At 48.7% G+C, this 66,583-nt stretch overlaps 1 protein-coding gene and 1 long non-coding RNA gene across 2 annotated transcripts; one reads left to right on the forward strand and one right to left on the reverse strand.

Annotated features, from left to right (window-relative positions):
* Positions 1–3,614: 3,614 nt before the first annotated feature.
* On the forward strand, positions 3,615–25,541 carry LOC143941726 (uncharacterized). The gene is made up of 3 exons (XR_013264409.1): positions 3,615–3,753; positions 9,326–9,374; positions 25,416–25,541. It is a non-coding gene; the product is annotated as an uncharacterized LOC143941726 (long non-coding RNA).
* A 776-nt stretch (positions 25,542–26,317) lies between these two features.
* LOC143925361 (cyclin-O protein B-like) lies at positions 26,318–27,100 on the reverse strand. The gene has a single exon (XM_077449932.1). It carries the CDS (start codon positions 27,098–27,100, stop codon positions 26,318–26,320), a length of 783 nt encoding a protein of 260 aa, XP_077306058.1.
* Between the last annotated feature and the right edge of the window lie 39,483 nt (positions 27,101–66,583).

Consider the following 66,583-nt stretch of genomic DNA (forward strand, 5'->3'; position numbering starts at 1 on the left):
GTGTTGTAGGAGGGATTGGGGGGATTTGTGCTGGGAGGAGGGGGGCCCCTGTCATGGAGTAAGTCAGGGGGCCCCTGTCAGGAAGTCGGGGGACCCTGTTGTGTAGGAAGTCGGGGGGCCCCTGTCATGGAGGGTGTCGGGGGCCCCTGTCAGGTAGGAAGTCGGGAGGCCCCCGTCAGGGAGGAAGACGGGAGGCCCCCGTCATGGAGGAAGTCGGGAGGCCCCCTCATGGAGGAAGTCGGGGGGCCCCCGCCATGGAGGAAGTCGGGGGGGCCCCCGCCATGGAGGAAGTCGGGGGGGCCCTGTAAGGTAGGAAGTCGGGGGCCCCTGTTGTGTAGGAAGTCGGGGGGCCCCTGTTGTGTAGGAAGTCGGGGGGCCCCTGTTGTGTAGGAAGTCGGGGGGCCCCTGTTGTGTAGGAAGTCGGGGGGCCCCTGTCATGGAGGGTGTCGGGGGCCCCTGTCAGGTAGGAAGTCAGGAGGCCCCCATCATGGAGGAAGACGGGAGGCCCCTGCCATGGAGGAAGTCGGGGGGCCCTGTCACGGAGGGTGCCGGGGGCCCCTGTCACGGAGGGTGCCGGGGGCCCCTGTCACGGAGGGTGCCGGGGGCCCCTGTCACGGAGGGTGCCGGGGGCCCCTGTCACGGAGGAAGTCAGGGGGCCCCTGTCACGGAGGAAGTCAGGGGGCCCCTGTCACAGAGGAAGACAGGGGGCCCCTATAACGCAGGGTGTCCGGGGCTCCTGTCAGGTAGGAAATCGGGGGCCCCTGTCACGGTGGAAGTCGGGGGCCCCTGTCACGGAGGGTGTCGGGGGGGCACCTGTCACGGAGGGTGTCGGGGGGGCACCTGTCACGGAGGCTGCCGGGGGCCACTGCCTGGGATTTCTCTTCCTTCAGACCAGAAAGGAGGAGAGAAAACACCGACGGATCATAGACAGCCAGCGGGGGTCACACACAACATTTCGGGGCAGGTCGGGAGAGACAGACCCCTCCCCCATCCCCACACTGGACCCGCCTCCCTGCTAAGGTGACATCAGAGCTAATGACACTTACTATAACTCCAAAAAAGCTGGGGGTGTAGTTTGCGGTTAATCCACTGGAAGGCGCTGTGTCTGATCAGTCAAAAGAGCGGTGAGTAGATACGCCCCTCTCTGTGACGCAGCCGACAATGGTCAAAATGGCGTCGCTAGGCTTTCTTATACTCGCGATGACGTCACCCGCCGCCTCCTCCGCCAATCAGGAAGCGCGCGTCCCCCCCACTACCCCCCCCCGCACAGAGCACAAGCTGGCTGTCTCACACTCACTCACAGCCCCGATGTACAGACAGGAGAGGAGTCGGGTTACTCCTCCCTCCAGCCTCTATCCCTCACTGGAGGAGGAAGAGGACGTTTCACATTCACACGGTGACTGTCTGCAGATACAAAAGAGGAGGATCGGGGGAAGACAACCTACCTCACACCTACCCTTTCTACTCCTCCAGCAACTCCCCTCTATTCTTTGGACACCCCCCAGACACCACCTCTCTTCCTCACCCCCTCCCAGACACCCCCTCTATTCCTCACCTCCCCCCCCACACCCCCTCTCTTCCCCACCTCCCTCCCAGACACCCCCACTCTTCCCCACCTCCCTCCCAGACACCCCCACTATTCCTCACCCCCCAGACACCCCCTCTCTTCCTCACCTCCCTCCCCCCATTCTTCCTCACCCCCCTCCCAGACACCCCCTCTCTTCCTCACCTCCCCCTCTCTTCCTCACCTCCCCCCACAGACACCCCCCTCTCTTCCTCACCTCCCCCCCCAGACACCCCTTCTCTTCCTCTCCTCCTCCCCCCCAGACACCCCCTCTCTTCCTCCCCCACACCCCCTCTCTTCCTCACCTCCCCAGACACCCCCTCTCCACCTCACCTCCCCCCCAGACACCCCCTGTCTACCTCACCTCCCCCCCAGACACCCCCTCTCCACCTCACCTCCCCCCCAGACACCCCCTGTCTACCTCACCTCCCCCCAGACACCCCCTCTCTTCCTCCCCCCACACCCCCTCTCTCCCTCACCTCCCCCTCCCCAGACACCCCCTCTCTTCCTCACCTCATCCTCCCCCCAGACACCCCCTATATTCCTCACCCTCCCCCCCAGACACCCCCCCTCTTCCTCACCTCACCCTCCCCCAGACACCCCCTCTATTCCTCACCCCCCTCCCAGATACCCCCTCTATTCCTCACCCCCCCAGACACCCCCTCTTGCTCAGACACCCCCTCTCTTCCTCAACTCCCTCCAGACACCCCCTTTTTTCCTTCCCCACACCCCCTCTCTTCCTCACCCCCCCCAGACACCCCCTCTCTACCTCACCTCCCCCAGACACCCCCTCTCTACCTCACCTCCCCCAGACACCCCCTCTCTTCCTCCCCCCAGACACCCCCTCTCTTCCGCTCCTCCTCCCCCCCAGAAACCCCCTCTCTTCCTCCCCCACACCCCCTCTCTTCCTCACCTCCCCCCCCAGACACCCCCTCTCTTCCTCACCTCCCCCTCACCAGACACCCCCTCTCTTCCTCACCTCATCCTCCCCCCAGACACCCCCTCTATTCCTCACCCTCCCCCCCAGACACCCCCCCTCTTCCTCACCTCACTCTTCCCCAGACACCCCCTCTATTCCTCACCCCCCTCCCAGATACCCCCTCTATTCCTCACCCCCCCAGACACCCCCTCTTGCTCAGACACCCCCTCTCTTCCTCACCTTCACCTAGACACCCCCTCTCTTCCTCAACTCCCCCCCAGACACCCCCTTTTTTCCTTCCCCACACCCCCTCTCTTCCTCACTCCCCCAGACACCCCCTCTCTACCTCACCTCCCCCCAGACACCCCCTCTCTTCCTCCCCCCAGACACCCCTTCTCTTCCTCTCCTCCTCCCCCCCAGACACCCCCTCTCTTCCTCCCCCACACCCCCTCTCTTCCTCACCTCCCCAGACACCCCCTCTCCACCTCACCTCCCCCCCAGACACCCCCTGTCTACCTCACCTCCCCCCCAGACACCCCCTCTCTTCCTCCCCCACACCCCCTCTCTCCCTCACCTCCCCCTCCCCAGACACCCCCTCTCTTCCTCACCTCATCCTCCCCCCAGACACCCCCTATATTCCTCACCCTCCCCCCAGACACCCCCCCCTCTTCTCACCTCACCCTCCCCCAGACACCCCCTCTATTCCTCACCCCCCTCCCAGATACCCCCTCTATTCCTCACCCCCCCAGACACCCCCTCTTGCTCAGACACCCCCTCTCTTCCTCACCTTCACCTAGACACCCCCTCTCTTCCTCAACTCCCCCCAGACACCCCCTTTTTTCCTTCCCCACACCCCCTCTCTTCCTCACCCCCCCCAGACACCCCCTCTCTACCTGACCTCCCCCAGACACCCCCTCTCTTCCTCCCCCCAGACACCCCCTCTCTTCCGCTCCTCCTCCCCCCCAGAAACCCCCTCTCTTCCTCCCCCACACCCCCTCTCTTCCTCACCTCCCCAGACACCCCCTCTCCACCTCACCTCCCCCCCAGACACCCCCTCTCTTCCTCCCCCACACCCCATCTCTTCCTCACCACTCCTCCGCCAATCAGGAAGCGCGCGTCCCCCCCACTACCCCCCCCCGCACAGAGCACAAGCTGGCTGTCTCACACTCACTCACAGCCCCGATGTACAGACAGGAGAGGAGTCGGGTTACTCCTCCCTCCAGCCTCTATCCCTCACTGGAGGAGGAAGAGGACGTTTCACATTCACACGGTGACTGTCTGCAGATACAAAACAGGAGGATCGGGGGAAGACAACCTACCTCACACCTACCCTTTCTACTCCTCCAGCAACTCCCCTCTATTCTTTGGACACCCCCCAGACACCACCTCTCTTCCTCACCCCCTCCCAGACACCCCCTCTATTCCTCACCTCCCCCCCCACACCCCCTCTCTTCCCCACCTCCCTCCCAGACACCCCCACTCTTCCCCACCTCCCTCCCAGACACCCCCACTATTCCTCACCCCCCAGACACCCCCTCTCTTCCTCACCTCCCTCCCCCCATTCTTCCTCACCCCCCTCCCAGACACCCCCTCTCTTCCTCACCTCCCCCTCTCTTCCTCACCTCCCCCCACAGACACCCCCCTCTCTTCCTCACCTCCCCCCCCAGACACCCCTTCTCTTCCTCTCCTCCTCCCCCCCAGACACCCCCTCTCTTCCTCCCCCACACCCCCTCTCTTCCTCACCTCCCCAGACACCCCCTCTCCACCTCACCTCCCCCCCAGACACCCCCTGTCTACCTCACCTCCCCCCCAGACACCCCCTCTCTTCCTCCCCCACACCCCCTCTCTCCCTCACCTCCCCCTCCCCAGACACCCCCTCTCTTCCTCACCTCATCCTCCCCCCAGACACCCCCTATATTCCTCACCCTCCCCCCAGACACCCCCCCCTCTTCTCACCTCACCCTCCCCCAGACACCCCCTCTATTCCTCACCCCCCTCCCAGATACCCCCTCTATTCCTCACCCCCCCAGACACCCCCTCTTGCTCAGACACCCCCTCTCTTCCTCACCTTCACCTAGACACCCCCTCTCTTCCTCAACTCCCCCCAGACACCCCCTTTTTTCCTTCCCCACACCCCCTCTCTTCCTCACCCCCCCCAGACACCCCCTCTCTACCTGACCTCCCCCAGACACCCCCTCTCTTCCTCCCCCCAGACACCCCCTCTCTTCCGCTCCTCCTCCCCCCCAGAAACCCCCTCTCTTCCTCCCCCACACCCCCTCTCTTCCTCACCTCCCCAGACACCCCCTCTCCACCTCACCTCCCCCCCAGACACCCCCTCTCTTCCTCCCCCACACCCCATCTCTTCCTCACCACCCCAGACACCCCCTCTCTTCCTCACCTCCCCCCGCAGACACCCCTTCTCTTCCTCACCTCCCCCCCAGACACCCCCTCTCTTCTTCACCTCCCCCCAGACCCCCCTCTCTTTTTCCCTTCCCCCCAGACACCCCCTCTCTTTTTCCCTCCCCCCCAGACACCCCCTCTCTACTTCACCTCCTGTAGATCTATACCTTATTATTACAAGAATGTTATTAAAAATGAACCTCAGTGATCTAAACAGAACATGAAACCAAGATAGCCACAGCAGTTCCAGAAGATTTACCCCCCCCCCCCCGACCAGGCCATTTTTTGCGTACTTTTACTGACAATTGCGTGGTCATGCGACGCTTTACCCAAATATAATTTATTTCCTTTTTTTTTACCCCAACCCGAAGGAAAAAAATTACATACAGCTATGTGATTTTGCTCTGAAGGGCCACCCTACCACAGAATATATGTGTGGGGCGGTCCGGAATCGGTTAATAAAGCCTAATTGCATCCTTTTTGGGAAATCGCTCATCCCAGTGCTGCCGAGACATTGGTCACATGATTGCTGCAGAAAAGATGGTAACCAATTAGACACAGCTACTGATTGGCCAGTTCTGCCTGAATTACAACATGCTACAGCTGGGTGCACACGTGACTGTCGGCTTCTCCAATTGTATTAACGTGTTTTTCATGCATGATCAGGAGTAAGGGGTTTATTGTTTTGGTCATTTGAAAGGTGGTGACTGGCTGTTAGGCAGTTACATGCGTTTTTCAGCCACTCCCATTGATTTCTATTGGGCTGAAAACACGATCCTGCCGCAGGGAAGTGCCTGTACTTCTCTGGGATGACCGCACTAGGCCTCATAGAATAAAATGGAAATCTTCCTGGTGAATGTTGTCCTACATTTGGAAACATGAGACTCATTGCTCCAGTCTGTGACCAGCAACCTACAAGGCTGATAGTAAGCCAAATTAAAGTATTTATAGTAGTTGCATTTTACCCACTTGTGGCAAAATCGCATACCTGTACATCATTCTGCCACAAGTGGTTGTACCAGGGTGTGCCTCACTTCGGTAAACCATTTTTAGAGCCGACGGTCAGCTTTCCTGTGATATTAACCGATGCGGCGAAGCAGCCGCTCGATTGTTATCACAAGCAGTGGGAAGGGACGTCCCCCACCCCCGCCATCCTACAGCCTCTCTGCCCAGGCCCAAGCGACAAGCCAGCACGTCCGCCCACTCTCCGGAAATCCGAACAAAGCCAGAATTGGCATTGGTGTCTCTGATATAGTAACCCAGAAGTGATGTCACTCCCAGTATATTCAGCAGCCAATAGAGCCAGTTTTAAAAATAATGGCAGTGTTAAAAGCTGCCGATATTTGTGCCTTGAATACTTTGACGTACAAAGGAGGGATTTGGGGTCTTATAGATCCCAGATCCCTCCAAAAAAATACTCAAAAATGCCGCAGTTGATCCTCACTTTACATCTACTTGTTTGGGTGGTCCCTTCTTGACCCTCATTGACATTGACATTTTTGAGTATCTTGTTTCTGTTGTTGAGGGACCCCACCCTAATGGGTGGGGCGGTTTTTTATTTGCGATAAGCGGTAATCCTGGACTATTGACCCCGGTGTTTTTATCAATTATTTAGTCAGGTCCCCCCAAAAAAATACCTGAGACGTGACAATTGCTGTCACAGGGATGTTTACATTTCTTGTGACAGCAATTAAAGTGATTAAAAAAATAAGAAAAACTATTTTTTTTTTAAAGTGCCCAATCCCTCCGCGCCCGCACCCGCCAATGTAAATCGTGTTCAAACCACAAACGTGAGGTATTGCCACGATTGTTCGAGCAAGAGCAATAATTCTAGCACAATACCTTCTCTGTGACTCTAAACGGGTAACCACAAAAATATTTTTAAAGCGTCACCTATGGAGATTTATAAGTACTGTAGTTTGTCGCCATTCCATGAGTGTGCGCAATTTCAAATCATGACATGTTGGGTATCTATTTACTCGGTGTAACATCATCTTTTTCATATTATACAAAATAGGGCTAACTTTACTGCTTAAGTTTTTTTTTTTAATTCATTGAAGTGTATTTATTTTCAAACAATTGCATTTGAAAGACCACTGCGCAAATAGTGTGACATAAAATATTTAACTACTTGCTTACTGGGCACTTAAACCCCCCTCAGTCCCAGGCCAATTTTCAGCTTTCAGCGCTGATGCACTTTGAATGACAATTGCGCGGGCATACAACACTGTAACCAAATGAAATTTTTATCATTTTTTCCCCACAAATAGAGCTTTCTTTTGGTGGTATTTAGTTACAGCTGGGAGTTTTATTTTTTGCTAAACAAACAAAAAAAGATGCAAAAAAAAAATCATGTTTTAATAGTTTGTTCTAAAATTTTGCAAACGGGTAATTTTTCTCCTTCATTGAAGTGCGCTGATTAGGTGGCACTGATAGGCTGCATTGGTGGGCACTGATGGGCTGCATTGGTGGGCACTGATAGGCTGCACTGGTGGGCACTGATAGGCATAGTTAAGGTGGCACTAATAGGCACAGATAAGGCGGCACTGATGGGCACAGATGGGTGTCACTGCTGGGTGGCACTATGGGCACTGCTGGGTGGCACTGACGGGGGGCACTTACTTTTATTCAGGATGGCACTGCGGGGGGCAGGTGGACACTGGCAGGGGGCAGATGGTCGCTTGAATTGCTGGCCGTGATCGGGACTGATGTCCCGATCACGGCCGCCAGTGATCGGCTTTTTTTTTTCTCCTCGCGCTGTCAGAGCGAGGAGGAATACTAGCCGATTACCGGCTCCGTTATATCACCTGATCAGCTGTCATTGGCTGACAGCTGATCACGTGATAAGGGGTCGGGATCGACCCCTTGCACGGATCGGTAATCAGGCGAGTCTCATGGACTCGCCGATCACAGAGCGCGTCGCGCGCGCCCCTCAGGGGGCGCGCAGGCCGCTCGTGCACGGGACGACGTCAATAGACGTAGTCCCAGAAAAGTAGGTCCGCGCTAATGCCGTCATTTGGCAATAGCGCGGATCCCAAGTGGTTAAACAACCACCATTTTATTCTCTAGGGTCTCTGCTAAACTATATAATGTTTTTGGGGTTTCCAAGTAATTCAGACTTAAAAAAAAAAATTCAGACTTTACCAAGTGTCAGAAAAAGCCTGGTCTTGAAGTGGTTAAATCCATGTAGTGTTATTTGAATACATAAGTGCTTTTGCAGCTTCAGCAGTGGTGCTGCTTTGTCCCTCTGCATGATGGGTCATCACACAGCTTACCCTGCAGACTCTCTACTTCTCCCTGCCAGAGCTGCTGGGCTAGAGAAGAGGAGAAAAAGGACTCTGCGGGTTCTGGATGACAGTCCCACCTAACACTCAGGCCGCGTACACACGCGGGGACTGTTCGCCCAACTTTGTCCGCTGAACAGTGTTTCGGCAAACAGTCCGCTCGTGTGTGGGCTTTCAGCGGACAGTTTCAGCGAACAGTCCGCTGAACAAGGTTTTTCGGAAATTCCGAAAAACTGTCCGCTGAAACTTTGTTTCAGCGAACAGTCCCCTCGTGTGTAGGCTTGTTCGTCAAACTAAGTTCCGCGCATGCTCAGAAAGGATTTACACGCCGAAAGTTATAATGCAGTGTATAGGACGTCGTATTTTTCGTCCCGTCGTACGTGCCGTTCACGTCATCGCGCACGGTTTCAGCAAACTGTTCGTCCGTCGTGTGTGGCCATGTCCGTCCATGCTAATTTTGAGCGGACTGTTTGCCGAAACTGTTTGACGGACAAAGTTGGGCGAACAGTCCCGCGTGTGTACGCGGCCTCAGACAGCAGGAGGGCAAGGATTGGCTGCAGAATATCCTGGGAAGGGAAAGCCCACCCAGGGAGCCACGTAGGGCTGCTGGGAACTATAGGGATTTGTGGGTGATGTAGTCCCCATCTGGAGATGTTAAACTTAGCGACTTGGTGGTACTACAAGTCCCAAAAGAAATTTGTGCCAGATGGAGGAGAAAGGAGAAGTCTGGGCTTGGAGGCATGACCCCGATCACTGTAATGAGCCAATGACTTGGCTCTTTAAACATGTGATTGGCTGTGTCTAATCACAACCAATCACATGTAAATATGGAAGTTCTGTTCATCGGTTCCCCTCGCCTCACATTGACAGTGTGTGAGGAGAGGAGAACCAATCAGCGGCATTTCCTCGCAGGAGAGACCTGTACAGATAATCAGGGCACTGATTATCAGTGCTGCATATCGGTGCCACCTCAGTGCCCATAAGTGTTGCCTCCTGAGCGCACATCATTCTTTTTCTGTCTGTATGTACACTGCACAGTGCCACTTCTCTTGTCCTGTATGCTTGGTGTAATTCTCTATAATGCTCTAATTCTTTCTGGACTCTACAAACATTGGTGTGGCACTAACTGCTTTTCTTATGTTTTTGGATTTCTTTCAGGACCCTCATGGAAGTGGGATTGCTGTGCCATATGAGACCACCTCTGAAGGTAATTGGCATGATTATCTGAATGGGTCACCTGCACTATTTGATATTAAAAACAGAAGGTCTACTACATCTTACACAAGTACATAGATTGCGAGCTGTCTGGTATCAGGAAATGGTGGGTCACTTTACAGGGTTGTGAGGTGCCCCTTATGATAGGAATGGATGGGGAATCGTACATTGCAGGTTATTGGGTACAGGTGTGGATGCAAGATGGAGTCACAGTTTGGAGGGTGATCCTTAAGAAAGGTAAAGGGGGGGGGGGTGAACATCACAGATTAGGAGGTGCTCATTCCTAGCTACGTAAAAAAAGTGATGGCAGGCCTTCACCATTCTTGATAGGCCCCAGTAATGTGAAAATGTTTACTAAATTGTATTACTGTCTTTTGTAAAACTAATAAAAATTATGGAAACAGTCCATATTTTTTGTTTTGTTTTGTTATGTTACCTGAGTATAGATCTAGGTTTGTCCCAAGCATGGTTGAAGCCATTTACTGTTGACTGTCTCACTACATCTGCTGGTAGACTATTCCAAGCATCAACTACCTGTTCAGTAAAATGTTAGTTTCTAAGATTCATTTTGAACTTTCCTCCAGCTAGTTTGCGGTCATGTCCCCATTTGCTTGATTTTGTTTTTTTTATTGAAAAAACTGCCCTTCTGAACCTTGTTCACCCCCCTTTAATGCATTTAAAGGTTTAAGGCTGGCTTCATATATGTGAGTGTTTCTCCGCATCCAATTTGCATGAAATGCGAGTAAGACCGGCTCTTAATGGAGCAGGTTCAGACAGGTCCGGGTTGGCCGGGGAGCGGATTGCAAAAGGGTCCTGTGCGTGTTTGTGTCCAGGTCAGGTGCAAATTCAGGCAAAAATTCCGCACCTAAATCGGTGAAAAGGTAGAAACCCGCGGCCACACATATGAGAATCCGGCCTCAATCATGTCTTCCCTTTCCCTTCTTTCCTCCAGACTGTACATATTAAGTTCCTGAAGTCGCTCTCGATATGTCTTCTCCCCCAAACCTTTAACCCGTCTCTAGACTCGTTCTATCTTATCGATGGCTTACAGTCGGCATGTTTATGGATGGTGAGGAGGAGGAGCAGGAGTCACAGACTGCCCAGAATTTAGGATGGAGATGGAGTCTCAGATTGCCAGATGGTCCACAGTGACCTCCTGAGTGCCTTGTGAAGTCTCCTGAGGGTTAGGTGGGGGCATTTCACTGTTTGATTATGACAATGAAGCCTCTTGTACTCACAATAAACCAAACTGATCATCTCTGCTAAAGACCAAATTATTCAGTTGAACTTTCTACCAAGGATTAACTATACCCCCAGAGATTGCAACCCTACTGTCTCCCCTATCTACAGTAGATATCAGACTGAGATAGGCACCCTTTATCACATGGCGTGGAGTTGTCCCAAATTGGGCAACGGCAGTGGTCACCTTGTGCCACAGCAAGCAGGTCCAAGCACCAGAATCCATTGATCTTCTGCTTACCTTTAAAGTTCCTCTATGGCTCCTCTTCTATTTAGCAGAGACTATCTTCAAACATGCTGCCTGTAAAGGGTGGGTCACAGGTGGTGAAAGCTGAGTGGCTCACCCATGGGTGGCCTCAACTGAGTCACTCAGCTTGCATAAGTCTGCATCTTTCCTTTACAGCTTCCATAGACAGGGGGGAATGGGGGTTTTACCTGGACTAGCACATTGCAACCCTGGATGAGAACTCGCTCATTGCCAATGCTTACTAGCCCACAGCATTGCAGTGAGCAAATGTATCACTGTTATGTAGGCACAATCAGTGACGTTTCCATACAGGGACACTGGAGAAATCAGCAATGACAGGGGAGTTCTCCACTATTCTGTCACCATTCACACACCTGTACACAGCACTTCCTCCCACTCCAAAGAGCTCACCCTCAGGACTCCTGGGGCTTGTAGGATTGTCACATCAATTTCCATGAAAACCAAGAAAAAAAATAAACCTTTTTGTGTCAAAATACTTTATTAAAAGAGCTTACATAGATACAAAATGTTTTTATATAACATAATTATAAAATGACTTCAAGCATTTCAACACATACACCAAAGATTAAACTGCGAGGAGTTTCCAGAACAAAATACTAAAATATTTAACATCCATACACTAACTTTTTTTATAAAATAAATTCTAAGACCTAAAGCAGGCCATACATTAACCACTTCAGTACCGAGGACTTTCACCCCCTTCTTGCTCAGGCCAATTTTAAGCTTTCAGCGCTGTCGCACTGTGAACGACAATTGCGCATTCATGTAACACTGTACCCAAATGAATTTTTTAATAATTTTCTTCACACAAATAGAGATTTCTTTTAGTCCAGAGAATCACAAGAGAGATATACACCACCGCTCAAAGGCAGGTCCTGGGAACTCAGAGATAATTGCTGCAGGTGAAGGGATCCGGGTGCGAGCCACAGCATGCAGATAATGTGGATAATGACAGAACTCTGTACGGCCGCACTCCAATGCTAAAACGATGCTTTATTCAAATAATATTTAGGACACAGCAAATGACATCACAGTGAAAGATGCTAACAGATGATGCGTTTCGCACTAAGGCTAGTGCTTACTCATAGCTGGTACCCCATAGCACACTGCATGTGTCCCCATATACTCTCCATAGCGCACTCCATGCTTCCCCAATACACACTCCTACACCCCAAAGCACACTCTATGCATCCCCCATACACTCTCCAATACCCCATAGTGCACCCCATGCATGTCCCATACACTCTCCTATACCCTATAGCGCACTCCATGCATCCCTACACACACTCCTATACCACATAGGGCACTAAGGTTTAATCAAGTACGTAATTCCAGATCTAAGCTACATTACATCATGTAAGTCACTTTTTTTTGCACTGTATATTCTTCCTTGCTTTTTTGTGGGAAACGATGATGCCACATGTTGTACCTAATTTGCAATCTTTGTTCTGTACTTGGAACTTTTCCATTGTATGTTCTTGTTTACAGAATAATACCTTTGTGCAAAAAATAATAATATCAACAGGCAGTTGAATACTTACATGGAAATTAAATGCTTACTTAAAGCGGAGGTCCACCCTAAAGTGGACCTTCCGCTCATCGGAAACCTCCCCCCCTCCGGCGCCACAATTGGCACCTTTCAGGGGGGAGGGGGGTGCAGATACCTGTACAGTACAGGTATCTGCACCCACTTCCGGGATAGTTCTCTGCGGAAAGGGGCGTAGATTACGCCCATTTCCGCAAGTGCCCGCCCCTTTCCGCAAGTGCCCCGCTGCCTGCTGGGAAACACACAGATCCCAGAGGCGGCAGCACTCGAGAGACGATCTAGAGATTGGCTTCGGGTGCCGACATCGCGGGCGCGCTGGACAGGTAAGTGTCACTATTTTAAAAGTCAGCAGCTGCAGTATTTGTAGCTGCTGGCTTTAAAAAAAAAAAAAAACGCGGAGTCCCGGTGGACTCCCGCTTTAACATACAACACATTAACCTACAACAGGGGACAGGAGAATCCAGACAGATATGAAATTCAATGACATTGCTTTGATTTGGACCATCATTTTAAGATGACGAGGCTCCCCTTAGACCTGGTTCTATACAAATCTATGCAAATTGACAATTGCTCACCATGTGCCAGGAGCACCAGCAACCACTCCCTTTATGCACGTTGTGGATACAACATGGGCTGTCCCTTCCTCTGACGGGCCCACTGCACTTGAAGAAATGTGCAACCCCAATGACATGGAAGAATTCTTCTTCAGCTTCAACCAAGGTGAACCCGTGCAAAACAAAGCAAAAGGATATTTTTTTGGTGACTATCCACAAGATGGCCCTGTTTGTGTGCATTTTATATCCATAGGAGGACAATATAATGCAAGACTGGTCATACAAGAATTTTTTCGCCTGGATGTATGAATTTACAGTACATGTAGAGAGGGATAGACTGGTGGGGTTAGGTGGAGTTCTGCAATACAAGCTGGTTGGGATTTTTAGTGCAGCAGAGGAAGGAAGCTGGGAAATCTGGAATTCTGTCAGATCTATAGCTATTTTTTCTGAGAGATGTGCATGCTCTGACAAGATAAACCAAAAAAAAAACAAAAACTTTTGGATAAAGTGGTGAGTGTTTGGAACCCGGGTCTGGTTTCTAATGTTCTCTCTGTCCCTCGTGGGCAGATTTACACTGTGTCTTGGTAACCATTTACACCGGGATTGAAAGTGAGGAAAATTCTAAATCACGAGCTGTCACCAGAACAGGAATAGTGACATTTTCCAATGGGAATACTTTTTCGATTGACAACTAATAAGAGGATTTTCCCCTTGCTTTGTAGAGATTTCCTCCTGTTTTGACTACAGGAAGTGAAAGGAAATCTCCCCAATGAGAAACGCATAGCAAAAAATAAAATAAAAAACAAACAAAAAAACAGCAGTTTACCTTTCATGCTATTAAAAAGGGGTGGCCTTTAGATATACCTTATTTTTGTGAGCCTTGAGGATCACAGGAATTACACCGTACTGTTGCCTACAACGAAGATTGGACCCCCATCCTTTCTTCTACCCAACATGCCCCAGTCCTGTGATAAAGCAATACCAAGGGCATGAACAAAAACATAAGGCTGGAACTCTGTGCCCCAATGGACCCCAAGAAATTAATTTTATGGCACTTAAAAAACAAAATGTTTTATATATATATATATATATATATATATATATATATAAGAAACTTGAGACATCCAAAAACAGTCAAACTTGGGCATTTGGAAACAGCTTAAAAAACAAAAATAAAAACAAAAAAAACACTAAACAAGACTAGGAACTGCCTGCAGCCCAGGGTCTTTTTGGATTACCAATGCCCGAATCTGAATGGATGAGGTGGGGTGCCAATACTACCACAGGCGCGAGAGTATTGAGGATCAACCTTATGCTCCAGACCAGGATAGAGATGGTAACCCCCAGAAGTAAACGTGGCCAGAAACCAACCCAGAGTCAGCAAAAGCTGAGCAACCAGAAGAGATGGAACAATAACAATCTCGGGCATGTTGGGTAGAGCAAGGGTTAGACTTGCGGGCTGTTTTGGAAAAGTTGCAGGGTGCCAAGTCAGCGGGAATAAGGGGAAAAAAAGGTGGTTAATTATGTTAATCATCAGGGGGTCCCTGTCCTCAGGTGAGTAGCCAAGAGGGCCCCTGTCCTCAGGGGAGAAGGAGGGACTCTGTCCTCAGGAAAGAAAGGAGTCTCTGTCCCCAGGAGAGAAGGGAGTCCCTGTCCTCGTGGAAGATAGAGTGTGATATGGGGTGGACTAACCGTGACCAAGTCTGCAGGTCCCTCATTTATGGTTGTCTGGGCTCCCTCCAGCAGCACGGATGGGCGATCAGCATATCCCCAGGGAGCACAGCTACAGCTTGACATGCTCTATCTACAGCACACTTTTCAAAAGAACAAAGAGTACACAGAACAGTGGCGTTGCGTCCATAAGGGGTGCAGCCCCGTCTCTCCTGGCACCACTCTTTCACCATAGATAGATTAATGCATTGCATTGTAATCCTGAATTACAGTGGCGGGGTGTTTTTTGCAAGCACCTGATTAGAGCCATAGGCTCTAATAGATGCCAAAAAAGATGAACAGCGGGCGTCATTCTGTGCGTTCGCTGTTCATTTAGTGTTGTGTTAGCAAAGCAAAGGAATTTGATTTGCTAACACTGAACCGCCTCTTAGCCAATCAGGTGCTCGGGTCTGTTACCTGATTGGTTGAAACATCAGGCGCAACGTCAGGTGCTGTGATTAGATGCCTGAGAGAGGATGGAAGAAGACATGGAGGAAATTTATGGGTACAGTGGCTGCGATCGTTTTATAGCAGCAGGAGTGGCACTGTCACGAGCAGACAGGCAGGAGGAGAGAGGCTTCGGATGACAGAGGCAAGTAAACTGACCAGGGTGTCAGGGCTCAGCAGCCATGATGAACCGTGATCTGTTTCACGAAGGGGAGGCCAGAACAAGGTATTTCAGGTGATATGGGGGGCGGGGGGCCAAATAACACAGCACAAACACTGTGCTGCATAACATGCTTTAAACTGAAGTTCCACTCAAAAGTGGAACTTCCGCTCAAGGTAAGGCAAGGGCTCCCTCCTCCTTCCCCCAACGCCAGGCTAGTAAGAGAGTGTAGCGTGCTTCGCGCATGCACAATAGAGACCAGGCCGTGAAGCAGCAATGCTTCACTGTTGGGTTCCCTTACCGGCAATTGCGGCAGCAGCAGCACCCCATAGCTGATGGAAACGTCACCTGCGGCGCCGACATCGCTGGACTCCAGGACAGGTGAGTGTCCTAATATCAAAAGTCAGCAGCTACAGTATTAACACTTTTTAAAGAGCGATTATGACAGCTCCTTATTTGTATTATCCCCCTCCCCACCCGAAGATTACAGAGGTGGGGGCGGCATGGAGGATTTCTACTAAAAGAAGAAGAATCAGCACAATGGACACATCTTAAAGTTGTAAACTCTTGTGTTTTTTCACCTCAATGCATCTTTATTTATTTATTTATTCCCCCCCTCCGGTGTTGTGTGTGATCTTCTTTATTTAAAACAAGCTGTTGTGTTTATTGAAGATGCAATCCAGGTAAGGATAGGAGTATGAAATATGCTCTTTTGTGTTGCACAGATTACAGTTCTGTTTTGGGTCTACATGGAATCTCTCTGATCGCTGGAATCAGGATTATTTAGTGATGTGAAGCACAGGGCCAGCTATAATTCAATGTCTTTGGTCCACTTTTAAGTGGTAACTCCACTTTTTTGGGAAAAAAAATAGCAAATAAAGAAAAAAAAAATACAGCGTGTACTATTGCGATACAAGTCATATTGTACTTGAATGCTATTAAAAACGACCTTTCCTTTTCAATCTGCAGCAGCTGTAATATTCTATAAATGCAAAGCAATATGGCTGCATGGAGTTGTTCTTTACACAGAATGTGTACTGACCTCTCCGCAGAAACATCATTTACTGCTTGTGTGATTGGCTCACCAGCTTTCCCAGAAGTCTGCACTAAGATACAAGTCAGATTTCAGGCATCCCCTACAACAGAAATGTCATTTTTAATGAGATATTTCCAATAGGAACATGTCTAAAGGGATGCAGGTCCAGCAGCTTTCCTCATTAGTGCCCTGCAGCTGCCACAGCTGACTGATAATTATGAAACCACTTCCATTAGACCCACTCAGTACAGGAACACAGACAAACACACATGGATTTCTTCAGAATGTGAATGGATCATGCAGCTGTGTGCCACAATCAAGCAGACAGGAGGATATATACAAAGATATTATATATATATATATATATATATATATATATATATATATATATATATATATATATATAAATATTTTTTTCAGACACCCTAGAGAATAAAATGGCAATCGTTGCAATACTTTGTCATGCCGTATTTGCACAGCGGTCTTGTTTGTAAAAAAAAAAGGGAAATTTTGAATTTAAAAAAAAAATAGGACAACAGTAAAGTTAGACCAATTTTTTACATTGTGAAAGATAATGTTACGCAGATTAAATTGATACCCAACTTGCCACGCTTCAAAATTGTGCCGGCTTGTGGAATGACGACAAATTTTGATATTTAAAAATCTCCATAGGCGAAACTTAGAAATTACTACAGGTTACCAGTTTTGAGTTAGAGGAGGTCTTTTTCTAGACATTGCTCTCGCTCTAACTGTTGTGGCGATACCTCACATGTGTGGTTTTAACACCGTTTACATATGTGGGTGCAACTTGCATATGTGTTTGCCTTTGCATGCGAGTGTGGCGGGACGGGTCACTTTAAAAAATTCCTCCCCTTTAAGACCATTGAATGGAAGAGACATTTGATGTCTCTTCCGTCAACCAAAGGTATGGAGTGGAGTGGAAGCCATCATTCCCTCACTCGACTTCCAGCCTCAGAGGGGAAAGGATCGGATTGTCTCCACCGCTACCGATGGCTCCTGTAATCGGCGGAGATGACCGAAAACGCGACGGGAGGGGGGATGGGTACTTCTCCCGCCGCTGATAAAAGTGATCTGGTGGTGACCACTTTTATCTGAAAGCGGACCACCTGCCATACAAAATACTGGGGTTATGGCAGATATTAGCTCCCATAACAACGGTATTCAATGTCAAAGTACCAACGTATAACGGCGGCGGGCAGTCCGGAAGTGATTAACTTGTATAAGAGCGGTGTGAACAGCGAGCTTTGATGAAGGATTTGTAGAGCTTTCGGCAAGTTTTTTTTAAGCTTTTAAATTGTGGCTTGACAAATCCCAGGTGCCAGGTCACCACGGCGACTAGAAATTGCACCCTGGCACCTGTGATTTTTGTCAGTGACAGGTGCCTTTGCTACAGGGCAGGCTATGGGGTCTTGGCCAGGAAGGTGGAGGCGGGTCAGGCATCACAGGCCCTCTGGACAGAGAGCTGCTTGGCACCACCAACATTAGTGAACATGATTAACGGTGCAGCGATGACGGAGCAGGAAAAGAGTGGCGCAGCAGCTGCTGACACGGTGGGAGGGGCGAGCGGCCAGCAGAGTGAAGTCCAGCTGGGGATTCCTGGTGGCCTGTCACCCCCACTGCTGCTGCTGCTGCCACCCCCCCCGGGTATTGCAGGAGTTGGTGGCTCTGCTCAGGAAGACATCAGCCTGGCTCAGGAACATGGGGGATCTGGAGTCGGTGGTTTCCCGGCACCCGAGCACCCTGCTCCTCTGGCTGGAGGAGCGGCTGAGTGGGGAGAAGGGGTGCTGAGCTGGGGGCAGTTCATAGAAATGCTGGAGAGCCCACAGGCCAGGATGTCCAGCCCGGGCACACACTGCACACAGCAAACTGATTTTTTTATTTTATTTATCACTTGGATGCAGAACTTCTATTCGATATTTTTTCCTTTTATCTTTGCTATATCATATTCAACATTTTCCCCATAGTAGGCTTGCTGAGTCTGGAAGTCCACCAGACTTTATGGCTTAGTTCATTCGTTATTTTCCTTTTGCGGTAGGGAAGTGGATACAGTCAATTTTAATGTTAGCCCCGTAATAAAAACAATGGAGAGAAGCGCTAATCCCATATGAAAACCTAGAAAAATATAGAGTATATGTACTCTACAGTGAGGGGAAAAAAGTATTTGATCCCCTGCTGATTTTGTACGTTTGCCCACTAACAAAGAAATGGTCGGTCTATAATTTTAATGGTAGGCTTATTTTAACAGTGAGAGACAAAATAACAAAAATATGCAAAAAAAAAAACAAACAAACACATTTCAAAAAAGTTTTTATATATTCATTTGTATTTTAATGAGTGAAATAAGTATTTTATCCCCTATCAATCAGCAAGATTTCTGGCTCCCAGGAGTATTCTATAAGGTAACAAACTGAGATTAGGAGCACTCTCCTAAAGGAAGTGCTCCTAATCTCAGCTTGTTACCTGTATAAAAGACACCTGCCCACAGAAGCAATCAGATTCCAATCTCTCCACCATGGCCAAGACGAAAGAGCTGTCCAAGGATGTCAGGGACAATATTATAGACCTACACAAGGTTGGAATGGGCTACAAGACCATCGCCAAGCAGCTTGGTCAGGAGGTGACAACAGTTGGTGCGATTATTTGCAAATGAAGAAAAACAGAATAACTGTAAATCTCCCTCGGTCTGGGGCTCCATGCAAGATCTCATGAGAATGGTGAGGAATCAGCCCAGAACTGCACGGGAGAATCTTGTCAATGATTTCAAGGCAGCTGGGACCATAGTCACCAAGAAAACAATTGGTTACACACTACACTGTGAAGGACTGAAATCCTGCAGTGCCTGCAAGGTCCCCCTGCTCAAGAAAGCACGTGTACAGGACCGTCTGAAGTTTTCTAATGAACATCTAAATAATTCAGAGGAGAACTGGATGAAAGTGTTGTGGTCAGATGAGACCAAAATCAAGTTTTTTGGCATCAACTCAACTTGCCGTGTTTGGAGGAGGAGGAGGAATGCTGTCTATGATCCCAAGAACACCATCCTCACCATCATGGAGGTGGAAACATTATGCTTGGGGGTGTTTGTCTGCTAAGGGGACAAGACAACTTCTCTGAATCAAAGGGATGACGGAAGGGGCCATGTACTGTCAAATCTTGGGTGAGAACCTCAGCCAGGGCATTGAAAATGGGGCGTGGATGGGTCTTCCAGCATAATGATGACCACAACACATGGCCAAGGAAAAAAAGGAGTGGCTCAAGAAGCACATTAAGGTCCTGGAGTAGCCTAGCCATTCTCCAGACCTTAATCCCATAGAAAATATATGGAGGGAGATGAAGGTACAAGTTACTTAATGGCAGCTTTGAAAACTTATTGACTTGGAGAGGATCTGCAAAGAGGAGTGGGACAAAATGCCTCCTGAGATGTGTGCAAACCTGATGGCCAACTACAAGAAACGTCTGACCTCTGTGGTTGCAAAGTCATGTTTTGCAAAGGGGTCAAATGCGTATTTCACTAAATGTAAATCCATTTCTAACTTTTTTTTTGAAAAACGCATTGCCGTCGTCCTTGCTGTGCTTTTTGGGCGCTAGCTGTGCGCTTTTAACCCCTGCTAGCGGCCAAATAAAGGGTTCAAAGCGCTGCTGCCACGGCGCTTCCCATTGATTTCAATGCTAAAATATTTCCATTTATCGGTTATATCTATCAAAATCCATAGGTCATTTTTGGCTTTTAAATCTATGAGGGATGGGGGGGGGGGGGGGGTTGTGCTAGAAGTGATTTGGGCTGGAAGGAGGGATTGGAGTGGGATGCGAGTTGGGAGGCAGGATTGGGGGACATAACTGTAGTGTATACTACCACTTTGAATTTTTGAATTGGATATACTGATGACAAGTGACTCGCTGCTGCAGGCACCTTATAGCTTATCCGTATCTAAATGCACTGCTGTAGTGATTGTCAAATTAATTTATGCAAGAAAGCTAACTTAACATTGGTGTGCAAGGATGTAAATAATGGTAATTCAAATAATGTGACATTGAGCAAATAAATATCTAAAAACGTGAGAACTCATAATACAATCCATACCACTTTAGGTGATGATTACAGTGCAATAAATATTTAAAAAAGAAGATGCAAATAAATATATAAAATATGTAGGCATTCATCTGCCAATATTCAATGATTGCTATGAAGACGGCAGAATATTAATTATGATTTATAGACTGTGATATTGGGGTGTTTAGCTCAAGTGGATAGATGCATTTTGGTGCAGTGAGTCCACATCAGACAGGCATTTATAGTTAAGGGCCTGGTAGACCATGTTTATTAAAGGGAAAAACAAAACAAAGGTCCATCCAGGAATCCCACGCAGGGGTCCAAGCTTCAATTAAATACACGAAATCAAAATCTCTTGTACTATGTCTGCAGTCTCTGATCAGCTCCTGTACTATATCGGCAGTCCCTGATCATCTCCTGTATCTTGTCTGCAGTCTCTGACCATCTCCTGTACTGTCTGCAATCTCTGACCATCTCCTGTACTATGTCTGCAGTCTCTGACCATCTCCTGTACCATGTCTGCAGTCTCTGACCATCTCCTGTATCATGTCTGCAGTCTCTGACCATCTCCTGTATCATGTCTGCAGTCTCTGACCATCTCCTGTAGTATGTCTGCAGTCTCTGACCATCTCCTGTAGTATGTCTGCAGTCTCTGACCATCTCCTGTATCATGTCTGTAGTCTCTGACCATCTCCTGTATCATATCTGCTGTCTCCGCCCATCAACCGCACTTTGTCTGCAGTCTCTGACCATTTCCTGTATCATGTATGCAGTCTCTGACCATCTCCTGTACCATGTCTACACACTCTCTGACCATCGCCTGTATCAGATTGGCAGTCTCTGCCAATCTCCTGTACTTTTTCTGCAGTCTCTGACCATCTCCTGTATCATGTATGCAGTCTCTGACCATCTCCTGTACCATGTCTACACACTCTCTGACCATCTCCTGTATCATGTATGCAGTTTCTTAACATCTTGTGTACTTTGTCTACAGTCTCTGACCATCTCCTGTACCACTTCCGCACACTCTCTGACCATCTCCTGTACTATGTCTGCAGTCTCTGATCATCTCCTGTACTATGTCGGCAGTATCTGATCATCTCCTGTACTGTCTGCAGTCTCTGACCATCTCCTGTATCATGTCTGCAGTCTCTGACCATCTCCTGTATCATGTCTGCAGTCTCTGACCATCTCCTATAGTATGTCTGCAGTCTCTGACCATCTCCTGTATCATGTCTGCAGTCTCTGACCATCTCCTATAGTATGTCTGCTGTCTCTGACCAACTCCTGTATCATGTATGCAGTCTCTGACCATCTCCTGTACCATGTCTACACACTCTCTGACCATCTCCTGTATCATGTATGCAGTTTCTTAACATCTTGTGTACTTTGTCTACAGTCTCTGACCATCTCCTGTACCACTTCTGCACACTCTCTGACCATCTCCTGTATCATATCGGCAGTCTCTGCCCATCTCCTGTACTTTGTCTGCAGTCTCTGACCATCTCCTGTACCACTTCCGCACACTCTCTGACCATCTCCTGTACTATGTCTGCAGTCTCTGATCATCTCCTGTACTATGTCAGCAATCTCTGATCATCTCTTGTACTGTCTGCAGTTTCTGACCATCTCCTGTACTGTGTCTGCAGTCTCTGACCATCTCCTGTATCATGTCTGCAGTCTCTGACCATCTCCTGTATCATGTCTGCAGTCTCTGACCATCTCCTATAGTATGTCTGCAGTCTCTGACCATCTCCTGTACTGTGTCTGCAGTCTCTGACCATCTCCTGTATCATGTCTGCAGTCTCTGACCATCTCCTGTATCATATCTGCTGTCTCTGCCCATCTACTGTACTTTGTCTGCAGTCTCTGACCATCTCCTGTATCATGTATGCAGTCTCTGACCATCTCCTGTACCATGTCTACACACTCTCTGACCATCTCCTGTATCATATCGGCAGTCTCTGCCCATCTCCTGTACTTTGTCTGCAGTCTCTGACCATCTCCTGTACCACTTCCGCACACTCTCTGACCATCTCCTGTACTATGTCTGCAGTCTCTGACCATCTCCTGTACAACGTCCGCACACTCTCTGACCATCTAGTGTATCATGTATGCAGTTTCTTAACATCTGTACTACAGTGCCTTGCGAAAGTATTCGGCCCCCTTGAACTTTTCAACCTTTTGCCACATTTCAGGCTTCAAACATAAAGATATAAAATGTTTATTTTTTTGAAGAATCACCAACAAGTGGGACACAATTGTGAAGTGGAACGAAATCTATTGGATTTTTGAAACTTTTTTTAACTAATAAAAAAATGAAAAGTGGGGCGTGCAAAATTATTTGGCCCCCTTGCGTTAATACTTTGTAGAGCCACCTTTTGCTGCGATTACAGTTGCAAGTCGCTTGGGGTATGTCTCTATCAGTTTTGCACATCGAGAGACTGAAATTCTTGCCCATTCTTCCTTGCAAAACAGCTCGAGCTCAGTGAGGTTGGATGGAGAGCGTTTGTGAACAGCAGTTTTCAGCTCTTTCCACAGATTCTCGATTGGATTCAGGTCTGGACTTTGACTTGGCCATTCTAACACCTGGATACGTTTATTTGTGAACCATTCCTTTGTAGATTTTGCTGTATGTTTGGGATCATTGTCTTGTTGGAAGATAAATCTCCGTCCCAGTTTCAGGTCTTTTGCAGACTCCAACAGGTTTTCATCCAGAATTGTCCTGTATTTGGCTGCATCCATCTTCCCCTCAATTTTAACCATCTTCCCTGTCCCTGCTGAAGAAAAGCAGGCCCAAACCATGATGCTGCCACCACCATGTTTGACAGTGGGGATGGTGTGTTGAGGGTGATGAGCTGTGTTGCTTTTACGCCAAACATATCGTTTTGCATTGTGGGCAAAAAGTTAGATTTTGGTTCCATCTGACCAGAGCACCTTCTTCCACATGTTTGGTGTGTCTCCCAGGTGGCTTGTGGCAAACTTTAGACGAGACTTTTTATGGATATCTTTGAGAAATGGCTTTCTTCTTGCCACTCTTCCATTAAGGCCAGATTTGTGCAGTGTACGACTGATTGTTGTCCTATGGACAGACTCTCCCACCTCAGCTGTAGTTCTCTGCAGTTCATCCAGAGTGATCATGGGCTTCTTGGCTGCATCTCTGATCAGTCTTCTCCTTGTCTGAGCTGAAAGTTTAGAGGGACGGCCAGGTCTTGGTAGATTTGCAGTGGTCTGATACTCCTTCCATCTCAAAATGATCGCTTGCACAGTGCTCCTTGGGATGTTTAAAGCTTGGGAAATCTTTTTGTATCCAAATCCAAATTTAAACTTCTCCACAACAGTATTACGGACCTGCCTGGTGTGTTCCTTGGTCTTCATGATGCTCTCTGCGCTTTCAACAGAACCCTGAGACTATCACAGAGCAGGTGCATTTATACAGAGACTTGATTACACACAGGTGGATTCTATTTATCACCATCAGTCATTTAGGACAACATTGGATCATTCAGAGATCCTCGCTGAACTTCTGGAGTGAGTTTGCTGCACTGAAAGTAAAGGGGCCGAATAATTTTGCACGCACCACTTTTCAGTTTTTTATTTGCTAAAAAAGTTTAAAATATCCAATAGATTTCGTTCCACTTCACAATTGTGTCCCACTTGTTGGTGATTCTTCACAAAAAATTAAAATTTTATATCTTTATGTTTGAAGCCTGAAATGTGGCAAAAGGTTGAAAAGTTCAAGGGGGCTGAATACTTTCGCAAGGCACTGTATAGCTGCAGTTTCTTACCATCTCTTGTACTTTGTCTGCAGTCTCTGACCATCTACTGTACCATGTCCTCACATGCTCTGACCATCTCCTGTATCATGTCTGCAGTCTCTGACCATCTCCTGTACCATGTCCTCACATGCTCTGACCATCTCCTGTATCATGTCTGCAGTCTCTGACCATCTCCTGTACTATATTTGTAGTCTCTGACCATCTCCTGTACCATGTCCTCACATGCTCTGACCATCTCCTGTATTGTGTATGCAGTCTCTGACCATCTCCTGTATCATGTCTGCAGTCTCTGACCATCTCCTGTACTATATTTGTAGTCTCTGACCATCTCCTGTACTATGTCTGCAGTCTCTGACCATCTTTTGTACCATTTCAGCACACTCTCTGACCATCACAATATTGTATTATTTTCAAAATTGTCGCTCTTTTTTAGGTTTATAGTGCAAAAAATAAAAACCGCAGAGGTGATCAAATACCACTAAAAGAAAGCTCTATGTGTGGTAAAAAAAGGACTTTAAGTTTTTTTTGGGTACAGCATTGCACAACCACTTAGAACCCCCAAACAATATAATTTTTTTTCTAACACCCTAGAGAATAAAATGGCGGTCATTGCAATATTTTCTGTCACGCAGTATGTGCACAGCGGTCTTACAAGCGCACTTTTTTTGAAAAAAATACACTTTTATGAATTAAAAAAATAAGACGACAGTAAAGTTAGCCCAAATGTTTTTTTTTGTTTTTTTTTTATATTGTGAAAGATAACGTTAGACCGAGAAAATTGATACCCAACATGTCACGCTTCAAAATTGCACCCGCTCGTGGAACGGCGACAAACTTTTACCCCTAAAAAAATCTCTATAGGCGATGTTTAAAATATTCTGCAGGTTGCATATTTGGAGTTACAGAGGAGGTCTAAGCTAGAATTATTGCTCTCGCTCTACCAATCGCAGCGAAAACACACATGTGTGGTTTGAACACTGTTTTCATATGTGGGCACTGCTCACGTATGCGTTCACTTCTGCACATGAGCTCGGCGGGACAGGGTGCGTTTCAAAAAATATATATATTTATTTTTCTTATTTATTTTACCTTTTTTTTTTTAAACTGTTCTTTAAAAAAAAAATGTTATTACTTTTTTTCCTATTACAAGGAATGTAATCATCCAATTCATGTATGTGTTTGTTAACCCAAAAATCTCATTCTGTCTGCTTCTTGGATGGTACAGCCCTGAGAAATTGGCACTTCTCTGATCTGTCCCAGAAGTACTTCAAAAAGAAGGTGAAGGAGACCGAGGATATCGAATCCCCCAGACAGCTACACTTGCTGAGTGAGCGCTATCAACCCATCACCCATGGAGGTAAGTACAGTGGGGAGGGTGCTGGGTGTTCATTTACCTCTTCATTTTTTCTGACAAGGTTGTCATTTTATATAATAGATAAAGGTGAGTGTTTTTCTGTTATAATTTGAATTTGTGACCACATTTTGTAGTCTGGTCTGGAGTGCTCACTTGAGACCCGCTGGCGCTTTCAGAATGAAATTTAAAATGTAAACCAATACCATATACTCTCATCTCGCCTGCCCTCCTTCCACCCCCTGCACTTGCCCCGAGGGTGATAAGCTGTCATTGCCCACACAGCCAGTGAAACTGATTTGAAGAGGTCTCTCTCCAATCTCCCCCCTAACTCTCCTCTCAGCCCCCCTCCTTCCCCCTCTCTCTCACTCCCTCTCTCAGCAAGACCTCTCCCCTCCCTCTCTCAGTTCCCCCTCCCCTCCTCCCGCCCTCTCTATCCCCCTCCCCGTCTCTCTGTTCCCCCCTCCCTGTCTCTATCTCCCCCCTCTCTCTCTGGTCCCCCCAGCTCTCTCTCTCTGTTCCCCTCTCTCTGCCCCCCCTCTCTATCTCTCTCTGTCCCCCCTCCCTGTCTCTCTGTTCCCCCCTCCCTGTCTTTATCTCCCCCCTCTCTCTCTGGTCCCCCCCTCTCTCTGTTCCCCTCTCTCTGTCCCCCCTCTCTCTGCTCCCCTCTCTCTGTCCCCCCTCTCTCTGTCCCCCCTCTTTCACACACACACACACACACACACACACACACTCTCTCTGTGTGGAGCACTCAGTAGTGATATAGGTAGAAAACTTCAAATTCTATGAGGCTGCTGAAGTAGTCTTGGTTGTCTGATGAGAGTAATCGTGTACTCCAGCACCTCCTGCACCCTTTCATTTGGGTATCCTTGTACACCAGTGATGGTGACAGTCTTGTCTGGGAAGAGCACCCATTCATCAGCTTTGACACAGCAGATGGCCTGCAGTGATGGAGGGATAGAGCAGTAATAGTACTCTGTCAGGCAGAGTTTAACGACTGCTTTTGCACATCCCATCAGCATATGGTTCTCCTTCACTGTCTGTGCAGTGAACTCTGCACTGGCCATCCGCTTCATGATGAGATCCAAGAAAAAGTTGGTGATTGGAGCAATTAGCCAGTACCGGAGTTCCCTCATGATCATTGACTCCATAGTCCACATAGTGGTGTTGGTGTAATACGTGCGAAAATTCTGAATCAACTGGTGCACTTCTTTGGTATATGTTTCTGATATTTTCAAGGCAAGTACCATTGAGGTGATGGCCATGATGTTGTAGGTGGACCGCTTCACCGTGAGGTTAAGTAGGAGCCTGTCCCTGTAGTTTATGGCCAGGCACAGGGACTCCAAGCTCAGGGAGTGCTTTGAGTGTGATTTGATCAGTCTGAGTAGCATCTTCCTTCGGTCTTCTTCATCCAGTTCTGTATGACTAAGACAGTTGTCAGGTAGGAAGTAGTGTTCAATGCTACTATTGTAGGCATAGCTTTCATTTCCATATTCCATAAGGTACTGCAGGTCTCTTCTCAGACTATGGAGGTTATATGGTTCCACACATGGGTTCATTGAGCAGATAGGTGACCCTTGTCCGAGCACGTTACCCGGCCGGTCAGGAAAGGGGGGGACGAGCGAGCGCCCCCCCCCCCCTCCTGAGCCGTACCAGGTTGTGTGCCCTCAACATGGGGGGTGCCTTGGGGAAGGGGGAGCCGCGTGGCCCCCCCACCCCAAAGCACCTTGTCCCCATGTTGATGAGGACAAGGGCCTCTTCCTGACAACCCTGGCCGTTGGTTGTCGGGGTCTGCGGGCGGGGGGCTTATCGGAATCCGGGAGCCCCTTTTAATAAGGGGCCCCCGGATACCGCCCCCCACCCTATGTGAATGAGTATGGGGTACAATGTACCCCTACCCATTCACCTGTAAAATAAAGTTAAAAAAAAACACAACACACAAGATAAAATAGTTTATTGCACAGCTCCGGGGGTCTTCCGTCTTCGGGGGTCTTCTCGCCGCACTCCTCCGCTATCTTATTCTAGCTCTTTTACTAGCGGAGGAGCCCGGCTTTCTTCCTCGATGCCCACCTCTTCTTCCGACTTCAGGGGTCTTGTCCCCCACTTCAGTTCTTCTGCCGGGCTTCTTATAGCTCTTTTACAGGCGGTACGGCTCAGGAGGGGAGGGGCGCTTGCTCGTCACCCCCTTTCCTGGTCGGCCGGGTAGCGTGTTCAGATAAGGGTCTGATGTGGACCTGGGGGGGACCCCCACGCCAATTTTTTTCAGCGTTGGGGTTCCCCTTTAAGTCCATACCAGGTGGCGGGGTCAGCGACGTCTCCTTCGCGGGCCCCGCCTACCTGGAGACGCACTCGAAATGAGCGGACTTTCCTCCGCGTGTGTGGGCGAGTCTGTTCATTTCAAAAGTAGGGCGGATAGTACGGCGGACTTAGTACGCCATATTAGTCCGCTGAAAAAGTGCCGTGTGTGGGCAAGTAGCCCGTTCGGAAAGTCGGACAGACAGTCTGGCGGGAAGTCAGCCAGACTAAGTCCGTCTGATAGTCGGCTACGTGTGTACGCGGCATTAGAAGCCGGAGGACTTTTTATTAGAAACATTTAAACCCATTTAAACATTGAACCTGTTGCCCAGATCATGTACTGAGAAATATTTACATCATTTGAACAAGCAGTAAAATTCCAATAAAAATAAGTCCACCTTTATCTCTGTATCTATAGACATTGTGGATTGCATTGTAATTCATTTTCTGAACAGAAGCAAAAAATCTCAGCTGTTTTTTGTGGAGGTCAGAATCTTGGCAGCCTGCCAGTCTTCCCATGTAAACAACCTGCAGATATTTCTACCATATTAGGCGCTTGCTGACCAGGTAGGGTTGCCACCTTTTCTTCAAGCCAAACCCGAACACTTTAGCGGCACAATTTTTTTGTGTGGAGTATACACTATAGGATTATAAAAGACTTAGGACACCTTTGAGTGCCTCAAGGAGAGTAGAAATGCAGCGAGCTAGGTGCGCCATGGTGAACAGTGAGTGTTTGCCAAATTACATTGGGAGGGGCTGAAAGGGACATTGTTAAATAAAACACATTCTTGTACCCATAAATTATGATTAAATTAATAAATAAAATGTAATTTTTAAAAATATGAATTAGCCTAACTTAAAAGCGGACAGTGTCAGCAGGGCAGTGGACGGTGTCAGCAGGGCAGTGGACGGTGTCAGCAGGGCAGTGGACGGTGTCAGCAGGGCAGTGGACGGTGTCAGCAGGGCAGTGGACGGTGTCAGCAGGGCAGTGGACGGTGTCAGCAGGGCAGTGGACGGTGTCAGCAGGGCAGTGGACGGTGTCAGCAGGGCAGTGGACGGTGTCAGCAGGGCAGTGGACGGTGTCAGCAGGGCAGTGGACGGTGTCAGCAGGGCAGTGGACGGTGTCAGCAGGGCAGTGGACGGTGTCAGCAGAGCAGTGGACGGTGTCAGCAGAGCAGTGGACGGTGTCAGCAGAGCAGTGGACGGTGTCAGCAGGGCAGTGGATGGTGTCAGTAGAGCAGTGGATGGTGTTAAAGCAGTGGACAGTGTCAGTAGAGCAGTGGATGGTGTCAGTAGGGCAGTGGACGGTGTTAGTAGGGCAGTGGCCGGTGTTAGTAGAGCAGTGGCCGGTGTCAGTAGAGCAGAGGACAGTGTCAGTAGGGCAGTGGACTGTGTCAGTAGGGCAGTAGACGGTGTCAGTAGAGCAGTGGACGATGTTAGTAGAGCAGAGGACAGTGTTAGTAGAGCAGTGGCCGGTGTCAGTAGGGCAGTGGACGGTGTCAGTAGAGCAGTGGCCGGTGTTACTAGAGCAGAGGACGGTGTCAGTAGGGCAGAGGACGATGTCAGTAGAGCAGTGGCCGGTGTCAGTAGGGCAGTGGACGATGTCAGTAGAGCAGTGGATGGTGTTAGTAGAGCAGTGGCCGGTGTCAGTAGAGCAGTGGACAGTGTTAGTAGGGCAGTGGACGGTGTTAGTAGAGCAGTGGACGGTGTCAGTTGAGCAGTGGACGGTGTTAGTAGGGCAGTGGACGGTGTTAGTAGAGCAGTGGACAATGTCAGTGGAGCAGTGGCCGGTGTTAGTAGGGCAGTGGCCGGTGTTAGTAGGGCAGTGGCCGGTGTTAGTAGGGCAGTGGCCGGTGTCAGTAGGGCAGTGGCCGGTGTCAGTAGGGCAGTGGCCGGTGTCAGTAGGGCAGTGGCCGGTGTCAGTAGGGCAGTGGCCGGTGTCAGTAGGGCAGTGGCCGGTGTCAGTAGGGTAGAGGACGGTGTCAGTAGGGTAGAGGACGGTGTCAGTAGGGTAGAGGACGGTGTCAGTAGGGCAGTGGCCGGTGTCAGTAGGGCAGTGGCCGGTGTCAGTAGAGCAGTGGCCGGTGTCAGTAGAGCAGTGGCCGGTGTCAGTAGAGCAGTGGCCGGTGTCAGTAGAGCAGTGGCCGGTGTCAGTAGAGCAGTGGCCGGTGTCAGTAGAGCAGTGGCCGGTGTCAGTAGAGCAGTGGCCGGTGTCAGTAGAGCAGTGGACGGTGTCAGTAGAGCAGCGAACAGTGTTAGTAGAGCAGTGGCCGGTGTCAGTAGAGCAGTGGCCGTTGTTACTAGAGCAGAGGACGGTGTCAGTAGGGCAGAGGACGATGTCAGTAGAGCAGTGGCCGGTGTCAGTAGGGCAGTGGACGATGTCAGTAGAGCAGTGAACAGTGTTAGTAGAGCAGTGGCCGGTGTCAGTAGAGCAGTGGCCGTTGTTACTAGAGCAGAGGACGGTGTCAGTAGGGCAGAGGACGATGTCAGTAGAGCAGTGGCCGGTGTCAGTAGGGCAGTGGACGATGTCAGTAGAGCAGTGGACGGTGTCAGTAGAGCAGTGGACGGTGTCAGTTGAGCAGTGGACGGTGTCAGTTGAGCAGTGGACGGTGTTAGTAGAGCAGTGGACGGTGTTAGTAGAGCAGTGGACAATGTCAGTGGAGCAGTGGACGGTGTTAGTAGGGCAATGGACGGTGTTAGTAGAGCAGTGGCCGGTGTCAGTAGGCCAGTGGACGGTGTTAGTAGAGCAGTGGCCGGTGTCAGTAGGCCAGTGGACGGTGTTAGTAGGGCAGTGGCCGGTGTTAGTAGGGCAGTGGCCGGTGTTAGTAGGGCAGTGGCCGGTGTCAGTAGGGCAGTGGCCGGTGTCAGTAGGGCAGTGGCCGGTGTCAGTAGGGTAGAGGACGGTGTCAGTAGGGTAGAGGACGGTGTCAGTAGGGTAGAGGACGGTGTCAGTAGGGTAGAGGACGGTGTCAGTAGGGCAGTGGCCGGTGTCAGTAGGGCAGTGGACGGTGTCAGTAGAGCAGTGGCCGGTGTCAGTAGAGCAGTGGACGGTGTCAGTAGAGCAGTGAACAGTGTTAGTAGAGCAGTGGCCGGTGTCAGTAGAGCAGTGGCCGTTGTTACTAGAGCAGAGGACGGTGTCAGTAGGGCAGAGGATGATGTCAGTAGAGCAGTGGCCGGTGTCAGTAGGGCAGTGGACGATGTCAGTAGAGCAGTGGATGGTGTTAGTAGAGCAGTGGCCGGTGTCAGTAGGGCAGTGGACGGTGTTAGTAGAGCAGTGGACGGTGTTAGTAGAGCAGTGGACGGTGTCAGTTGAGCAGTGGACGGTGTTAGTAGGGCAGTGGACGGTGTTAGTAGAGCAGTGGACAATGTCAGTAGAGCAGTGGACGGTGTTAGTAGGGCAATGGACGGTGTTAGTAGAGCAGTGGCCGGTGTCAGTAGGGCAGTGGCCGGTGTTAGTAGGGCAGTGGACGGTGTTAGTAGGGCAGTGGACGGTGTTAGTAGGGCAGTGGACGGTGTTAGTAGGGCAGTGGACGGTGTCAGTAGGGCAGTGGACGGTGTCAGTAGGGTAGAGGACGGTGTCAGTAGGGTAGAGGACGGTGTCAGTAGGGCAGTGGACGGTGTCAGTAGGGCAGTGGATGGTGTCAGTAGGGCAGTGGATGGTGTCAGTAGAGCAGTGGATGGTGTTAGTAGAGCAGTAGACGGTGTCAGTAGAGCAGTGGATTGTGTCAGTAGGGCAGTGGACGGTGTCAGCAGGGCAGTGGATTGTGTCAGTAGGGCAGTGGACGGTGTCAGCAGGGCAGTGGACGGTGTCAGCAGGGCAGTGGACGGTGTCAGCAGGGCAGTGGACGGTGTCAGCAGGGCAGTGGACGGTGTCAGCAGGGCAGTGGACGGTGTCAGCAGGGCAGTGGACGGTGTCAGCAGAGCAGTGGACGGTGTCAGCAGAGCAGTGGACGGTGTCAGCAGAGCAGTGGACGGTGTCAGCAGAGCAGTGGACGGTGTCAGCAGAGCAGTGGACGGTGTCAGCAGAGCAGTGGACGGTGTCAGCAGAGCAGTGGACGGTGTCAGTAGGGCAGTGGATGGTGTCAGTAGAGCAGTGGATGGTGTTAAAGCAGTGGACAGTGTTAGTAGAACAGTGGACGGTGTTAGTAGAGCAGTGGATGGTGTCAGTAGGGCAGTGGACGGTGTTAGTAGGGCAGTGGCCGGTGTTAGTAGAGCAGTGGACGGTGTCAGTAGGGCAGAGGACAGTGTCAGTAGGGCAGTAGACGGTGTCAGTAGAGCAGAGGACAGTGTTAGTAGAGCAGAGGACGGTGTTAGTAGAGCAGAGGACGGTGTTAGTAGAGCAGTGGCCGGTGTCAGTAGAGCAGTGGCCGGTGTTACTAGAGCAGAGGACGGTGTCAGTAGGGCAGAGGACGATGTCAGTAGAGCAGTGGCCGGTGTCAGTAGGGCAGTGGACGATGTCAGTAGAGCAGTGGATGGTGTTAGTAGGGCAGTGGACGGTGTTAGTAGAGCAGTGGACGGTGTCAGTTGAGCAGTGGACGGTGTTAGTAGGGCAGTGGACGGTGTTAGTAGAGCAGTGGACAATGTCAGTGGAGCAGTGGACGGTGTTAGTAGGGCAATGGACGGTGTTAGTAGAGCAGTGGACGGTGTCAGTAGGCCAGTGGACGGTGTTAGTAGGGCAGTGGCCGGTGTTAGTAGGGCAGTGGCCGGTGTTAGTAGGGCAGTGGCCGGTGTCAGTAGGGCAGTGGCCGGTGTCAGTAGGGCAGTGGCCGGTGTCAGTAGGGCAGTGGCCGGTGTCAGTAGGGCAGTGGCCGGTGTCAGTAGGGCAGTGGCCGGTGTCAGTAGGGCAGTGGCCGGTGTCAGTAGGGTAGAGGACGGTGTCAGTAGGGTAGAGGACGGTGTCAGTAGGGTAGAGGACGGTGTCAGTAGGGTAGAGGACGGTGTCAGTAGGGCAGTGGCCGGTGTCAGTAGAGCAGTGGCCGGTGTTACTAGAGCAGAGGACGGTGTCAGTAGGGCAGAGGGCGATGTCAGTAGGGCAGTGGACGGTGTCAGTAGAGCAGAGGACAGTGTTAGTAGAGCAGAGGACGGTGTTAGTAGAGCAGTGGCCGGTGTCAGTAGGGCAGTGGACGGTGTCAGTAGAGCAGTGGCCGGTGTTACTAGAGCAGAGGACGGTGTCAGTAGGGCAGAGGGCGATGTCAGTAGGGCAGTGGACGGTGTCAGTAGGGCAGTGGACGGTGTCAGTAGAGCAGTGGCCGGTGTCAGTAGAGCAGTGGCCGGTGTCAGTAGAGCAGTGGCCGGTGTCAGTAGAGCAGTGGCCGGTGTCAGTAGAGCAGTGAACAGTGTTAGTAGAGCAGTGGCCGATGTCAGTAGAGCAGTGGCCGTTGTTACTAGAGCAGAGGACGGTGTCAGTAGGGCAGAGGACGATGTCAGTAGAGCAGTGGCCGGTGTCAGTAGGGCAGTGGACGATGTCAGTAGAGCAGTGGCCGGTGTCAGTAGAGCAGTGGCCGGTGTCAGTAGAGCAGTGGCCGGTGTCAGTAGAGCAGTGGCCGGTGTAAGTAGAGCAGTGGCCGGTGTCAGTAGAGCAGTGGCCGGTGTCAGTAGAGCAGTGGACGGTGTCAGTAGAGCAGTGAACAGTGTTAGTAGAGCAGTGGCCGGTGTCAGTAGAGCAGTGGCCGTTGTTACTAGAGCAGAGGACGGTGTCAGTAGGGCAGAGGACGATGTCAGTAGAGCAGTGGCCGGTGTCAGTAGGGCAGTGGACGATGTCAGTAGAGCAGTGGATGGTGTTAGTAGAGCAGTGGCCGGTGTCAGTAGAGCAGTGGACAGTGTTAGTAGAGCAGTGGACGGTGTCAGGAGAGCAGTGGACGGTGTCAGTAGAGCAGTGGACGGTGTTAGTAGAGCAGTGGACGGTGTCAGTTGAGCAGTGGACGGTGTCAGTTGAGCAGTGGACGGTGTTAGTAGGGCAGTGGACGGTGTTAGTAGAGCAGTGGACAATGTCAGTGGAGCAGTGGACGGTGTTAGTAGGGCAATGGACGGTGTTAGTAGAGCAGTGGCCGGTGTCAGTAGGCCAGTGGACGGTGTTAGTAGAGCAGTGGCCGGTGTCAGTAGGCCAGTGGACGGTGTTAGTAGGGCAGTGGCCGGTGTTAGTAGGGCAGTGGCCGGTGTTAGTAGGGCAGTGGCCGGTGTCAGTAGGGCAGTGGCCGGTGTCAGTAGGGCAGTGGCCGGTGTCAGTAGGGCAGTGGCCGGTGTCAGTAGGGTAGAGGACGGTGTCAGTAGGGTAGAGGACGGTGTCAGTAGGGCAGTGGCCGGTGTCAGTAGGGCAGTGGACGGTGTCAGTAGAGCAGAGGACGGTGTCAGTAGGGCAGAGGATGATGTCAGTAGGGCAGAGGATGATGTCAGTAGAGCAGTGGCCGGTGTCAGTAGGGCAGTGGACGATGTCAGTAGAGCAGTGGATGGTGTTAGTAGAGCAGTGGCCGGTGTCAGTAGGGCAGTGGACGGTGTTAGTAGAGCAGTGGACGGTGTCAGTTGAGCAGTGGACGGTGTTAGTAGGGCAGTGGACGGTGTTAGTAGAGCAGTGGACAATGTCAGTAGAGCAGTGGACGGTGTTAGTAGGGAAATGGACGGTGTTAGTAGAGCAGTGGCCGGTGTCAGTAGGGCAGTGGCCGGTGTTAGTAGGGCAGTGGACGGTGTTAGTAGGGCAGTGGACGGTGTTAGTAGGGCAGTGGACGGTGTCAGTAGGGTAGAGGACGGTGTCAGTAGGGTAGAGGACGGTGTCAGTAGGGCAGTGGACGGTGTCAGTAGGGCAGTGGATGGTGTCAGTAGGGCAGTGGATGGTGTCAGTAGAGCAGTGGATGGTGTCAGTAGAGCAGTGGCCGGTGTTAGTAGGGCAGTGGACGGTGTCAGTAGAGCAGTGGATTGTGTTAGTAGGGCAGTGGACGGTGTCAGTAGGGCAGTGGACGGTGTCAGTAGAGCAGTGGCCGGTGTTACTAGAGCAGAGGACGGTGTCGGTAGGGCAGAGGACGATGTCAGTAGAGCAGTGGACGGTGTAAGTAGAGCAGTGGACGGTGTCAGTAGAGCAGTGGACGGTGTCAGTAGAGCAGTGGACGGTGTCAGTAGAGCAGTGGACAGTGTCAGTAGAGCAGTGGACAGTGTCAGTAGAGCAGTGGACAGTGTCAGTAGAGCAGTGGCTGGTGTTACTAGAGCAGAGGACGGTGTCAGTAGGGCAGAGGACGATGTCAGTAGGGCAGTGGATGATGTTAGTAGAGCAGTGGCCGCTGTCAGTAGAGCAGTGGACGGTGTTAGTAGGGCAGTGGACGGTGTTAGTAGGGCAGTGGACGGTGTCAGTAGGGCAGTGGACGGTGTCAGTAGGGCAGTGGACGGTGTCAGTAGGGCAGTGGACGGTGTCAGTATTTTATTTTTTTACAAATTTTTTTATTTTTACCTTTTTTTAACAGTCTTGTTGGGGGGGCTTTGGTGAAATATCAGGAGACTAAACAGACCCCTGATAGCTCACTTTTGAAACAGAGAAAGGGACTGAAGGTAGATTCTCCAGTTCCTTTCTCTGAACCATAATAAATATAGTCAATTTGAACAAATTGACTTTTTCTGATTCCCTCAATCTCTGTGATTGGTCCCCTGCAGCTTCAGTGAAAGTTGTGACAGGCTGTGGTCACACTCCTTCATCTTCATTGTACCATACAGGGTTAATGTTCCTGTATGGTATGCAGTGATGCTGAGGCTTTGGGAGGAGGAGGAGAGCAGTGCAGCAGGAACACGGAAACATAGAAGTAAAAGTGGTCATTTCCCCCTTTCCTGGAGATGGGCTGTATAGTACTCTGTATGTCTCTTGCTGATTATGCTCATGACAATGTCAGGAATATACTGGGACTTTTCAGGTTCTACACAGAAGTATTCCACATTATCAAAAATAATCATTTGAAATAAGATATAGTGTGTGTGTGTTTGGAATACATCCACGTGGAGCCTGAAAAGTCCCAATATATTCCTGACATGGCCAAGATCTTTACTTTCTCGTTCAGTAAAGCTGCACTGCAAGATGCAGAACAGGATTACAGCACAGGATCACACAGTTTGGAGGGCAAAACAGGTTGGGACTCACGGGAGGAGAATATGCAGTCCTCTGTTCTCTTCAGTCTACCCCAGGGTGAGCCTGATGTCTGCTAGGCAGGAGGAAGCAGTGATCGGGCTGCAGTCTGTGTACGGTCGCTTGCTCCGCCCACCTGTAGAGGACCTCTATTAAAGGCCCTATCCAGCCTGAGAGGAGCCTGTGCCCAGGAGAAAGGGTGTGTTGCTGCCATAAAAAGGAAGCTGGCAGTAGATTTGGGCATGTCATCCTCCCTGCTTTTCGATTCTCCAGCTGCCACCCCTTGTCTGCGACCGCCCACCGGCTCCCTCCTGCATGCAATCATTGGCAGGCAGTGTGGGCTCACTGAAGTGCTTTGGATCCCCCCTGCACTCAGCATTAGTGCGGGGTGGACTGACACTATGTCATTAGTGAGATGGCGGGGGAGGGGAGATACATCATCAACAGAGCAGTGTCATCACTCTCGGGCAGTCCAGTCTGAATGATGTGTACGGGTCTGGAGCAGATGAAAACCCGTACACATCATTAAAAAACCGGACTGTCCGGGTGAAACACGTACAGGTGGCAACCCTACTCAGCACAGAGCTCTGAAGGAATGGCACCAATGTTCAGTTTCTTCAAAGTACATGCGCTGGTGATGTCACTGGCTGCTGCTCACTGGAATATCTCCTAAACAGTGCACATTTATTACATATTCCTATTACCTACATGTAAGCTTTATTATAAACTTACCTATAGGTAAAAATGTCATAAAAGACTTTACCGTACTATCACTTTAATTCAGAGTGGATAATCCATCTCCATCTAGTGGTCAAGTTTTATAATGACACATCAATCTATACAATTCGTATTCGTCTAGAAAGGCAGCACCCTTTACAAAATCCATGATCACCTCCTAATCAATATCATCAACTAAAAATCGAACATAAAAAGAGACCGCAGGTGAAACGTGTTCCCCTCCCATGCAGGAAATGTGCACAGAACGCCCCTTTCCTGTGTGAACAGACCCTCAATGTCACCCCAAACCCGGGTAGCAGTCTTGTCACAAAATATGCTTGGCTCTCCGCTGAAAAAAAAGTACAGGAGCTACTTTGGCGCTGGCTGCCCTATGCTGTCACACAACAAATGCACCAAAAAAAGCAATGTGTCGGCCAGGTGTGAAGGCGGCCTGATTGTTAATGGCAATTAAATATATGGCACATTGAACAATCTTTTCAGTCTTTTAATTGTATAGATCATTATTTTTCAAACTTTTATCAGTCAAGGCACCCTTTAAAAAATATGGACAGTCTGGGGGCTCCCCATTTCAAAAGGTAAAAACTATTCTAATAGTTTTGCATAACACAGCAGCATCCACACATGTAGGACCCCCAACATTAGGGGGGATTTATTCTTCCAAAGCAAATCATCTTTTATAAACTGGTATTGACTAGGATTCCAAGGTTTCTCTTTTCCCTCAAATCTTCTCCATCACTCAGCTAAAGTGCCCTCAAGAAGGTTGTAATGGTGCACAATGGAAACCTGTGGCTAAAAGGCAGCTTTTTATCCACATGCTGGCTTGTATGCAATTTTGGGGCAATTTTCAGGCATTTTGCCAAGACACCTCTGAAGAAACCTCACGGTGCCCCAGGGTGCCTGGACATCCTGGCTGATAAAAGCTGCTATAGATAATATGGTTATATATATATATAACATTGTTTTAAGTCCCTCTTATGCTGGGTTGTCTCTGCCCAGACAATCCAGTGTTGTCTTTCTGCGATCCGCTACTCAGTTGTCACATCCTGGGTCCCATGCTGCCATCCTGGTCATTGAGAGTTGGCTGCCTCTTCTGGGTTCAGGCACAAGCCCCGCCCCCACCCCTCCAGATGATCCACACCAGCACGCCACGTCTGCCTATCAGATGCTGCGGATCCCTTCTCCTGTAGCCTCCTAGGATACATGATGTGGTATCCCAGGAGAGTGGTATGAAAAAAGTTAACCGAAGAATAACATTTTACTATACAGAGGGGGGTGGGGGCTGTGAGTGCATGTAGGGGGGGTCATTTTAGGATTGTAGGCTCCACTTTAAAGTGTATCCCCAGCCAACTTTCACAAGGTGGCCTTCCTTATTGCCATCATGTCTGCGAGGTGAGTGCTAGCAATATTGTCTTGTATAAAACTTGTATGGACAAGGTTGTCTTGAGGCCTGGAGCCTCCTTTCATCGTAAAGTGGATGTAAACCTGATTCATGAACTTTTTTCATGTGCTCTGATTAAACCAAGAGTCCTTTGGTGAAATCGATTGGTCAGCAGTGACGATCTAGTGATCCTCTCTCCCATTCGCTAACATACTTTTGACCAATAGATTCCAAGCCTGCCCACCACGACAAGGTAGACTCTTCTAGGGCAGGACCTACACTAAACTACACTAAGCTACCCTACTGGATGCTAGTCATCGTTTTTCTAATGTTGGATGTATGTTTGTAGTAGGCCTCGTCCTATAATCTGTGTGTGTGATCTGCTCTCTCCTAATCAGTCATTTTCTTTCCTTCAACCTCTCCAAATCTTACAGTGTATGGCTATCTAAATGTGCTTCTAAAGCCATAAGTTTTATCACCTTAATGCATTCTATGTACTAAGGAGAAGGACCTTCTCTGCTGAAGCTGCCCACCCAACCCCCCTTTTCCTTACCTGAGCCCATCCGATCCAGCTTCCACCGCTGTCTCTCTCCTCATTGGACAGACTGATAGCAGTGGGAGCGATTGGCTACAGCTGCTCTCAATCAAATCCGATGACATGGGGGTGCGCGGTGGCCCGAGTCTCGCTTTCTGTGTAGATGCAGCAGCGAGTCTCGGGAGTGAGCACGCACAGGTGCCCCCAGGGAGCGGCTTTCTGTGGGGGCACCCAATGAAGAGGAGGGTCCTGGAGTGCCAGTGGGAGGTACCCAGAGGGGCTGCTCTGTGCAAAACCATTACAAGCAGGTAAGTATAGACATGTTTTGTATTTTTTTTTAATAAAAATTCCCAGTCTAAAAAGAAAATATCTGTTATTACTATACTTATACATTCATACAATTTTTCTTTTTTTTTTTTTCTCAAAACATCAATTACAATAAAACTGCTAGAAGTATGCTGTATAGAGGAAAGATGTTAAATATTTATACATTTACATGTATACATTTTATATACATTTTTTTCAAACCCTTAACTATTAGGCCCCCTTCACATGGGACGAATCGGATGGATGGGCTCCGCTTGCTCAGTGGGGGATCGCTCCGTTGATCCTCTCTGAGCCGGCAGATGACAGGTCTGTCTCCACTCCCTGTGCAGGGATGGACCTATCAGAGCCCCGCTGTTCTCTATGGGCAAATCGGATGAAAATGGACTGCATGACCGTTCTCATCCGATCCCATCTGATCCGCTGGACGGATCGCAAACGTATCGCCATCTGTCTGTTTTGAGCAGATCTTGTCGGATCGGATGGCAGGTGGGTGTCAGCGGACACATCTTCACTGACATCCGCCTGCCCATATGAGTCAATGAGTGGCCGGCTCAGATCTGACTGAAAATGGATCCGAGAGGGTCAGTCGTGTAAAAGGGGCCTTACAGTTGTCACCAAACTGCAGCCCTGGGGCCAAATGTGGCCCTTTGCTTGCTTTTATCCTGCCCTTGAAGCATTATTCCTCCCACTGACTCCAATGATGGGGCACTATTCCTCCCACTGACTCCAATAACGGGGCACTATTCCTCCCAGAGTAAACTGGTCCTTTCTTTAGAAGGTTTGGAGACCCCTGAACTAGTACTACACCACTTCATGTAATGTATATAAAAAGAAAATGTGTCACACAATGGGGATTAGAAGCAGATATGGAGCACCATTGGGATCAACACGAATGGCAAACCTGTAGTTGAGCATTTCTTCAAAGGTGATTGGGTCATCAGTGGGCAGTCTGCGTGGCAGTCGGGGAACAGCAGCCCGGCACAGAGGACAGGTCCTGCTCTGCTGCGCCCATCGCTGGATGCATTCCAGGTGGAATTGGTGACTGCAGGGCAGAGTCGTAGTGTTTTCTCCATCTTGAAAATCTGAAAAACAAATGGCACATATCAGCTGGTCCTCACCACCCGGCTGGATGGGTGGCGGTGGTGATGGGGGTTGTTGAGGAGCTCTGCCGCGGTCTCTAGGAGAACGGCTCCTATGGTCCTCCTCCTCCGACGGGCTCTAGACCTCGTCCGATGGGCAATGGGTGACTCTCCGCCGTCCTGACGAGAACGCCTCTGCCGGGATCCGGGACGAGAAGGACGAGGCATCCCGATGGTATAGGGTGCCTTTTATACCTGACAAAGGCTAAAAAATTATGGGCCCAATTTGGACATTTTCACTTAGGGGTGTACTCACTTTTGTTGCCAGCGGTTTAGACATTATAATCCTAATCATAATAATAATCATAATAAAATATTTATAAAAATGTGAGGGGTGTTCAAACTTTTCTTAGATACTGCAAGTCAGGGGTTGCTCAACCGTTTGAAGAGTAGGGGCAACATAAAATGATTGTAAAGTCTTGTTTTTTTTTCCTATAAAAATAAATCTGTTATACTTCCCTTCTCTATTGCGGTGGATTTGCACAGAGCAGCCCCAATCCTCCTCTTCGGTGTTCCTGACTCCTCCCTCCTGTCACGTGTTACCACAGTCAGCAGCTTGCTATGGGGGCACCCGAGCCGAATCGCATCTCCCTGTGCCCATTCAGACATGGAGCCCCGCCCCTATCTCTCCTGATTGGCTGGCTGACTTTGACAGCTGCGGGAGCCAATGGGGCTGCTGTTGTGTCTCAGCCAATCAGTAGAGAGAATCTCAAATGGCTGAGACACTCATGCACATCACTTGACAGAGATAGGGCTCAGATAAGTATTATACACACGACAAGACTTTTTGACAGCAAAGGTCCGATGGAACGAGTCCGTTGGACAATTCGATCGTGTGTGGCTCCATCGGACCTTTGCTTGCCAAAAGTCCGGCAGACTTTAGGAATAGAACATGTTTTAAATTTTCCCGCCAGAACTCCGCCGGACCAAGAAATCCGTTTGTGTGTATGCTAGTCCGACGGAAAAAAAACGACGTTAGGGCAGCTATTGGCTACTGGCTATGAACTTCCTTATTCTAGTCCGGTCGTACGTCATCACGTTCGAATCCGTCAGACTTTGGTGTGATTGTGTGTGTCCAAGTCTGTTCATTCGGAAAGTCAGTCGGAAAGACTGTCGGACCTAGTCCGTCAAAGTCCGCTCGTGTGTACACGGCATAAGGAGAGGCTGCTGCACACAGGTTTTTTATCTTAATGCATAGAATTTACAACTCCTTTAAGTGATTTGGTAACCGGTCACAGCCCATAATGAACTATGAGGTTTTACCACCCCCTAAACCGCAAATGTAAATGAGCCCTTACTGTCCTGAGCCTGTAAGCCTGCTTTCACACTGATGCGTTGTGGTTTACTTACACGGCAAGTGCAGTGCAATGATGCACCTGCAGCTTTCCTGTGGGCTAGCTGCGTTTTGCCATAGACTTTTAATATATCTTGTGGGTGTGGGGCACTTTCTGAAAGCACAGCAACTTGCAGGATATAATAGAAGTCTATGGCTCAGTGTAGCTAACCTGCAGGAAAGCTGCAGGTGCACTATCAGTGTGAAAACAGCCTAATAACCCATTTTTATAAGTGCTAAATGCCTATTGCAAAAGTGCAATGAATATGATGTTTAATACTCTGACCTTTTCCTCTTTCAGCTTCTGCTGGCATCCCTCTCCAGGCTGCTAGGAATGTCGCAGGAGAAGTGCACTCGGTATCAGTCTGCCTGGTACAGGAGCTGGCGCTACAGAGGAAGCATCGGCTTATGCGGCTCCCTCCCTCCACCTCTGATGCTCTGGGATGACAGGTTGCAAACCCATTGATCACGAGTTGGGCTTGCCAACCCACCCTCCCAGAGCATGGGCATGCACTTTCCTGGTTTGAGGTCGGGCCACATCGAAAGTCTCCGAGGGCCACATGTTGCCGAAAAACATATTGGCCGAAAAACGTCCGATAATGGAGCCGAAAATGGGATGGGGCCTGGGCGGTTGGGGGGGACTTCGCCCCCTGACCTTGGTGCCGCCCATCATGGGGGTGTCCTATAGCGCAGGAGAGCCACTTTGACAGATCATCCGTCCAATCCTGGGACGGGTGATCTGTGTATCAATGTTCCCCGGACAAGGGGGAGGGGCTGTATGTGACGGCACGTGGCCGGGAACACACAGCTATTGAAATGAAAGCTGTGATGTTCCCGGAGCTGTGATCAAACAGGCGGCGGAGGTGGCTCTCCTCTCTTCCCTTCACAGGCTGGCTGCAATGGGGGACATAAATGCTGGCTGCATCTAATGGGCACTGGTGAGGCTGCATTGATCTCTTGAGGAATCTTGAGATAATGGAGGCGAGGGAAACCTGGTGATCATCTACTGCACCCTCTTCTTTGCCTACCCTGACCTTCCCTCGCCTCCATTATCTCAAGATTCCTGAATTTTCAGAATTTCACATATAAAAAAAGAATGCTTGTAGTTGTCGATCCCAGATTCACCTCATACATGTGTTATGTCATTGGCAATGTGGTGGGACTATGTGTGCACAGCTAGTAATTATTTTGTGGCTGCAAATATGACCTGTAGGTTTGCAAAGTTCACCATCCCTATGATGTGCTGACTTCCTCCTGGGGCTGCTTATTATGAGGGGCTCCCACCATCCCTGTGCTATGCTGACTTCCTCCTGGGGCTGCTTACGGTGCAGGTGTCAGTGCTGTATATCACGGTGCTGGTGTCAGTGCTGTATATCACAGTGCTTGTGCCAGTGCTTTATGTCACGCTGCTGATGTCAGTGCTCTCTATCACGGTGCTGGTGTCAGATCACTCTATCACGGTGCAGGTGTCATTGCTGTATGTCACGCTGCTAATGTCAGTGCTCTCTTGCCACATTTCAGGCTTCAAACATAAAGATATAAAATTTTAATTTTTTGTGAAGAATCACCAACAAGTGGGACACAATTGTGAAGTGGAACGAAATCTATTGGATATTTTTAACATTTTTAGCAAATAAAAAACTGAAAAGTGGTGCGTGCAAAATTATTCGGCCCCTTTACTTTCAGTGCAGCAAACTCACTCCAGAAGTTCAGCGAGGATCTCTGAATGATCCAGTGTTGTCCTAAATGACTGATGGTGATAAATAGAATCCACCTGTGTGCAATCAAGTCTCTGTATAAATGCACCTGCTCTGTGATAGTCTCAGGGTTCTGTTGAAAACGCAGAGAGCATCATGAAGACCAAGGAACACACCAGGCAGGTCCGTAATACTGTTGTGGAGAAGTTTAAAGCCGGATTTGGATATAAAAAGATTTCCCAAGCTTTAAACATCCCAAAGGAGCACTGTGCAAGCGATCATTTTGAAATGGAAGGAGTATCAGACCACTGCAAATCTACCAAGACCTGGCCGTCCCTCTAAACTTTCAGCTCAGACAAGGAGAAGACTGATCAGAGATGCAGCCAAAGAAGCCCATGATCACTCTGGATGAACTACAGAGAACTACAGCTGAGGTGGGAGAGTCTGTCCATAGGACAACAATCAGTCGTACACTGCACAAATCTGGCCTTAATGGAAGAGTGGCAAGAAGAAAGCCATTTCTCAAAGATATCCATAAAAAGTCTTGTCTAAAGTTTGCCACAAGCCACCTGGGAGACACACCAAACATGTGGAAGAAGGTGCTCTGGTCAGATGAAACCAAAATCAAACTTTTTGTCCACAATGCAAAACGATATGTTTGGCGTAAAAGCAACACAGCTCATCACCCTCAACACACCATCCCCACTGTCAAACATGGTGGTGGCAGCATCATGGTTTGGGCCTGCTTTTCTTCAGCAGGGACAGTGAAGATGGTTAAAACTGAGGGGAAGATGGATGCAGCCAAATACAGGCCCATTCTGGATGAAAACCTGCAAAAGACCTGAAACTGGGACAGAGTTTTATCTTCCAACAAGACAATGATCCCAAACATACAGCAAAATCTACAAAGGAATGGTTCACAAATAAACGTATCCAGGTGTTAGAATGGCCAAGTCAAAGTCCAGACCTGAATCCAATCGAGAATCTGTGGAAAGAGCTGAAAACTGCTGTTCACAAACGCTCTCCATCCAACCTCACTGAGCTCGAGCTGTTTTGCAAGGAAGAATGGGTAAGAATTTCAGTCTCTCGATGTGCAAAACTGATTGAGACATACCCCAAGCGACTTGCAGCTGTAATCGCAGCAAAAGGTGGCTCTACAAAGTATTAATGCACGCCCCACTTTTAATTTTTTTATTAGTTAAAAAAGTTTCAAAAATCCAATAGATTTCGTTCCACTTCACAATTGTGTCCCACTTGTTGGTGATTCTTCACAAAAAATTAAAATTTTATATCTTTGTTTGAAGCCTGACATGTGGCAAAAGGTTGAAAAGTTCAAGGGGGCCGAATACTTTCGCAAAGGCACGTATGTTGCGCTGTGATTCTTTAAAGGATAAATCCACCTTTGGGAACGTGTTACATGTTCCATCCGTTTTTATGGTGAAACATGTAACATGTTCCTACTGCTGCAGCCATTCACCGTTTCCTCCTCTCCCTCTGGCAGCAGCATGGGGAGAAGTTCCCTATACTAGCTGTCACTTTTTTAAAACAGTGCGGCCGCACGGGGCTCTGCTCACACGGCTGCATTATTCATTCACAGCACAGGACTCTGTGTGTGTGAATGACCTACAAGCATCGCCATCCTTTGCGGCTGTTGGTTTGCAGTTCTCAATGATCTACCACTGCGCTGTTCAGTGCTATGGTAGCTCATTGAGTCTTGACAGTGTGAAACTGCCTGGCTGTGCGATGTACAGGGCAAACAGCTTACACTGACAGTCTGCAGGAGACCTGCATGGTATCAGCAATCTGCTGATCGCTGGGGCCATGTTTTCCAGGCTCCAAAAGGCAAACAAAATTTTGCATTTATTTATTTGAAGTGAACGTCTCATTAACCTCCCTGGCGGTTTCCCTGAGTGTTGCTCGGGGTTAAATTTCTGCACCATTAGCGGTAACCCCGAGCCACACTCGGGATTGCATTGCAGGATCCTGGTGCAGTGTACTTACCTTGTCCCCAGGATCCTGCAATATCCCCCCCGCTGTGTCTTCCGCCCAATGTCTCTGTGTGCCGGGCTCCATTCCCTGCGAGCGGCACGGGGGGGGGGGGGGGGGGGGGGTAGAGCCCAGCGGAAAATTCAAAAATGTGAAAAATCATAATACATACAGTACACTGTAATCTTAACGATTACATTACTGTATGAAATGATTTCACATCCCTTTTGTCCCTAGTTCTTTGTCCAGTGCCCTCCATGCAGTTTTATATTATAAATACAGAGGAGTAGTGATGGACGAACTTCCGATGGGACGTTTCAGTAGGGCAGACGGTGTCAGTAGGGCAGTGGACGGTGTCAGTAGAGCAGTGGCCGGTGTTACTAGAGCAGAGGACGGTGTCGGTAGGGCAGAGGACGATGTCAGTAGAGCAGTGGACGGTGTAAGTAGAGCAGTGGACGGTGTCAGTAGAGCAGTGGACGGTGTCAGTAGAGCAGTGGACGGTGTCAGTAGAGCAGTGGACAGTGTCAGTAGAGCAGTGGACAGTGTCAGTAGAGCAGTGGACAGTGTCAGTAGAGCAGTGGCTGGTGTTACTAGAGCAGAGGACGGTGTCAGTAGGGCAGAGGACGATGTCAGTAGGGCAGTGGATGATGTTAGTAGAGCAGTGGCCGCTGTCAGTAGAGCAGTGGACGGTGTTAGTAGGGCAGTGGACGGTGTTAGTAGGGCAGTGGACGGTGTCAGTAGGGCAGTGGACGGTGTCAGTAGGGCAGTGGACGGTGTCAGTAGGGCAGTGGACGGTGTCAGTAGGGCAGTGGACGGTGTCAGTATTTTATTTTTTTACAAATTTTTTTATTTTTACCTTTTTTTAACAGTCTTGTTGGGGGGGCTTTGGTGAAATATCAGGAGACTAAACAGACCCCTGATAGCTCACTTTTGAAACAGAGAAAGGGACTGAAGGTAGATTCTCCAGTTCCTTTCTCTGAACCATAATAAATATAGTCAATTTGAACAAATTGACTTTTTCTGATTCCCTCAATCTCTGTGATTGGTCCCCTGCAGCTTCAGTGAAAGTTGTGACAGGCTGTGGTCACACTCCATCTTCATTGTACCATACAGGGTTAATGTTCCTGTATGGTATGCAGTGATGCTGAGGCTTTGGGAGGAGGAGGAGAGCAGTGCAGCAGGAACACGGAAACATAGAAGTAAAAGTGGTCATTTCCCCCTTTCCTGGAGATGGGCTGTATAGTACTCTGTATGTCTCTTGCTGATTATGCTCATGACAATGTCAGGAATATACTGGGACTTTTCAGGTTCTACACAGAAGTATTCCACATTATCAAAAATAATCATTTGAAATAAGATATAGTGTGTGTGTGTTTGGAATACATCCACGTGGAGCCTGAAAAGTCCCAATATATTCCTGACATGGCCAAGATCTTTACTTTCTCGTTCAGTAAAGCTGCACTGCAAGATGCAGAACAGGATTACAGCACAGGATCACACAGTTTGGAGGGCAAAACAGGTTGGGACTCACGGGAGGAGAATATGCAGTCCTCTGTTCTCTTCAGTCTACCCCAGGGTGAGCCTGATGTCTGCTAGGCAGGAGGAAGCAGTGATCGGGCTGCAGTCTGTGTACGGTCGCTTGCTCCGCCCACCTGTAGAGGACCTCTATTAAAGGCCCTATCCAGCCTGAGAGGAGCCTGTGCCCAGGAGAAAGGGTGTGTTGCTGCCATAAAAAGGAAGCTGGCAGTAGATTTGGGCATGTCATCCTCCCTGCTTTTCGATTCTCCAGCTGCCACCCCTTGTCTGCGACCGCCCACCGGCTCCCTCCTGCATGCAATCATTGGCAGGCAGTGTGGGCTCACTGAAGTGCTTTGGATCCCCCCTGCACTCAGCATTAGTGCGGGGTGGACTGACACTATGTCATTAGTGAGATGGCGGGGGAGGGGAGATACATCATCAACAGAGCAGTGTCATCACTCTCGGGCAGTCCAGTCTGAATGATGTGTACGGGTCTGGAGCAGATGAAAACCCGTACACATCATTAAAAAACCGGACTGTCCGGGTGAAACACGTACAGGTGGCAACCCTACTCAGCACAGAGCTCTGAAGGAATGGCACCAATGTTCAGTTTCTTCAAAGTACATGCGCTGGTGATGTCACTGGCTGCTGCTCACTGGAATATCTCCTAAACAGTGCACATTTATTACATATTCCTATTACCTACATGTAAGCTTTATTATAAACTTACCTATAGGTAAAAATGTCATAAAAGACTTTACCGTACTATCACTTTAATTCAGAGTGGATAATCCATCTCCATCTAGTGGTCAAGTTTTATAATGACACATCAATCTATACAATTCGTATTCGTCTAGAAAGGCAGCACCCTTTACAAAATCCATGATCACCTCCTAATCAATATCATCAACTAAAAATCGAACATAAAAAGAGACCGCAGGTGAAACGTGTTCCCCTCCCATGCAGGAAATGTGCACAGAACGCCCCTTTCCTGTGTGAACAGACCCTCAATGTCACCCCAAACCCGGGGAGGCAGTCTTGTCACAAAATATGCTTGGCTCTCCGCTGAAAAAAAAGTACAGGAGCTACTTTGGCGCTGGCTGCCCTATGCTGTCACACAACAAATGCACCAAAAAAAGCAATGTGTCGGCCAGGTGTGAAGGCGGCCTGATTGTTAATGGCAATTAAATATATGGCACATTGAACAATCTTTTCAGTCTTTTAATTGTATAGATCATTATTTTTCAAACTTTTATCAGTCAAGGCACCCTTTAAAAAATATGGACAGTCTGGGGGCTCCCCATTTCAAAAGGTAAAAATTATTCTAATAGTTTTGCATAACACAGCAGCATCCACACATGTAGGACCCCCAACATTAGGGGGGATTTATTCTTCCAAAGCAAATCATCTTTTATAAACTGGTATTGACTAGGATTCCAAGGTTTCTCTTTTCCCTCAAATCTTCTCCATCACTCAGCTAAAGTGCCCTCAAGAAGGTTGTAATGGTGCACAATGGAAACCTGTGGCTAAAAGGCAGCTTTTTATCCACATGCTGGCTTGTATGCAATTTTGGGGCAATTTTCAGGCATTTTGCCAAGACACCTCTGAAGAAACCTCACGGTGCCCCAGGGTGCCTGGACATCCTGGCTGATAAAAGCTGCTATAGATAATATGGTTATATATATATATAACATTGTTTTAAGTCCCTCTTATGCTGGGTTGTCTCTGCCCAGACAATCCAGTGTTGTCTTGCTGCGATCCGCTACTCAGTTGTCACATCCTGGGTCCCATGCTGCCATCCTGGTCATTGAGAGTTGGCTGCCTCTTCTGGGTTCAGGCACAAGCCCCGCCCCCACCCCTCCAGATGATCCACACCAGCACGCCACGTCTGCCTATCAGATGCTGCGGATCCCTTCTCCTGTAGCCTCCTAGGATACATGATGTGGTATCCCAGGAGAGTGGTATGAAAAAAGTTAACCGAAGAATAACATTTTACTATACAGAGGGGGGTGGGGGCTGTGAGTGCATGTAGGGGGGGTCATTTTAGGATTGTAGGCTCCACTTTAAAGTGTATCCCCAGCCAACTTTCACAAGGTGGCCTTCCTTATTGCCATCATGTCTGCGAGGTGAGTGCTAGCAATATTGTCTTGTATAAAACTTGTATGGACAAGGTTGTCTTGAGGCCTGGAGCCTCCTTTCATCGTAAAGTGGATGTAAACCTGATTCATGAACTTTTTTCATGTGCTCTGATTAAACCAAGAGTCCTTTGGTGAAATCGATTGGTCAGCAGTGACGATCTAGTGATCCTCTCTCCCATTCGCTAACATACTTTTGACCAATAGATTCCAAGCCTGCCCACCACGACAAGGTAGACTCTTCTAGGGCAGGACCTACACTAAACTACACTAAGCTACCCTACTGGATGCTAGTCATCGTTTTTCTAATGTTGGATGTATGTTTGTAGTAGGCCTCGTCCTATAATCTGTGTGTGTGATCTGCTCTCTCCTAATCAGTCGTTTTCTTTCCTTCAACCTCTCCAAATCTTACAGTGTATGGCTATCTAAATGTGCTTCTAAAGCCATAAGTTTTATCACCTTAATGCATTCTATGTACTAAGGAGAAGGACCTTCTCTGCTGAAGCTGCCCACCCAACCCCCCTTTTCCTTACCTGAGCCCATCCGATCCAGCTTCCACCGCTGTCTCTCTCCTCATTGGACAGACTGATAGCAGTGGGAGCGATTGGCTACAGCTGCTCTCAATCAAATCCGATGACATGGGGGTGCGCGGTGGCCCGAGTCTCGCTTTCTGTGTAGATGCAGCAGCGAGTCTCGGGAGTGAGCACGCACAGGTGCCCCCAGGGAGCGGCTTTCTGTGGGGGCACCCAATGAAGAGGAGGGTCCTGGAGTGCCAGTGGGAGGTACCCAGAGGGGCTGCTCTGTGCAAAACCATTACAAGCAGGTAAGTATAGACATGTTTTGTATTTTTTTTTAATAAAAATTCCCAGTCTAAAAAGAAAATATCTGTTATTACTATACTTATACATTCATACAATTTTTCTTTTTTTTTTTTTCTCAAAACATCAATTACAATAAAACTGCTAGAAGTATGCTGTATAGAGGAAAGATGTTAAATATTTATACATTTACATGTATACATTTTATATACATTTTTTACTTAACTATTAGGCCCCCTTCACATGGGACGAATCGGATGGATGGGCTCCGCTAGCTCAGTGGGGGATCGCTCCGTTGATCCTCTCTGAGCCGGCAGATGACAGGTCTGTCTCCACTCCCTGTGCAGGGATGGACCTATCAGAGCCCCGCTGTTCTCTATGGGCAAATCGGATGAAAATGGACTGCATGACCGTTCTCATCCGATCCCATCTGATCCGCTGGACGGATCGCAAACGTATCGCCATCTGTCTGTTTTGAGCAGATCTTGTCGGATCGGATGGCAGGTGGGTGTCAGCGGACACATCTTCACTGACATCCGCCTGCCCATATGAGTCAATGAGTGGCCGGCTCAGATCTGACTGAAAATGGATCCGAGAGGGTCAGTCGTGTAAAAGGGGCCTTACAGTTGTCACCAAACTGCAGCCCTGGGGCCAAATGTGGCCCTTTGCTTGCTTTTATCCTGCCCTTGAAGCATTATTCCTCCCACTGACTCCAATGATGGGGCACTATTCCTCCCACTGACTCCAATAACGGGGCACTATTCCTCCCAGAGTAAACTGGTCCTTTCTTTAGAAGGTTTGGAGACCCCTGAACTAGTACTACACCACTTCATGTAATGTATATAAAAAGAAAATGTGTCACACAATGGGGATTAGAAGCAGATATGGAGCACCATTGGGATCAACACGAATGGCAAACCTGTAGTTGAGCATTTCTTCAAAGGTGATTGGGTCATCAGTGGGCAGTCTGCGTGGCAGTCGGGGAACAGCAGCCCGGCACAGAGGACAGGTCCTGCTCTGCTGCGCCCATCGCTGGATGCATTCCAGGTGGAATTGGTGACTGCAGGGCAGAGTCGTAGTGTTTTCTCCATCTTGAAAATCTGAAAAACAAATGGCACATATCAGCTGGTCCTCACCACCCGGCTGGATGGGTGGCGGTGGTGATGGGGGTTGTTGAGGAGCTCTGCCGCGGTCTCTAGGAGAACGGCTCCTATGGTCCTCCTCCTCCGACGGGCTCTAGACCTCGTCCGATGGGCAATGGGTGACTCTCCGCCGTCCTGACGAGAACGCCTCTGCCGGGATCCGGGACGAGAAGGACGAGGCATCCCGATGGTATAGGGTGCCTTTTATACCTGACAAAGGCTAAAAAATTATGGGCCCAATTTGGACATTTTCACTTAGGGGTGTACTCACTTTTGTTGCCAGCGGTTTAGACATTATAATCCTAATCATAATAATAATCATAATAAAATATTTATAAAAATGTGAGGGGTGTTCAAACTTTTCTTAGATACTGCAAGTCAGGGGTTGCTCAACCGTTTGAAGAGTAGGGGCAACATAAAATGATTGTAAAGTCTTGTTTTTTTTTCCTATAAAAATAAATCTGTTATACTTCCCTTCTCTATTGCGGTGGATTTGCACAGAGCAGCCCCAATCCTCCTCTTCGGTGTTCCTGACTCCTCCCTCCTGTCACGTGTTACCACAGTCAGCAGCTTGCTATGGGGGCACCCGAGCCGAATCGCATCTCCCTGTGCCCATTCAGACATGGAGCCCCGCCCCTATCTCTCCTGATTGGCTGGCTGACTTTGACAGCTGCGGGAGCCAATGGGGCTGCTGTTGTGTCTCAGCCAATCAGTAGAGAGAATCTCAAATGGCTGAGACACTCATGCACATCACTTGACAGAGATAGGGCTCAGATAAGTATTATACACACGACAAGACTTTTTGACAGCAAAGGTCCGATGGAACGAGTCCGTTGGACAATTCGATCGTGTGTGGCTCCATCGGACCTTTGCTTGCCAAAAGTCCGGCAGACTTTAGGAATAGAACATGTTTTAAATTTTCCCGCCAGAACTCCGCCGGACCAAGAAATCCGTTTGTGTGTATGCTAGTCCGACGGAAAAAAAACGACGTTAGGGCAGCTATTGGCTACTGGCTATGAACTTCCTTATTCTAGTCCGGTCGTACGTCATCACGTTCGAATCCGTCAGACTTTGGTGTGATTGTGTGTGTCCAAGTCTGTTCATTCGGAAAGTCCGTCGGAAAGACTGTCGGACCTAGTCCGTCAAAGTCCGCTCGTGTGTACACGGCATAAGGAGAGGCTGCTGCACACAGGTTTTTTATCTTAATGCATAGAATTTACAACTCCTTTAAGTGATTTGGTAACCGGTCACAGCCCATAATGAACTATGAGGTTTTACCACCCCCTAAACCGCAAATGTAAATGAGCCCTTACTGTCCTGAGCCTGTAAGCCTGCTTTCACACTGATGCGTTGTGGTTTACTTACACGGCAAGTGCAGTGCAATGATGCACCTGCAGCTTTCCTGTGGGCTAGCTGCGTTTTGCCATAGACTTTTAATATATCTTGTGGGTGTGGGGCACTTTCTGAAAGCACAGCAACTTGCAGGATATAATAGAAGTCTATGGCTCAGTGTAGCTAACCTGCAGGAAAGCTGCAGGTGCACTATCAGTGTGAAAACAGCCTAATAACCCATTTTTATAAGTGCTAAATGCCTATTGCAAAAGTGCAATGAATATGATGTTTAATACTCTGACCTTTTCCTCTTTCAGCTTCTGCTGGCATCCCTCTCCAGGCTGCTAGGAATGTCGCAGGAGAAGTGCACTCGGTATCAGTCTGCCTGGTACAGGAGCTGGCGCTACAGAGGAAGCATCGGCTTATGCGGCTCCCTCCCTCCACCTCTGATGCTCTGGGATGACAGGTTGCAAACCCATTGATCACGAGTTGGGCTTGCCAACCCACCCTCCCAGAGCATGGGCATGCACTTTCCTGGTTTGAGGTCGGGCCACATCGAAAGTCTCCGAGGGCCACATGTGGCCGAAAAACATATTGGCCGAAAAACGTCCGATAATGGAGCCGAAAATGGGATGGGGCCTGGGCGGTTGGGGGGGACTTCGCCCCCTGACCTTGGTGCCGCCCATCATGGGGGTGTCCTATAGCGCAGGAGAGCCACTTTGACAGATCATCCGTCCAATCCTGGGACGGGTGATCTGTGTATCAATGTTCCCCGGACAAGGGGGAGGGGCTGTATGTGACGGCACGTGGCCGGGAACACACAGCTATTGAAATGAAAGCTGTGATGTTCCCGGAGCTGTGATCAAACAGGCGGCGGAGGTGGCTCTCCTCTCTTCCCTTCACAGGCTGGCTGCAATGGGGGACATAAATGCTGGCTGCATCTAATGGGCACTGGTGAGGCTGCATTGATCTCTTGAGGAATCTTGAGATAATGGAGGCGAGGGAAACCTGGTGATCATCTACTGCACCCTCTTCTTTGCCTACCCTGACCTTCCCTCGCCTCCATTATCTCAAGATTCCTGAATTTTCAGAATTTCACATATAAAAAAAGAATGCTTGTAGTTGTCGATCCCAGATTCACCTCATACATGTGTTATGTCATTGGCAATGTGGTGGGACTATGTGTGCACAGCTAGTAATTATTTTGTGGCTGCAAATATGACCTGTAGGTTTGCAAAGTTCACCATCCCTGTGATGTGCTGACTTCCTCCTGGGGCTGCTTATTATGAGGGGCTCCCACCATCCCTGTGCTATGCTGACTTCCTCCTGGGGCTGCTTACGGTGCAGGTGTCAGTGCTGTATATCACGGTGCTGGTGTCAGTGCTGTATATCACAGTGCTTGTGCCAGTGCTTTATGTCACGCTGCTGATGTCAGTGCTCTCTATCACGGTGCTGGTGTCAGATCACTCTATCACGGTGCAGGTGTCATTGCTGTATGTCACGCTGCTAATGTCAGTGCTCTCTTGCCACATTTCAGGCTTCAAACATAAAGATATAAAATTTTAATTTTTTGTGAAGAATCACCAACAAGTGGGACACAATTGTGAAGTGGAACGAAATCTATTGGATATTTTTAACATTTTTAGCAAATAAAAAACTGAAAAGTGGTGCGTGCAAAATTATTCGGCCCCTTTACTTTCAGTGCAGCAAACTCACTCCAGAAGTTCAGCGAGGATCTCTGAATGATCCAGTGTTGTCCTAAATGACTGATGGTGATAAATAGAATCCACCTGTGTGCAATCAAGTCTCTGTATAAATGCACCTGCTCTGTGATAGTCTCAGGGTTCTGTTGAAAACGCAGAGAGCATCATGAAGACCAAGGAACACACCAGGCAGGTCCGTAATACTGTTGTGGAGAAGTTTAAAGCCGGATTTGGATATAAAAAGATTTCCCAAGCTTTAAACATCCCAAAGGAGCACTGTGCAAGCGATCATTTTGAAATGGAAGGAGTATCAGACCACTGCAAATCTACCAAGACCTGGCCGTCCCTCTAAACTTTCAGCTCAGACAAGGAGAAGACTGATCAGAGATGCAGCCAAAGAAGCCCATGATCACTCTGGATGAACTACAGAGAACTACAGCTGAGGTGGGAGAGTCTGTCCATAGGACAACAATCAGTCGTACACTGCACAAATCTGGCCTTAATGGAAGAGTGGCAAGAAGAAAGCCATTTCTCAAAGATATCCATAAAAAGTCTTGTCTAAAGTTTGCCACAAGCCACCTGGGAGACACACCAAACATGTGGAAGAAGGTGCTCTGGTCAGATGAAACCAAAATCAAACTTTTTGTCCACAATGCAAAACGATATGTTTGGCGTAAAAGCAACACAGCTCATCACCCTCAACACACCATCCCCACTGTCAAACATGGTGGTGGCAGCATCATGGTTTGGGCCTGCTTTTCTTCAGCAGGGACAGTGAAGATGGTTAAAACTGAGGGGAAGATGGATGCAGCCAAATACAGGCCCATTCTGGATGAAAACCTGCAAAAGACCTGAAACTGGGACAGAGTTTTATCTTCCAACAAGACAATGATCCCAAACATACAGCAAAATCTACAAAGGAATGGTTCACAAATAAACGTATCCAGGTGTTAGAATGGCCAAGTCAAAGTCCAGACCTGAATCCAATCGAGAATCTGTGGAAAGAGCTGAAAACTGCTGTTCACAAACGCTCTCCATCCAACCTCACTGAGCTCGAGCTGTTTTGCAAGGAAGAATGGGTAAGAATTTCAGTCTCTCGATGTGCAAAACTGATTGAGACATACCCCAAGCGACTTGCAGCTGTAATCGCAGCAAAAGGTGGCTCTACAAAGTATTAATGCACGCCCCACTTTTAATTTTTTTATTAGTTAAAAAAGTTTCAAAAATCCAATAGATTTCGTTCCACTTCACAATTGTGTCCCACTTGTTGGTGATTCTTCACAAAAAATTAAAATTTTATATCTTTGTTTGAAGCCTGAAATGTGGCAAAAGGTTGAAAAGTTCAAGGGGGCCGAATACTTTCGCAAAGGCACTGTGATTCTTTAAAGGATAAATCCACCTTTGGGAACGTGTTACATGTTCCATCCGTTTTTATGGTGAAACATGTAACATGTTCCTACTGCTGCAGCCATTCACCGTTTCCTCCTCTCCCTCTGGCAGCAGCATGGGGAGAAGTTCCCTATACTAGCTGTCACTTTTTTAAAACAGTGCGGCCGCACGGGGCTCTGCTCACACGGCTGCATTATTCATTCACAGCACAGGACTCTGTGTGTGTGAATGACCTACAAGCATCGCCATCCTTTGCGGCTGTTGGTTTGCAGTTCTCAATGATCTACCACTGCGCTGTTCAGTGCTATGGTAGCTCATTGAGTCTTGACAGTGTGAAACTGCCTGGCTGTGCGATGTACAGGGCAAACAGCTTACACTGACAGTCTGCAGGAGACCTGCATGGTATCAGCAATCTGCTGATCGCTGGGGCCATGTTTTCCAGGCTCCAAAAGGCAAACAAAATTTTGCATTTATTTATTTGAAGTGAACGTCTCATTAACCTCCCTGGCGGTTTCCCTGAGTGTTGCTCGGGGTTAAATTTCTGCACCATTAGCGGTAACCCCGAGCCACACTCGGGATTGCATTGCAGGATCCTGGTGCAGTGTACTTACCTTGTCCCCAGGATCCTGCAATATCCCCCCCGCTGTGTCTTCCGCCCAATGTCTCTGTGTGCCGGGCTCCATTCCCTGCGAGCGGCACGGGGGGGGGGGGGGGGGGGGGGTAGAGCCCAGCGGAAAATTCAAAAATGTGAAAAATCATAATACATACAGTACACTGTAATCTTAACGATTACATTACTGTATGAAATGATTTCACATCCCTTTTGTCCCTAGTTCTTTGTCCAGTGCCCTCCATGCAGTTTTATATTATAAATACAGAGGAGTAGTGATGGACGAACTTCCGATGGGACGTTTCGTGGACCGCGAACGCGGCCGATAGTTTGCGAACCGGAACATTCGCGGCGGGCTCCATTGACTTCAATGGGAGGCGAACTACAAACCTACAGGTCAAATTTGCAGCCACAAAATAATTAATAGCTGTGCAAACATAGTCCCACCACATGGCCAATGACATAACACGTGTATGAGGTGAATCTGGGATCGACAACTACAAGCATTCTTTTTTTATATGGGAAATTGTTGTGACAATTCAGGACTGTGGAGCGCATGAAGGCAATGGAGGAGAGGGAAGGTCAGGGTAGGCAAAGAAGAGGGTGCAGGAGATGATCACCAGCAGCGTGACATACAGCAATGACACCTGCACCGTGATAGAGTCATCTGACACCAGCACCGTGATAGTGCTTTATGTCACGCTGCTGATGTCAGTGCTCTCTATCACAGTGCAGGTGTCATTGCTGTATGTCATGCTGTTGATGTCAGTGCTCTCTATCACGGTGCTGCTGTCAGTGCTATATATCACGGTGCTGGTGTTAGTGCTTTATGTCACGCTGCTGATGTCAGTGCTCTCTAACACCAGCACCGTGATATACAGCACTGACAGCAGCACCGTGATAGAGAGCACTGACATCAGCAGCATGACATAAAGCACTAATACCGTGATATATAGCACTGACAGGAGCACCGTGATAGAGAGCACTGACATCAACAGTGTGACATACAGCAATGACACCTGCACCGTGATAGAGTCATCTGACAACAGCACCGTGATAGAGAGCACTGACATCAGCAGCGTGACATAAAGCACTAACACCAGCCCCGTGATATACAGCACTGACAGCAGCACCGTGATAGAGAGCAATGACATCAGCAGCGTGACATACAGCAATGACACCTGCACCTTGATAGAGTCATCTGACACCAGCACCGTGATAGAGAGCACTGACATCAGCAGCGTGACATAAAGCACTAACGCCAGCACCGTGATATACAGCACTGACAGCAGCACCGTGATAGAGAGTACTAACATCAGCACCGTGATATACAGCACTGACACCTGCACTGTAAGCAGCCCCAGGAGGAAGTCAGCATAGCACAGGGATGGTGGGAGCCCCTCATAATGAGCATAGCACAGGGATGGTGGGAGCCCCTCATAATGAGCATAGCACAGGGATGGTGGGAGCTCCTCATAATGAGCATAGCACAGGGATGGTGGGAGCCCCTCATAATATGCACAGCAGAGGTACAGCCCCAGGAGGAAGTCAGCACAGCACAGGGATGGTGGGAGCCCCTCATAATAAGTAGCCCCAGGAGGAAGTCAGCACAGCACAGGGATGGTAGGAACCCCTCATAATAAGCATAGCACAGGGATGGTGGGAGCTCCTCATAATAAGCAGCCCCAGGAGGATGTCAGCATAGCACAGGGTTGGTGGGAGTCCCTCATAATAAGCAGCCCCAGGAGGAAGTCAGCACAGCACAGGGATGGTGGGAGCCCCTCATAATAAGCATAGCACAGGGATGGTGGGAGCCCCTCATAATAAGCAGCCCCAGGAGGAAGTCAGCACAGCACAGGGATGGTGGGAGCCCCTCATAATGAGCATAGCACAGGGATGGTGGGAGCCCCTCATAATATGCACAGCAGAGGTACAGCACAGGGATGGTGGAAGCCCCTCATAATAAGCAGCCCCAGGAGGAAGTCAGCACAGGTATGGTGGGAGCCCCTCATAATGAGCATAGCACAGGGATGGTGGGAGCCCCTCATATTATGCACAGCAGAGGTACAGCCCCAGGAGGATGTCAGCATAGCACAGGGATGGTGGGAGCCCATCATAATAAGCAGCCCCAGGAGAAAGTCAGCACAGCACAGGGATGGTGGGAGCCCCTCATAATGAGCATAGCACAGGGATGGTGGGAGCCCCTCATAATATGCACAGCAGAGGTACAGCCCCAGGAGGAAGTCAGCACAGCACAGGGATGGTGGGAGCCCCTCATAATAAGCAGCACCAGGAGGAAGTCAGCACAGCACAGGGATGGTGGGAGCCCCTCATAATAAGCAGCCCCAGTAGAAATATGACACCGCTCAACCTCTTCAAAGAGGAGGGTACGGGCATATAGTATGGTGTGCTTTTTTTGGACAAGGAAGTGAGCCAAATGAAGAAAGAAGGTCTGTGTGCTCGATTAAAAAAATTGTTTATAGACATATACATGGTCTACTGGTCACATGTGTTGAATTCCTCCGAGATCCATGCCTCATTCATTTTTAGAAATGTGAGGTAGTTAACACTGTCGTGAGCTAGGCGAGTACGCTTATCGGTCACGATCCCCCCTGCTGTGCTGAACGTCCTTTCGGACAGGACACTGGATGAGGGGCAAGCCAACAGTTCGATTGCAAATTGGGCAAGCTCTGGCCAGAGGTCAAGCCTGCCCACCCAGTAGTCCAGGGGTTCATCACTCCTCAGAGCGTCCACATCGGCCGTTAACCCGATGTAGTCGGACACCTGACGGTCTAGGCATTCCCTGATGCTGGATCCGGATGACACCTGTCGATGGGTCGGCTGAAAGAATGACCTCATATCCGAAGTCACCAACACATTTTCAAACCGGCCTCTTCTTGCAGGCGCTCTTGGATTGGTACCCGCAACTCCTTCTCTGGGAGTGGTAATTGCTCCTCTGCCAGCGCACACAAAAGCAGAATGCAGCATTTCTCGAAGCAAGGCCTGGAAGTGCTCCATTCTGCCAGCCCTCTGACGGCGGTAACATTTCCGCCATTTTGTGTTTGTACCGGGGGTCTAAGTACGTTGCCACCCAGTACTGGTCCTTGACCCTTATGCTTTTTATACGGGGGTCCCTATTAAAACACTGGAGCATGAAGGCCCCCCATTTGCACTAAACTGGAAGCAGTGTGGTGGCCTGGCTCCTGCTCATCATCCAGGATAATTTCGTCCTCTTCATTCTCCTCTCCCCATCCACGCACAACAGGGATCCCAGAAAGGTTTAAAGCATGCTCTTCTTGCTCCTCCTCATCCGCCCCGGCACCATCCTCCTCTGACTTCTCTTCAGACTCTTGTTGTTCACTTGTCTCAGATAGAGTAGCCCCCCCTGGGAATTCATCCAGCATTGCGACTTCCTCATCTTCCCGCTCCTGCTCCTCCACAGCTTGATCAATGACACGACGCAAAGCACGCTCCATAAAGAAGGCATAAGGTACCATGTCACTGATGGCGCCATGGCTGCGACTGACCAGTTTGGTGATCTCCTCAAATGGCTGCAGAAGTCTGCATGCGTCATGCATGAGCAGCCACTGGCGCGGTTAAAAAAAAAAAAACAGCTCCCCAGAACCTGTTCTGCCGCAGAGTTCATACAGGTAGACGTTAACTTCATGTTTCTGCTGTAGCAGCCTATCAAGCATTTAGAAGGTTGAGTTCCATCGCGTCGGGCAATCGCAAATAAGATGTCTGACCGGCAGATTGTGTCGCCGCTGAATGTCAGCAAGGCGAGCCATGGCCGTGTAAGATCTTCTGAAATGGGCCGAGATTTTCCTTGCCTGCCGCAAGATGTCCTGGACCCCAGGGTATTTGACAATGAATCACTGCACGACCAAGTTTAGGCAGATTGGCACCGTTGTCACACACAACTTTACCAACTGTCAAATTGAGCAGTGTTAGCCACTGATCTGCCTGTGAACGCAAAGCTGAAAGGAGTGCCGGGCCAGTGTGGCTCTTGGCTTCCAGGCACAACAGACGCAGCTCGGCATGGCAACGTCTCACCTGGCATGTCGAATAGGTTCTGGGGAGCTTGGGCGGCGCAGCGGAAGAGACGCTAGCAGCAGAAAAGGAGTCAGCCGAGGAGGAGAGGGAGGAGGATGGAGTAGGAGGAGGAGGAGAAGAAGGGCCAGGCCTGCATGCAATTTATGGCGGTAAAACCAAATCTACACGGGTGCCACGGGTTACATGCTTGACGGCCGTCAGTAGGTTCACCCAGTGGGCAGTAAAAGTGATATACCTTCCCTGCTCGTGTTTGCTAGACCACGTATCTGTGGTCAGATGTATCTTGGCACCGACACTGTGTGCCAGAGATACATTCACTTGCCGCTGAACATGGCCATATAGCTCTGGGATGCCCTTCTGTGAGAAATACTTCCTTCCTGGGACCTTCCATTGTGGTGTTCCAATGGCCACAAATTTGCGAAAGTCCTCCGAGTCCACCAGTTTATATGGCAGTAGTTGGCGGGCTATGAGTTCTGACAAGCCAGCCGTCAACCGTTGGGCAAGAGGGTTATCTGGCGTCATCGTTTTTTTACGCTCGAACATTAGGCCCATGGAAGCCTGCCTTTTTGCAGAAAAACGTGAGCTTGGTGTGATGGAAGGTGGAGTGGAGGACAATTGTGAGGAGAAGGAGAAGTAGAAGACGAGGCTGGACGGTGAGAGCCTGGAGTGTGGCTTTGTGTGTTCCGTTGCTCCCACTGGGCTCGGTGATGGCTGCTCATGTGCCTTCTTAAGGCGGTCGTCCCTAGGTGAGTGTTGGGCTTACCGCGACTAATGCATTGACTGCAAAGATTGCAGATGGCAACGCTATTGTCAGCAGCGGACACGTTAAAAAAAGCCCACACTGTGGAGCCATGTGCCGGTGTCCTGGGAGCGCCAGATGTGACCGTACATGGTCGATGACTCGCTCCTGATACATTTGCAGTCTGCTTTGTCCCTCCTGTTCAATGTAAGTTATTCCTGCTTCTCCTCCCTATCTGCTGGTCTATATCTCCCTCTGAACTCCCCTCCTCTTCCTCTCTTGTGAGCACCCACGTGACATCACTAGACACGTCATCATCGACGTCACCTTCCCCACCGCTATAAGTAGAGATCTCGGAGGAGGCAGCAACACCGGGGACCAACCTCCTCCTTGGGCTGATCTGGGTACTGTCGTCGGACTGCTGAGTAGCGGTTGTTGCTACCTCCTCTTCCTGATCCAATACCAAGAGTGGCTATGCATCAGAAATGTCTTGATATGGATCGGAAAATAATTCCTGTTACTCAAGCGGAAGGTATGTGGTGGTGGTGGTGTTGTTGGTGGTAGTGTCTTTAGGGGTGCACATAGCAGAGAGTGAAGAAGAGGGTGCAGATCGAGAGGATGAGGTGGGTGCAGAAGAGTAAAGCTGAGTGAGCCACTCAACCAAGTCTGGTGCGTCCTTTAAAGTAATTGAACGCACCTTCTGTAACTTCCCACTTTGGCTCAAGCCTGTTGCTCCTGCCCTACCCCTACCACCCCTGTGGAAGGGCCTGCCTCTTCCTCTGCCTGTCATTTTTTAAATGACCCTGTGACAAAACTCTCAGTCCCTATACTGATGAAGGACTGCTGCAGTATAGGGCAGCGGTCAGCAGTAGTGCACCTCAACCCTATGTATTGTGGACCTTTACCATTCCTTATAGAATAGCAGACTGTACCTCAATCAACCCTATGTACTGTAGCACCCTAGATCAAGTTACCAGTCCTTATAAGGACCTTTGTGGAACAAGTAGGTTGTGTGTGACTGATTAGCAGACTGTACGTCAGTCCCTATACTGATGAAGGACTGCTGCAGTATAGGGCAGCGGTCAGCAGTAGTGCACCTCAACCCTATGTATTGTGGACCTATATCAGTCCTTATAGAATAGCAGACTGTACCTCACTCAACCCTATGTACTGTAGCACCCTAGACCAAGTTACCAGTCCTTATAAGGACCTTTGTGGAACAAGTAGGTTGTGACTGATTAGCAGACTGCAGCAGAAGGACAGCAGTCAAGTATAATATTCTTTCTATATTTGCAAGAAAGAATATTATACGTGTACAAGCCTATTACCATACCACTGATACCAGTCCTGAAAAGAACCTTTGTGGACCTAATATAGTAACAGCTACTGATTAAACTGACCCTCACTGCCTCACACACAGCTTCCTGCCTGTCCCTATATAAACTGACAAAACAGAGGCTGCTGGAACAATAACTTGAATAGCACTTTTGTGGACCTGATAGTAACAGCTAATGATTAAACTGACTGTCCCTGCAGCATACACCGTCCTGTCCCTTTCTCTAAACTGACAAAAGACACTCAGACTGCTGCAACAATCAGTAGCACAGCAGTGCCTCAAACCTATATCCTGAACTACACCTAACACCTATACCAGTCCTGAAAAGAACTTTTGTGTAACAAATAGCTAGCGATTTGGGTCACTGCAATCTCTCCCTGCTCCACACAGCAACCTCTCCCTATAGTGACAGAAGAAAGAATGTAAAATGGCCGCCGGATCAGGTCTATTTATAAGTTAGGGGGAATGTCCAAGTGTCCATGTGCTGTAATGTCTCAATTGGCTGTCCTGTACCCCATGATGGATGTGTCATCATAGGTCAAAGTTCTTTTACACAGTAAACACGGAAGTCCGCTGGGCGAACGGCGGCAATAGTCCGCCAATCGGGCGGACCGCGAACAGCCGAAATTCGTCGCGAAACGACCGCCGGGCGAACCGTTCGGCCATCACTACAGAGGAGTGGTGTCGCCCCTGTATGAGACTTGATTGTCAGTGAACCCACATCCCTAGTACAATAGAAAAATAATCCCTGAAAAAGAGTGTATATCCTCTGATGGGATTTTAAATAGTTTACTGGCAATAGGTAATAGTAGAAAGACTCTAATCTCTTCTACTCTTGTACTATTACCTATTGCCAGTAACCCTATTTAATTTCCCATCAGAGGATATACACTCTTTTTTAGTGATTCTTTTTGTATTATAAATACTGCCTGGAAACTGGAGATTGTCCATAGCAACCAAAAAGTGTCCCTTTATGTCAAAAGTGGTTTTAGACCAGCTAGAAAACTGCAATAGTAAATTAGAACACTTGCAAAATTGAGTGATAGTTAATCATGTGGAAATTTATTTTATTACTATTATATTATTATTTTTTTGAATTATTTATATTTATTATGTTATAAGTTATGATTTTGTGTTTCAAACTTCATCATACCCGGGATGTCTACTAGACTCTTGTTTGGACAGATTTAAGTGTGTTATTCCTAACACAAATCGCCAAATTTCTATGCAAAATAATTGTACTGCTTTGAGACGCAAAGATCTGACATAATCATACCGCCAGGGAGGCTACGGCTGGGTTCACACTATTGCAATTTGAATGCGGTAGCTGCAAAAATGTCAGTCCAGCGCATTCGTGCGGGAGCCTCAGCACAGAGCTCTGAAGGAATGGCACCAATGTTCAGTTTCTTCAAAGTACATGCGCTGGTGACGTCACTGGCTGCTGCTCACTGGAATATCTCCTAAACAGTGCACATTTATTAAATATTCCTATTACCTACATGTAAGCTTTATTATAAACTTACCTATAGGTAAAAATGTCATAAAAGACTTTACTATGACTTTAATTCAGAGTGGATAATCCATCTTCATCTAGTGGTCAAGTTTTATAATGACACATCAATCTATACAATTCGTATTCGTCTTGAAAGGCAGCACCCTTTACAAAATCCATGATCACCTCCTAATCAATATCATCAACTAAAAATCGAACATAAAAAGAGACGGCAGGTGAAACGTGTTCCCCTCCCATGCAGGAAATGTGCACAGAACACCCCTTTCCTGTGTGAACAGACCCTCAATGTCACCCCAAACCCGGGTAGCAGTCTTGTCACAAAATATGCTTGGCTCTCCGCTGAAAAAAAAGTACAGGAGCTACTTTGGCGCTGGCTGCCCTATGCTGTCACACAACAAATGCACCAAAAAAAAAGCAATGTGTCCGCCAGGTGTGAAGGCAGCCTGATTGTTAATGTCAATTAAATATATGGCACATTGAACAATCTTTTCAGTCTTTTAATTGTATAGATCATTATTTTTCAAACTTTTATCAGTCAAGGCACCCTTTAAAAAATATGGACAGTCTGGGGGCTCCCCATTTCAAAAGGTAAAAACTATTCTAATAGTTTTGCATAACACAGCAGCATCCACACATGTAGGACCCCCAACATTAGGGGGGATTTATTCTTCCAAAGCAAATCATCTTTTATAAACTGGTATTGACTAGGATTCCAAGGTTTCTCTTTTCCCTCAAATCTTCTCCATCACTCAGCTAAAGTGCCCTCAAGAAGGTTGTAATGGTGCACAATGGAAACCTGTGGCTAAAAGGCAGCTTTATCCACATGCTGGCTTGTATGCAATTTTGGGGCAATTTTCAGGCATTTTGCCAAGGCACCCCTGAAGAAACCTCACGGTGCCCCAGGGTGCCTGGACATCCTGGCTGATAAAAGCTGGTATAGATAATATGGTTATATATATATAACATTGTTTTAAGTCCCTCTTATGCTGGGTTGTCTCTGCCCAGACAATCCAGTGTTGTCTTGCTGCGATCCGCTACTCAGTTGTCACATCCTGGGTCCCATGCTGCCATCCTGGTCATTGAGAGTTGGCTGCCTCTTCTGGGTTCAGGCACAAGCCCCGCCCCCACCCCTCCAGATGATGCACGCCACGTCTGCCTATCAGATGCTGCGGATCCCTTCTCCTGTAGCCTCCTAGGATACATGATGTGGTATCCCAGGAGAGTGGTATGAAAAAAGTTAACTGAAGAATAGCATTTTACTATACAGAGGGGGGTGGGGGCTGTGAGTGCATGTAGAGTGGGTCATTTTAGGATTGTAGGCTCCACTTTAAGGTGTATCCCCAGCCAACTTTCACAAGGTGGCCTTCCTTATTGCCATCATGTCTGCGAGGTGAGTGCTAGCAATATTGTCTTGTATAAAACTTGTATGGACAAGGTTGTCTTGAGGCCTGGAGCCTCCTTTCATCGTAAAGTGGATGTAAACCTGATTCATGAACTTTTTTCATGTGCTCTGATTAAACCAAGAGTCCTTTGGTGAAATCGATTGGTCAGAAGTGACGATCTAGTGATCCTCTCTCCCATTCGCTAACATACTTTTGACCAATAGATTCCAAGCCTGCCCACCACGACAAGGTAGACTCTTCTAGGGCAGGACCTACACTAAACTACACTAAGCTACCCTACTGGATGCTAGTCATCGTTTTTCTAATGTTGGGTGTATGTTTGTAGTAGGCCTCGTCCTATAATCTGTGTGTGCGATCTGCTCTCTCCTAATCAGTTGTTTTCTTTCCTTCAACCCCTCCAAATCTTACAGTGTATGGCTATCTAAATGTGCTTCTAAAGCCATAAGTTTTATCACCAGGGGCTGCTCTGTGCAAAACCATTACATAGAGCAGGTAAGTATAGACACGTTTTGTTTTTTTGTTTTTTTAATAAAAATTGCTAGTCTAAAAAGATCTGTTATTACTATACTTATACGTTCATACAATTTTTTTTTGTTAGTTTTTTTTTCCTGGATACGAAACACGACCTGCTTTAAAATTTAGCACAAACGTGCAATGGCGTCAAACTACATACATTTTTAAAAGCCTTGAAATACCTTTACAGGGTACCACTTTAAATTTACAGAGGAGCTCTACTTCTAAAATTACTGCCCTCGATCTGACCTTCGCGGCGATGCCTCGCATGGTGCAATTGCTGTTTACATTTGACGCCAGACCAATGCTTGCATTTGCGCGAGAGCAGGGGGGGGACAGGGGTGCTTTTTTTTAATGGGTTCTATTAGACCCTAGATCTCTCCTCTGCCCTCAAAGCATCTGACAACACCAAGATCGGTGTGATAAAATGCTTTTTTACCAATTTCCTAATGGCGCTGTTTACATCCGGCGAAATCTAAGTCATGAAATGCTCATAGCTTCCGGTTTCCTAGACCATAGAGATGATTGGAGCCATTCTGGTCTCTGATGAGCTCTATAGTCAGCTGGCTGAATCACCGGCTGCATTCTCAGGCTCCCTGTTGGGACAGGAGAGCCAGAGAAAAACATGGAAGATGGAGGGGGGGTCATTCCCTTCCACTGCTTCTAAAAGCAGTCTAGAGGCTAATTAGCCGCTAAGAATGCTTTTACATGAAAGCCGACCGGTGCCTGAAAAGGATGATACCTAAACCTGCAGGCATCATTCTGGTATAACCACTCAGTCCAGCAACATACCAGTACGCTGCTGGTCCTTGTTGGGCATATATTGTAATCTTTTTTTTTTTCATGCAGCCTGTGGGCTGAACGAAATAGAGAGATTGATCGGTGGGTATGCCCACCATTAGATACCTCCCTTCATCCACCCACTTCTAATGATGGGCATACGTGCACCATTTATATATGACAAAGCATGGGGGCATCCGCCCCAAAAGTTAGGAGCAAATCGCTCCTCCGCCCCTGCTGCCCCCATGCTTCGGCATATATGCTCTTTTTTTTTGGTTTAACTGTGGTGGTGAAATCACCTCCTACAGCACTGGAGTCACGGCTTTATGTATCGTGGGAACAAACACTGTTGCTGTCAAGATAAATAAATCTGCGCTGCAACTGAATGGCGTGCCTGCTAAGCAAATGATGGTTAAAATGCAAATCGCACATATCTACAACCTGTAAATTACACATATCTACAACCTGTAAGTAGCACATATCTGCATCCTGTAAATCGCATTCTGTAAATCACACATCTGCATTCTGTAAA

The sequence above is a fragment of the Lithobates pipiens genome, unplaced genomic scaffold, assembly GCF_037356315.1.
Source record: "Lithobates pipiens isolate NorthernLeopardFrog02 unplaced genomic scaffold, aLitPip1_a1.2 Scaffold_10, whole genome shotgun sequence".
NCBI lineage: Eukaryota > Metazoa > Chordata > Amphibia > Anura > Ranidae > Lithobates > Lithobates pipiens.

Excerpts from the sequence above, each read along its gene's own strand:
- LOC143925361 (XM_077449932.1), bottom strand. The coding sequence starts at position 27,100 with ATGAACCCATGTGTGGAACCATATAACCTCCATAGTCTGAGAAGAGAC.